Source organism: Delphinapterus leucas, chromosome X (assembly GCF_059928025.1).
Source record: "Delphinapterus leucas isolate spDelLeu-1000000601 "Yukka" chromosome X, BTC_Dleu_Yukka2, whole genome shotgun sequence".
Lineage (NCBI taxonomy): Eukaryota > Metazoa > Chordata > Mammalia > Artiodactyla > Monodontidae > Delphinapterus > Delphinapterus leucas.
The window spans coordinates 133406844-133477894 of NC_143150.1; the positions used below are offsets into that span (position 1 = coordinate 133406844).

At 52.3% G+C, this 71051-nt stretch overlaps 2 protein-coding genes across 4 annotated transcripts; both read right to left on the minus strand.

Moving 5' to 3' along the window:
* Nucleotides 1–13225: 13225 nt before the first annotated feature.
* On the minus strand, nucleotides 13226–44125 carry ASMT (acetylserotonin O-methyltransferase). Its single transcript, XM_089904954.1, has 10 exons — nucleotides 44048–44125; nucleotides 36549–36639; nucleotides 35416–35558; nucleotides 31408–31521; nucleotides 30551–30785; nucleotides 28430–28559; nucleotides 25506–25574; nucleotides 24006–24037; nucleotides 23368–23586; nucleotides 13226–19998 (listed from the first exon to the last, which is right to left on the minus strand). The coding sequence occupies exons 1-10, from the start codon at nucleotides 44123–44125 to the stop codon at nucleotides 19865–19867; spliced, it is 1245 nt and encodes a 414-aa protein (XP_089761080.1). The 3' UTR covers nucleotides 13226–19864.
* Nucleotides 44126–45906: 1781 nt separating this feature from the next.
* On the minus strand, nucleotides 45907–55159 carry AKAP17A (A-kinase anchoring protein 17A). 3 transcript variants are annotated; one of them, XM_022561917.2, is made up of 6 exons: nucleotides 55002–55159; nucleotides 52629–53406; nucleotides 51900–52048; nucleotides 48808–49048; nucleotides 46885–47816; nucleotides 45907–46612 (listed from the first exon to the last, which is right to left on the minus strand). In XM_022561917.2, exons 2-6 carry the CDS (start codon nucleotides 53388–53390, stop codon nucleotides 46600–46602), a joined length of 2097 nt encoding a protein of 698 aa, XP_022417625.1. In that variant the 5' UTR covers nucleotides 53391–53406; nucleotides 55002–55159; the 3' UTR covers nucleotides 45907–46599. The 3 variants fall into 3 exon arrangements, with proteins under 3 accessions (XP_022417625.1, XP_022417624.1, XP_022417626.1); XM_022561916.2 differs by having other exon boundaries at nucleotides 45907–46642; XM_022561918.2 differs by having other exon boundaries at nucleotides 45907–47816.
* Nucleotides 55160–71051: the final 15892 nt, after the last annotated feature.

Here is a 71051-nt window from a genome sequence, read left to right on the forward strand (position 1 = left end):
ACAACCGGCCTGGGAACACAGCCACAGGGGGTGCGGGGGGATAAGAGCCTGCAGTGAGAGCCTCGGGGGGAGCTCACAGGGACACGCACGGACACAAGAGACACAGACACACGGATGCAGGAATAAATACAGACACACAGATACGTAACCAAAGACACACAGATGCAGGACAAAAAAAGATGCACACAGACGCAGGAATAAATATAGATGCACACAGGCGTACACACACAGACGCAGGAATAAACGGGCACACACAGACATACAATTGCAGAGACACACACAGATGCGGAACAAAGATGCACATACATGTAAACTTATATAGACACAGCTACACACACACAAACACGGACACACGTGCACATATGCAGACACACATAAACCTGGATACACACATGCACACGGACACACAGCATCAGGGACCATACAGGCTTTCACGACAAAGTAGGAGGACCTCATCCCTCGAAGAGGATTTGCTCAGAAGCCTGGACTCTCCCTGCCGTCTGGGGTGACGCGCAGGTGACAAAGCCACTCAGCATCCCCAGCCCCAACAGCGACTTCGTCACACGCGAAGAAAACGCAGCCCTGAGTTTCCTGGTGTTCCAGGAACCACGACTGCACCGTGCACACAGTAGGTCCACCGTCGTGTCCGCTGGAAGCAAAGCTTGCGAGCTAGCTAGAAAATATGACACGGCTCCTCTGAGGCTGAGCAAATTCCAGGCAACGCCGAGGTAAGGAAGTAAAACACTGACCGGCCACAAATCCCAAGATGCCCTCACGGCTTCCCTACTGTAGGAGAAACGTAGATCCTCCCCAAAGAGGCGTATGAAAAAGGATGCAAGATGCCAAATGAGGTGCGTGAAGAATAGCACCTGGTCCTGACTTTCTCCTGGACGTCCAAGAATCTCCAGGACCTGAGTCCCAGGACACCTCCTACCCCCCGCTTTTTCTCGATTCCTCCAATGCACAAGGCGTTGGCTTCACGAGGAACACGCCCAGAGCCTTCTGCGAACAACGTGCCTCTTTTTTCCAGGGTCCAAATGCCCCCAATCCTGAATTATCAGCCCTTTGCATGTCACAGCCACGGTGGTTAAGGGGACCCGCGTGCCGGCGAGGGTGCACGGGCCGCTTCTCAAAGGCAGACCCTTCCAGACGAGGGGAGTTCCTCAATCCATCCCCGATGGATTTTACCCAAAACACGCCCAATCGCAGTGTTTGGTGCGAGGGGCTGGCCACTTGAAATGGGAGAGGGTCTCACCTGCACCGCAGAAAATGCATAAATACTCTCTACTCCCTCACAGGGAGAACCAAGGCTTTAGGGACGAAAGTTTCCACGTGTTTTAACTCACTCCGAGCGTGGAAATCGTGGAAATTCACCCAAATAAAAGGTGTATCACATGTTGCTTGCTGACGTCCTAGCCTGGTACCTCAAAATGGGACCTTATTAGGAAACGGGGTCTTTGCAGATGAAGTGAAGGGTCTGAGATGAGGTCCTCCTGGAGGAGGGTGGCCCTACATCCAATGACAGGGTCCTCCTAAGACACAGAAGGCGAGAGACAGACACAGAGGAGAAGCCCTGGGAAGACAGAGGCAGAGACGGGAGGGATGCGGCCACAAGCCCAGGGACACCTGGAGCCCCCAGAAGCTGGAAGAGGCAGGAAGGACCTTCCCCTGGAGGCTCTGGAGGGACCACAGCCCTGGGACACCCTGACCTCAGGTGTCTGGTCTCCAGGACTGGGGGAGGATGAATTCCTGTGGTTTTAACCCACCTGATTTGTGGTCATTTATGACAACGACCCCAGAAAACCAATTTACGGTGCAAAGAAAGCAAAGCACCCAGGTTACTGTACTTACGTGAGAATCAACAAATGCAAAATTAAATTTCAGAGACACACTTGTCTTGACAAACAGGCGCATGGGTCACACCTCGTATTTACAGATGCTATGACGGTCTGCCTTGCAAAAACTCAATGGGTCCGCTCTTAGGTGGTAGGGCAAAACGTTTAGCCCCCAAATATTTTAATCGTTTTTTCACGTCAAACATAAGTAATAAGAAAACATTTTGAAGGTCTTGAAGCAACAGAACACAGAGTATAAACCCCGAGACGTACGCCGTGGGAGACCATTTCCACCGGCCTCAAAGCATGTTCAGTACATCAGGGACCAGCCTTCACCTGCGGCCCCTCGTCGGGCAGCAGAACAGCTGAAAGACTTTGTCCTTTATTCTAACAGCCTTGGAAAGCCACGGGGGTGGGCGATGCTGCAGGTACGGACATGATCTAATTGGTATTTTAGAGAATTCTCCGACTAGACAGAGAATGGCTTACAGGAAGGGCAAGAGAGGCCAGCCAGGAGGAGGTGTTTGCTCCAAAGGCGTAAATTTAAAAACTTCAAATCTTCAAAGAAAACTGTCTACTCACAGCACTTCCGACACCCAACGTGTGGGTCTTCCACACCGAGCAGGTCTCCAGTTCTCCTGGGACACCAGATGGGTGCCCTCCACTTCAATTCAACTCTGATAGGAGCCCGGGTGCGCGCAGGCCTCACGGGGTAAAGACTCGGTCCCCCAAGACGGCTCCCACGTCAACCCCAAGCGCAGGGACTGGGTCCCCAGGCCGCCCACACTTGTGTCCGACAAGGCTACACACGGAGGGTCCCCGTGACGCCCTCCTCAGAGAACGCAGGCAACACGTGGCTGACTCACCCGTTTATCAGAAAGGGACGAACAGCCAGAGAGAGCGGTGGAGGGCGAGGCCCGGGGTGGCCCCGGGCGGGCCCCGGGCGCGGGAGCTTCTGTCTCCGTGGAGTTTGGGGGGGGCGTCACTCTGCCAACGTGCGGACGGGCTCCCCAACCCGGAAGCTCTCGGAACCCCTCAACGTAGAGATTTTACGGGGCTGCCGCCAGGCACGACCGTCGGAAGCCGCGCGCACCTGGAGCCGCTCGAGCCCCGCCCCCTCTGCGCTCCGTGGCGCCTGGGGGCGGGGCTGAACGGGCCCACCCTCTCGTCACGTGGTTGGTTCCTCCGGGCAACCGGCCCGCACCTCGCAGGGCTACGCCTCAGCGCAGACTCGGGCGCGGCGCGGCTCGTTCCAAGGGTCGCAGGATGCTCCTCTGGCCTGCGTCACTCAGGAAGCTCCTAGGGTTTCGAGAGCTCTGCGCCGGGAACCAGGAGGTCACCGTGCATTAAGATGCGCCCTAAATCCAATAATAAGCGTCCTTATACGTAGAATATTATATTGTATAGTATGATTTATATATAATTTTGTATATGATTATAATTTTAATTATACATAAGTTACAATATATGAGACACACATATACAATATAATTATATATAGATTGTACACATTATATACATTTATAAACTATGATATATGTTATACATAAAGAGATACAGTGTTACCTGTATGTTATAATCATATGGAATTATACTTATATCTATAATTATAGGTGATTAAAGATGACTATTATAATTTATAATAGGTATATGATTATATGGCTACAAATAATATGGTATATTGTATTTATATTTTAATATATATTAATTAATATTCATGCTATATATTTAATTTTGTTCCTTATATAATATAAAATGTATTAAATGTATAGTATACATTATACATATAATGTATACTATACATATTATATATTATAATTCTATTAATAAGATATTAATATATATTATTTTCATGTATATAATTATGTTACAATATATAGTAGATTTATATGTAATTTATATATATAAATTATAATATAATTAATATAATATAAATATATCATAATATATAATATGATTGCCGTACAATATAAACAGTGTAATATGTATAATCATATACAGTACAATATATAAGGTAATAATATATATCATTGTATACAGTATAATATACATTATAGAGTGCAACCTATAACAGTATAAGAATACAATGAATATTATATTTTATATACTTAAATGTATATAATTTATATACAAATCGTACATTACATTTATGTTTTCATGAATCTTATACAATTTGTAGTTAACATATCATGCACAATGGAGACGCAAAAATGTTATTTGAGACCCCGATGCATAATTTTCTTTAACAGACTCTACGGGGTTTCAGCGAGACGTGGGATAGGATTCAAAAACTGGGTAAGAAAGGTGGCGTCTCCCCAGGCACTTTCTGGTCCCTCACGCGATGCCTGGGACGTGAGCACGGCGGTGGTGAAGGCTGCGTGCTTGGTGCCCAGGTTGCAGGGAGTGTGGACTCCGGGAGCCGCAGCCCCTGGGCTCCGTGCAGCAGCTCCTCCGACTAAGGACGGCCCCTCTCTCTTCCCCCAGGCAGCCCCTGACCTGTGACCCCAGACCCCTGTCCATTCCCTGACCCCCGTCTCCCCTCCTTCCTCCTACCGACCCCATTCCTCCCAGGGCCCCACCTGCCCTTCCCTACTTGTCCTGGAACCAGCTCTGCCCGGGACAGCAACCCTACCACTCACTGCACTCCTGCCAGATGGGCCCTGCGTCCTGACCCCACCCCACCCACACGCACACCTGTCTTCTTTCCCAGGTCCATTCCCCGGCTGTATCCGTGGGGCTTTCCAGAGAAGCAGAACCAATGGGATGTGTGGATAGAAAGAAGACAGATAGATGACAGATGGATAGATGATAGATGATAGAGATGATAGATGGAGATGATAGATAGATGATAGATAGATACATATAGATACAGATACATATAGATACATAGCCATGATATATCCTCCCTCCACTTTTGTTCTATTCAGACCTTCAACTGATTAGATGAGGCCCACCCACCCTGGGGGAGGCCACCTGCTTCACTCAGTCCACTGATTCACATGCCCATCTCATCCAGAGACACCCTCCCAGACACGCCCAGAATCACATTTGACCAGCTGTCTGGGCCCCTGTGATCTATAAAGTTAAGCTGACACATAGAATTAACCATCACAGCTGGGAAGCAGCATCAATACCCGTGCGGAGGGGAAGAAACAGGGTGGACCCCCCAGGTCTCTCTGCAAAGCCAGCCAGGAGAGGGCTCCTGGCTCTGGGGCTCTTCTCGGGAGCATCAGCCTGCAAGGAGAGGTCAGGGCGCTCACACCCTCCTGTCTCAACAGAATCGCGAGCCCCCCATACAGACATCGTCCCAAGCTGGCAGGAAGCTGAGGAAACCTCTGTCGTTCCTCTCTCCGTGTGGCCTGTTCCAAACGCCTGTCGGTAATAAATCCCCATCAGAAGGAAAGAAGCCATTTCCTCTGGGCACTTGGATGCGAACCCGTTTTCCTCGCGGGGGCTCACCCCGACTCTATCAACGTGCAGAATTCAAAAGAAATCATTCTCCTTTCCCTCAGAGAGATGCAGCCGAGGGAAACAAAGACCTTTAGGGTCCGCTCCTAGGGTCCCTTCCTATTTACTTCACTCCGCAGAAATCCTTAGAATCCTTAGAATTCCTATAAACAAGGGGTCGCATTTGCAGGTGAATTGGGACGACCTTGACTGCCTGGTGTTCACAGGGGAATGGAGGATGCTCTTCCCGCTCAATAAAGCACATCTGATGCAAACAATCCTCTTCCGCTTTGCTTGTCCTCGGATGTTTCTGAGGTTTGTAGGCAAGATTGAGGTGAAGACGACAGTTACCCCTGGTGACCCCAAACCGGGTAATCCCGGAAGATGTCATCCTGAGATCCTTCAATTCATCCCATGTGCAGAGACCCTGTTTCCAAACACGGTCACAGTCCCAGGTTCTGGAGATAAGGATGTGAGCACATTTGGGGGGACCCCCACTGAACCCAGGCCATGCTAGTATTGCCATATTGTAACCACATAATCAATCCATGAATGTGGGTTGTCCACAGCAACCCAAACGGCCAGCACACAAGATGGACAACCCTTCCTGCAAAGACCCAGAATGGAAATTAATCTCAGAGACACAGCTGCCCCTGAACTGATACCTTCCTGGAAGTGACAAGCTCGTGACTGCACGAAACCTCTGTATACGCAGGTACGGCGAGACACTCATTTTCTGCTTATTTTTATAAATTCCCGAACCTAGGTTGGAGGTAATACATTTCCTTTTCCAAAGAATATGCCTCAGCATCTCCGTATATAAATAACCTTGCTTATTCAGGGGTAAAACTAGCAGCGTGGATGGGATCGTTCAAACAGAAACAGTGAAGGAGAAGAAAATGAAATGTGCAGATGCCAAAGGTTAAAAATTGTGGGGAAAAAACCTGAAAGAGCGCATGTGCAGTCACAAAAGAAACAGTCTGCTCTGGAAATAAGCACGTGGGAGAAAAAGAAGCACTCAGCTGCGCTGGGGGCTCATGAACCAACACAGGTGGAAGCAGGGGATGTCCCCCACCCCATCATCGCCTGCCTCACCTGGGGAAGGTCGTCCGGACCAACCAGTCTCCTCTGTAAACCAGGGATTGGATATGGGTTTGGACGCTGCATCAAGGTTCCCAAGACCCCCCAGGATTGACAACTGTCTGGAAGGACTCAGGCTCATTACAAGGTGGAACGCATGGTGGTGGTTTAGTCCCGTGAACGGATACAGAGCAAACTTAGCAAAGGGAAAGCTGTGTGGGGTGGATCCTGGGGGGAACCAGGTGCAAGCTTCCAGGGCCCTGTCCCTGTGGAGTCACACAGGATGCACTGAAGTCCTCAAGCAACGAGCTGTGACCACATGTGTGAAACGTGGTCACCAGGGAATTTTAACGGAATATAGTAGCGCTCAAACACTGTGACTGCCCCCAGGGGACACTTGGCAATGTCTGCGGACAGTTTTGGTTTTCACCACTGGGGAGGGGATGCTCCTGGCACGTGGCGGGTGGGGACCAGGGAAGCTGTTCCACAGCCCACAGGGCCCGGGACGCCCCGCCTCAGAGCGTCACCCAGCCCCACATGTCAGCCGTTAAAACTGCTCTAAGGAAGTCCTACCACCATGAATTTTCAAAACATTCTTTTCTCTCAGTCTTTCCCAGACTTGGTACCAACGACATCTGGCACCTGAAAGGTCGCACATGCCCGGCTTGTCAGGAAAAGACTTTTAACGGGAAAACGCAGAGGTGGGTGGGAATGTGAAATTGGAAGAGGATGGCTGACTTCAGGAGGAAGACGGTTTACAACTCGGACACGGAAAGGCCAGGAGAAGAGCGAGGAACAGAACGGAAAGCTCAGGGGAGCAGCCACGCCGGGAAGCGGGCGGCGTGGATTCGTGTATTAATGCAAAGCAGGAAGCGAGGATGCAGGGCGCCTCCCGGTGCAGCTGAGATGTTGGTCTGCGACGTGTCACGGGGAAGCCGGGGCTCACCTGGTCCAGCCTCACCTGCTCAGGAAGCCTCGTTAAAGTTGCTGAAAACGAACACAGGGGGCGGTAGCCACAGGCAACAGAAGCCACAGCTGAGGAGGCAGGAAACACGGGCTGTGGGGAACCCAGGGCTGTCAACTGAGCCCCGGAGGGGATCAAAACCAGCCTGCACAGTTAGACATACACGACCTTCTCCTCCCCTTTCATCTGGCCCTTCGTGGTCAGCAAATGCCACGGCCTTTGAAAAGCGCAGGACCTGCCCTCCGTGGACCCCGTGTGGCCGTCCCCCAGGGAATGACACACAAAGGGCCAAGCAAGAAGATGCCCTGAGCATCGCTCCCTGAATTCCCTCCTCCACCCCGCGTGCCCCCACCCCCAGCCCCAGGCAGCCACTGACCTGCTTCCCGTCACTATGGCATTGATTGCATCGTTTAGAATTTTCTAAGCAGGGGATTTCCAGACATTTACATTTTCCTAGAAATGGAATGACACCGTGTGTTCTTTGGGGTTCTAGCTGCTTTTACTCTGCATCATTATTTGGAGATTCCTTCACCTTTCTCCTTCTTACACTTTCGTGCCAGGCTTCTTTTTTTTTTTTGCTTTTGCTTTCCTTTTTCTTGAACGGCCCATTTCAATAAATCAAAGAGGTAGATCCCTAGAATACATCTCTCCCATCAATGCCACACAGTTAATCCCACACATTTTTAACCGTAAAAATTAAAATACTGTAATAAAAAAGAGATTGGAAGCTACGTTTATACTTTTATAAAGGAATGCCTTTCTAAACACGACGGACAGAGGTGGACACGGTGAACAGAGACTGGATGATTTGTCTTCCTCTCAAATTAAAAATGGCAAATCAAAAATACTTAAGTGGGAGGGATAAATTGGGAGATTAGGAGTGACATAGACACATGACTATATATAACACAGATAACTAATAAGAACCTACTGTATAGCATGGAGAACTCTACTCAATGCTCTGTAATGACCTATATGGGAAAAGAACCTAAAAAGAGAGTGGATACATGTATATGTATAACTGATTCGCTTTGCTGTACACCTGAAACTAACACAACACTGTAAATCAACTCTACTCCAATAAAAAATTTTTTTAAATAAGTTAGGGACTTCCCTGGTGGCGCAGTGGTTAAGAATCCGCCTGCCAATGCAGGGGACACGGATTCGAGCCCTGGCCTGGGAAGATCCCACATGCCGCGGAGCCACTAAGCCCGTGCGCCACAGCTACTGAGCCTGCGCTCTAGAGCCCGGGAGCCACAAGTACTGAAGCCCGGGCGCCTAGAGCCCGTGCTCTGCAACAAGAGAAGCCACCGCAATGAGAAGCCCGCGCACCACAAGGAAGAGTAGCCCCCGCTCGCCGCAACTAGAGAAAGCCTGCGTGCAGCAACGAAGACCCCGCACAGCCATTAATTAATTAATTAATTAATTAATTATTTTTAAAAAGGTTAAAAAAAACTTAAGTGGCAAATTACAAAGCAGGCAAGCAGGCTTTTTGTACAAAGTCATCACGCTTTGCACGCAGGCCAGGACTCGTATTTTTCCAGCTGAAACCCACCCTCCTTCAAGTATTCGTCAATAGGAAAAGTGCCTCAGAAACACACAGTAATTAGCCCTGCGAGGAGGGTAACTGACACTTTTCCGATCCTTTCTTCCTTTCTCTACATCCTGATGTTTTCCACAGGGACTGTCTTCAATTTTGCTGTTTGAAGCCACTTGTGTTATTTCCGTGAGAGTCTCGTTTCTTGTCAACGGAGACTCTGTTCTCAGGCGGCCCTGGGGACCTGGCTGTCATGTCCAGCCACTCTCCTCCGGGCACAATTTGGATGGTTTCCGGAGTATCAAGAGCTCTGTGTGTAGCATCAGCTCGGGAGGTGGGCAGACGGGATTGGAGTGGGGTGTCTCTGCACGTGAAAACGCACCTGGGGAAAGGTGACTGCTAGCAGCGGCCGGCGGTCCAAGGCTGTGGTTTCCGCTTTCTTTTTTAATTAATTAATTAATTAATCTATTTATTTATTTATTTTTGGCTGCGTTGGGTCTTCACTGCTGCGCGCTGGCTTTCTCTAGTTGCGGCGAGCGGGGGATTCTCCTGTTGCGGAGCACAGGCTCTAGTTGCGTGGGCTTCAGTAGTTGTGGCACGTGGGCTTCAGTAGTTGTGGCTCACGGGCTCTAGAGCGCAGGCTCAGTAGTTGTGGCACACGGGCTTAGTTGCTCTGCGGTATGTGGGATCTTCCCGGACCAGGGCTCGAACCCGTGTCCCCTGCACTGGCAGGCGGATTCTTAACCACTGCGCCACAAGGGAAGTCCCTGTGGTTTCCTCTTGGTGCAGCCTGGTCTCCGGTACGCGACAGGGAAAAGTCCAGCAAGGCTGCAAGTAGCCCGGGGCCTAAATGATGCAGATAAAGAGGAGGGGGCGGGGGCATGGGGGTCGGGCGGGCAGCCCTACTCAGCTGGCATGGGGAGAGGACCCCCTCTCGGGAAGCAGCACTTAACCCAAAAGCCAGCGTCGGCACCAACAAGCCACACGGGGGTGATGAAAGCATCTCACAAAAAAGGCATCGGGAATGTGTTCTGGGCGGAAGGGATCCAAATCCTATTATTTTTACAAATCCTCCCGGTTTCCCAAAGTCCTTAGAATAAGCAGCGACACGTTTATCGTCATACAAATGACCTGTCACCTTTTCCTTCAAAATGCATAAAAAGCGATAAAAGCCAAAAGGGAGTTGATTCTTTTCACGGGACAAATTAAGCAGAAGAGGCCAACGCATCCGACGGAAGCCAAAGCAAAGCCAAGGAACTGGGGATTCATCTGAGGAAAAAGATACCTGGGGCCGATAATCCTGTAAAAAGTTAAGTCTCCTAGTTATGGCAGAAACGCAAATGAGAGTCCACGTGTCGTAAAGACTAAGGTGGGCTCTTCGTGGAATGGTCCCTCCGACTGGACCGGCACAGTCTTTCTGGGTGGAAGTCTGTCCACATACATGAGTCTTGGGTCCTCAGATCTGAGTCGGAAATCAGTATTTTACAGTTATTTCTCAACCCCATATGGATCAAACCAGTGTCACTGTCGGTGGCTTTCTGGGACCAGCACACTCTGTAGGATTTATCTTCTGCCTGTGGGATGAAAAGTCTAATCCCTGAATCATCCCCAGGGACCATACCCGCGGGTCCCACATCCCCTCCTGGGGCCCAGTCTGGGGTCTGGCTTGGAACCCGTTTACTGAATGAATCAATCAGTCCATTAATGATTCAATGAGTGAGGACATCCATAGGTTATTTACAGCGAAAAAAGTCAGAAATGACCTAAATGTCCTTCCAAAACAGAAGACATTCAATGTATTTACACAGCCATCAAAAATCACATGGTTAAGGAAATTTTCAGAATGTGGAGGAGAGACCCTAATGAAATAGTAAACAGACATGATCAGTCTATTTTTAAATGTTTGGTGCCTAGCAAAGAAATACACCCATTAAAACTAGCGGTTATATCACCAAGATGTGCAATTTTTAAGCATACTATCTTTTTCCTAACTCTTATTGATACTCCTCAAGTTTTGTGTTAAATTATAAAGAAAAAAACCATGCACTTTCAAAGCGGTTTTGTAGTTTCTTGCATTAAGTAACTGAAATTTATCTGATGCCTACGTTATACAAGAACTGGCCTTGACATCTCCGCATGTCCTGTCCCCGGGGCGCCACAGGTGGGCCAGTCAGCAGGCAGCCTGGGTGGGCGTGCCCTGCACCCCGCTCCCACATGTCTGGCTCCATTGCTATGTCAGTTGTCCCGTCTGAGGCTCTTTTTCCTGTTCTCCCCACTTACAAATTCTCTTCCCCCTCTCATCCGTAACTTCAGCCACGCCAGACAACTTCCCGGCCGGAAATGTTTCTTCCTGTCTACACCAAGGCCACATGCTCTCGAGGCCCTCCCTCCTCACGCATTCCACCTAGAAGCAGCGGGGGACTCAGCTTCCCCCCAGGTAATGAGCCAGGAGGATCTGATTTTCTGAGATTGGGGGGGCGTTGAGGGTGGACCTTGTGTCCACACCTCATTTTTTGTCTCTCCAGGGGAGCAGTGATGTTTATTTCCTTCCTGGAAAACCACGCTTTCAACAAAACATTTCTACTAGTGCCTTCCCATCCAAAGGGCCAAAATATTCCCCAGGGTTACAAAGTACCTCTTCACAAGCCGTCCCTCTGATGCTGGACCGACTCCATGGAAACCGGAAGCTGAATCCCTCTGTCCACAGCCTTTTATCTCCTTTCCATACACACTTGACATTAGGTTTGGGGGCCGTAGACTTTAAATAAAAGCTGGAGTTGTCTGTCTTAGCCACAGGACCCCGGTATCCCCATGACAGGATTTTCATTACCCCTTCCACCTAAGCTCAAATGGGGATACAGAGCCCAGGCTGGCTTGATTTGGAAAAACAAGGGACTGTGACATGTCCCTTAAAACAGTCCACACATCATCCCTCTTCCACGTAGCAACCGGGTGACTTCTAGTCATCCAATGACCATCAGACCCCAGCACCAGCACCAGCACCCCCAGGCTCAAAGCTCCATGCTGATGCCCACTTCCAGCAAGTCAGTGACGGTCTGTGCCTCCGTTTCCCCATCCATAAAGTGAGTATAAGAATGCCTGCCTTGGGGGGAGGTTGCTAATGAACGAAACACGGAAAGCATGGTGCCCCGCACAGACTACATGCCATATGGCTGTTAGCACTTTAAAAAATATTATTATTATTATTATTAATCATTATTAGAATAATTCTATAAACCCAAGGGGGAAAATGGCTTCCTGAGATTACATATCTCAATGTGTGTTTAGCCAGACATAGAGAACAGACTTGTGGACATAGAGAACAGACTTGTGGACATAGAGAACAGACTTGTGGACATAGAGAACAGACTTGTGGTTGCCAAGGCAGGTGTGGTGGGGAGGGAAGGATTGGGAGTTTGGGGTTAGCAGATGCAAACAATTATATATAGGATGGATCAGCAACGAGGTCCTGTCCGACTGCAGAGCCCAGGGAGCTCTACTCAATATCCTGGGATAAACCCTCATGGAAAAGAGCATAAAGAAGTATATCAGGTGTTTGGAACCCTGTGTTCTTAAAAGCCAAAGCACATCAAGAAAGCAAGAAGAGAGAAATAAACAGAACAAGGAGAGAGGGGAAGGAAGAAGGAAGGAAGAAGAAAAAGAAAGAAAGAGAGAAAGTTGAGTCAGGATTGGCAAACTCCATTGGAGAATGTAGGGGAAATTCATACCCAATTTAGGAAGATTTATACTCAAAATTTTTCTTTTATTCAGACTTTAATTCAGTTGTAGGGAATACCTCTTTCCATCGCCACCTGGAATAAATGAGGTGTCTCTGTAGTTGGAGAAAAAACGCACAGAGATGCCAAGTATTTGAATAAATTGTAACGTTGTAAACAAAAGTGTTTACAACACATAAGTTGCCTGTACTTATAGACAGACCACAGAATAAGCTTTCAGATCATGCAGAGACAAGCAGTGTGACCGGGGATTAAAGACACGGACATAGTCTTATGGTCCCGGACACACACGGGTGTAGACACACACGCAGGGTCATAAATACAGACCCGGAGATATCTACGGACAGGCGCCATCCTTGGATTATATATTATAGAACCAGGTATAAACACATGCTGTAAAATTACAGGAGTAATACATGTAGTCATACACTGGTCCAGTCTCCACGTGAAACAGCAGGACAATTACTAGAAGTCATAAGTCAGACGCGAGTAGATGGGAAGCCACTTCCAACCCAGAATCCGCGGCAAAGCGAACGCCCAGAGCGCCACCACCAGGCATCTTTCTTCGGGACAGACCACAAAGTGAATCAGTTATACATATACATATGTTCCCATATCTCTTCCCTCTTGCGTCTCCCTCCCTCCCACCCTCCCTATCCCACCCCTCTAGGTGGTCACAAAGCACCGAGCTGATCTCCCTGTGCTATGTGGCTGCTTCCCACTAGCTATCTGTTTTACGTTTGGTAGCGTATATATGTCCATGCCACTCTCTCACTTTGTCACAGCTTACCCTTCCCCCTCCCCGTGCCCTCAAGTCCATTCTCTACGTCTGCATCTTTATTCCCGTCTCACCCCTAGGTTCTTCATGACTTTTTTTTTTTTTCTTAGATTCCATGTATCTGTGTTAGCATACAGTATTTGTTTTTCTCTTTCTGACTTACTTCACTCTGTATGACAGACTCTAGGTCCATCCACCTCACTACAAATAACTCAATTTCATTTCTTTTTATGGCTGAGTCATATCCCATTGTATACATGTGCCACATCTGCTTTATCCATTCATCTGTTGATGGGCACTTAGGTTGCTTCCATGTCCTGGCTATTGCAATCAACGTGATACACCATATTAACAAATTGAAGGAGAAAAACCATATGATCGTCTCAATAGATGCAGAGAAAGCTTTTGACAAAATTCAACACCCATTTATGATAAAAACCCTGCAGAAAGTAGGCATAGAGGGAACTTTCCTCAACATAATAAAGGCCATATATGACAAACCCACAGCCAACATTGTCCTCAATGGTGAAAAACTGAAACCATTTCCACTAAGATCAGGAACAAGACAAGGTTGCCCACTCTCACCACGCTTATTCAAAATAGTTTTGGAAGTTTTAGCCACAGCAATCAGAGAAGAAAAAGAAATAAGAGGAATCCGTGTTGTGCTTTGTGGCCCAGTTCTCGACGCCACCGGACGAATCATCCGGAAATTGTCACGCTCGAAAATCTCAGGTAAACAGCTCAGTGGAGAGGAAAGGAAAGACAGGGGCGGGGACACAGGGAAGCATCCTCCTGGCTAACTGGGGTTGTACCGTCTCAGCACAGACGTTTTAAAGGGGACGGGGAGGCTGTCGACACGGCAGGCCTCATCAACGGAACATCTGTTTGCAAACACTCATCGAAGCCTTCCCTCCGTGATGAATTTCTAGAGACGACTGGTCGACAGAGCAGCTGGACGGGATGATGATGCAGGAGCGCCCCCTGCTGTCCGTCGGGACACCTGCTCGCTCCCACCTGGGATGCGGCTTCCCAGATAGGACACCTGTGTTCTCCAGCTCCCCGCCACCCCTACTTGTGCAGGTTCCTCACCCTCCTGCTGCTTCTCCGGAGGCAGGTAGCAGGAATCCTAGCTTCCGCTCCCGGGGTTGGGGGTGTGTGTGTGTGGAACTGTCTGTCCCCTGTTCTCGATCCTCTGTCTGCACGGGTTACCCGCCTGTCCTCCAAAGCCAGCAGATTCCTTCTGCGGCCTGGGTCATCGCGTCTGCGCTGAGGGGAATGTGCCTACAGTTCTTTATAGGGGATTTGTTTTAATGATGGAAAAAAGACGCAACATCAAATTGACCATTTTTAAGTGTACAGCTCAGTGGTCTTGAGCATATTCACGTTGTACAACCATCGCCAGCGTCATCTCCACAACTCTTTCATCTGCCCAGACTGAAACTGTCCCCATTAAACACCCACCCCCCAGCCCCAGGCACTCACCCTCCTTCTCTCTGTCTCTATGGATTTGACTCCCCTAGGGACCTCATATAAGTGGAAGCCTGCAGGATTTGTCCTTCTGTGACTGCCTGTGTCACTGAGCCTCACGTCCTCAAGGTCCATCCACGTCGTGGCCTGCGTCAGAATTTCCCTCCTTTTTTAGGACTGAGTAATATTCCACTGTGTGCATGGACCCCGTTCTGTGTGTCCACCACCCATGCATGAACATTTACGTTTATGGACGTTTACAGTCCATATTTTGGCCGTTGTGAATAATGCTGCAGTGAACGTGGGTGTGCAAAGACCTCTCCGAGTTTCTGCTCTCAATTCTTTTGGGTAAACACTCAAAGTCTGCATCCTATGGTAGTTCGGTGTTTTAGCTATTTGAGAAACCTCCATTCCGCTCTCTGCAGCAGCCACACCATTTTACATTCCCACCAACATTACACAAGCGTTCACGTTCCTCTATATCCTTGCCAACACTTGTTATTTTCTGGAGTCTCTTTTGATAGTAGCCATCCTGAGAGATGTGCACCTGTTTATGATAAATTTTAGAATCTATTTTCCCAACTGAAGTCTCCTATACTAATTAGGTTTTGATTTGCTGGTAGCTTAATGATTGGGGTGGCGGGTCAGGTATGTGGAGGATGGCTTTACTATTAATGACAAATTTTTAAAGCAATTTCTACTTTTCCAAAGCTAACCATTTTGTAGCCATGTCCATCTATAAGCATCATGAAGATCACTTTATTATTCTAAAAAGTAAAATAATGTTCATAGCTGCACTATTTACAATAGCCAGGACATGGAAGCAACCTAAATGCCCATCGACAGAGGAAGAGATAAAGAAGATGTGGTACATATACAGAATGGAATATGACTCAGCCATAAACAAGAATGAAATCATGCCGTTTGCAGCAACGTGGATGGAGCTAGAGACTGTCATATGAGGTAAAGTCAGTCAGACAAAGAAAAATATCATATGATGTCACTTATCTGTGGAATCTAAAATATGGCACAGGGACTTCCCTGGCAGTCCAGCGGTTACGACTCCGCACTCCCAGTGCAGGCAGCCCGGGGTTCGATCCTGGTCGGGGAACTAGATCCTGCATGCCGCAACTAAAGATCCCGTGTGCCCCAACTAAGACCCGGCACAGCCAAATACATAAATAAATATTTTTTTTTAAAAAACCCTGCTATACGGATTTACATTTGTTAAAGAATCACATTAGAAAATTTAAAATAAACGGTGCCAAGGTATTGTCTAGCTGAGGGTGGCCCTTTGAAATTCTGATAGCGTCCGAATAATACCCGTTTGTTCAGCCTGGCACTGAAGAAGCTACTTGCTTCCTTCCTGTATGGGTCAGCGTCTTGGAGATCATAGATGAGACACTCCTACAGCGTGGGCTCGGCCAAGGGGAATCCCCAAGGGAGGGGGATGCACACACACCCCCCCCAGGTCTCGAAGACCAAAGGAAAGAGCTGCTCAGTTTGGGGAGAAGAACCCAGGAGAAACCTGCTAGGCAGCAGCCCCTTCTCACCCATTGGCCGACGCCCCCTCCCCGAAATCAGGCAGTTACAGAGCCAGGCAGGTGTCAGTCACATGGGCACAGGGCAGCCCAGAGATGAACCACAGTCGATCTGGAGGACCCCGTAAGCCTTCTCCAGCACAGTTTCATCACCAGCATCTCCACAGGGCAGGGGTTGGGGGTGACAGTCCCACCCTGGTGCATCGTTCCAAACGGGACAGACTCCGCTCCCTAGCAAACGTCTCCCTGCATGCATTTGCACAAGCCCGGCAAGTCCATTTTTGCACACTCAGCCCCAGGGGTCCCATGAGATGCTAGGCGTGAAAGCTCTGTAAAAGAGGAGGGTTTGGGGTGTGCTTACTGCCGTCTCCCTTCAATATCATATTTCCCTTCGATGCTCTTCCCATAGACACGGTCGTTCTGCAGGAGTGAAAAAAGCCAAAAATGCAAAGTTTTGTTTTAATTTTTAAAAAATATTTATTTATGTGGCCGCGCTGGGTCTTAGTTTGCGGCAGGCGGGATCATCACTGCGGCGTGTGGGATCCAGTTCCCTGACCGGGGATCGAACCCGAGCCCCCTGCATTGGGAGCCCAGGATCTAAACCGCTGGACCGCCAGGGAAGTCCCTTTTTTAAATTTTTAAAATGACTTTTTATTGGAGTATAGTTACTTTACAATGCTGTGTTAGTTTCTGCTGTAAGGAGCCGTTAACTTACATGGATGGATGCATTCGGCCCTTGCACATAAAGGGGTTCCACTTTGTGCAGACTTGGGGCCCCACGTGGAGGAGGCAGGAGGCATTGCAACGACCCAGGCAGCGGCAAACACGTTCTTTGGGAAATGTTCATCAGTTCAGCGTACTTCGTCGTCCCCCGTGGAAGCTAATACGTCAGAGAAACAAAAGAGAGGGGGTTTTCGTTTTCTGTGACAACCTTGTACAAGAACTGTGTGTGTGTGTGTGTGTGTGTGTTTTAATCCAAAGGGTTCATGCCGTCTTCTAAACAAGCTGACCGGGGGCTTTCATATCACTGCTGACCACGCAAATTCTTTATTGGGGCAGAAACCCTCCAGAAAGAGGTGGTGTTTCCGGCAATGGCTCCAGGGCCCTGCTGCGAGAGATGCAGCCGGCCCTACTGTACATTTTTATCCACCAGGCCCAGGGTGTCTCTCCACGGGACAGGGTGTTGGCGGGGGGCAGTGTCCCCTCCCTTACTTAGAACCTGGAGAATGATGCCTTTTATTCTTACTTTGTAATCGCCCTTCACGGGGGAAAATGATGAAAAGGTACTTGTTTTCGTGAAACCTAACATTTTCGGGGGCAAAGGCATAAAGTGGGTGTGTCTTCTCCGTTTACGGCTACCCCAGCCTCCTCTGGTTGGTGGCTGCCTGGTCCGTGGAGCCAACGTCCATTAAACCGCCCAACGGCGCCATCTGCTGGCAGACAGGCATCCCGGTCCTGCCCCAAGTGGTCCAGCGTCGCCGTGGCAACAGGAGGATGTCTCCCTCCAAGGCTCCAGGCTGTCCTGAGAGGTATTTGGGAAGAAGCCAGAGCAGGTGATTCCCGGCGCCCTGAAGGGTCCTTCCTGCTCAGTCCACCCGGTCCCTCCGCAGGCCACGGAGCTGGACCAACGCTGGGGAGCACAGTCTGGGACCAGCAGCTGGCTTTCCGTCATCTTCTGAAGGTCTTCCCAATACCTGTTTCTCTTCCTACCCCCAAGGAGACAGCGTGACCCTCCCAGAGCCCTCAGCTCAGGAGGACTCTTAAGAAATCTACGCGCCCCTAAGAGCCAGTCCTGTCGTTACAGCCACGAGTATCGGGGAAGCTGCAGTGTGACCACATCCTAACCCAGTCTCCCTAGCCCGGCACTGTGGGCATCGGGGGCTGCTGGGCCACTCTCTGATGTGGGGTACCCTGTGCACTGTGGGGTGTTGGGCAGCATCCCTGGTACCCAGTCACCAGCTGCCAGCAGCATCCTCCAGACCAGCGTGACAGCCCAAGATGCCTCCAGACACTACCAGGTGTGTCCCCAACGGGGGGCGGGGGGCAAAATCACCCCAGCTGAGAAGCATTGGTTGGACGTAGTGAAAGAATCGCAGGGCACTTAAGACAAACTTTAGAGATTACCCAGTCCCGTCTGTTAAATTTGAAGGGTGAGGGTGCAGAGAAGGTAGGTGACGTGCCCGAGGTCAGCTTCCTGCTGGCTAGAAATTCCGGACCTGCAAAGCCATGCTCCTCTGCTTCCGAGGGCTGCCCCTGGCTTCAGCACCATCGACGGCTTCCCTTGCAGAGTTCCGGCCATCCAGAGAAATATGCAAACCGGCAGGCGCTGTGTTTGGATCTCAGACACAAGGGGGGTGAGCGGCAAGGTGACCGTGGATGCTGTGGGCAGCGGCCCCGGTGCCAGGTCCCTCCCGGGCGTGGCTTCACCCAGGAAACATGGCGGCTTTATTTATTTTTTTTGTAATTTTTTTTTTTTTAAAAAGAGCATAAATCAGCTCTCCTACAAGAGCTGGGGAGAAATATGTGTGAGGGGGTCAGATTACAAGCTGGACTTCTCTGCATGGACCTTTCATCAGCATTTGGTTTTCGAATCATGCCAATGTGTTAGTCCTCCAAGAATTAACACATAAAAAGCGGAGGCAAGGCCTAAACACTGGAAGCAAACCAAAGACCACGAGCCGATGGGCAACATCACCTCCGGGCGACAACCGTAGTTTCTGTGACCGTGGATGCACCAATTCGTGGATATTCTAAACAGAAGAACTGCAGACAAGCCACAGCACCGCCTGGCAGTTCTCTTGTTTGCAGTGACCTTGGTTTTGCTCCTTTGGAATGACGTCATGTACAGATCAGGACAGGCAAACAAGTACTATTGATGATCTTAGGAGCATGGCTCCGGGTGTAGGACACCACACAAGGACGGCGTTAGGAACACTGAGTAACTGCCCGGTAACGTCCCTATGGATGGAAATGTAAATAATTCAGCGTGTTCAATCCATTTCCTAGCTCTCTCCAGTCTAGAAACACTGCCCTCCCAGCAATGGCAACTCCGCCTCTGAAAATGATTCCCCACTAGCAGAACCACAGTTTCTGGGGAAAATAGACGATTCTGGAGAGGGAGAAGCAATTCAAAAGCCTGAGACATGGTGATGTCCCGAAAGCAAGGAAACCTTCAGCGGTCGGCTGTGACTGTGACCTCGTGACACACAGAGGCTGTGCCCACGCCCTCGTGGGCCCTCAGCATCGTGACCTCACAGGATACTGTCCCCATCGCGCACAGCGGAGACCTCCATCTTTCGTTGGGATGCGCGGCAGGATGGTTATCAATGCCATTTTTTTGTCGGTTTTAATTACTGATGTGGAAGGAGAGCCATTTGGTTGGACGACTCCCCTTACCTGTGACATGAACTCAGTCCCCGGCACCCCAAGGAGAGTCTGCCAACCCTGCCCCGAGTTGACAGCACAGCGACACCCAGCCCTACCACGTATCTGTCTTGCAGGCTTGATAGGTTCTCACCAGCAGGTGTGAACACTTCTCATCCGTCCAGTCATGCGGGACCCTGGCCAGGATGCCCAGACCCGGCTCTGGAAGGCAGTCTTTAAAGAAATCTCCTGTAACCCAGGGCGAGTGCCCTGGGGTCAGCCTGCATCTCAATCCCGTTGGACCACACCAACACCCAGCAGGGAAAGGCCACCTGTATGGACCGAGCTTTCCCAGATCTTCCCAGCTGGTGAGCTTTCAACCAGCCCCTGAACAAAAGAAATCTCAGTGAAGACAGGACCATTCTGAACGGTGTTTGGGGGCCCCTTTCCCTCCATCAGATCTGGACAATGGTTTTATTTTTATTTTGTTTCCGAAGGTCCCGTGTAAACAGACAGCATCCTTTAAGCCATGGGTTTCAGGAGGTCCCTGGCAATGGATCAGAAGCTCCATTCCGATGAGTCAAACTGGACCAACAAGGTCCATACGTGTTTCCCTGACTGAATAAAGATGCCCACGAGAGACTCTTACCTGTAGGTGATGGCCAACTCTCAACTCTCCTACCATTTTTCCTGCAAGAAGTATCAATATGGGAAGAGAACTTGGATAGCCCTGAGCTGTACAGGGTTACCTCAGCTGACCTGTGTGGTCCATACTCTGCAAATTCACAGGAATTGGGGAGGATGTCTTGGATGACATAGATGCTATCCCCTGGATCTCTTTCTTGTGCTGAGTATCCCAGGAAACATGGACCCCAGAATATTCCCCCATGAGACAGGGCACGGAGAAGGAGGTTCCTCCAAATGGGTTTTCTTCCACTCAGTGAAGAAAGACAGGGGTTTTTCTTAGAAAACTACGGCCCAAGGGCCAAATTCGGTCAGGCGTCTGTTTGCCTACAGCATGGAGAGAATGCAGACCCAGGAATGAAGGTCGACATGCCTGCACCTTCTACCAGCTGCCCTTGGGGACCAATCGCAGACACCCAACCTCAACGGGGTAACAGCACATAATAAAGTAGTATTTCACTTAATTCCCCCAACCTCCAAAGTCTGCTTCTTCACCCCATTTTCCAAATGAGGCACTGAAGTAACACTGATCGTGTATCTCCAAGAAGTAGGAGGAAGACTCCCCGGGGGTGGGATTAGGGTTAAGATCAGGGTGAGGCACTGCCTCTGTGCACAAAATTTAAGGGGCCCCAAAACTTGGTCATTGAGATTCAATATATTTTAATACAATGGCTTTAGAAATCAACATTAAGGACTTCCCTGGTGGCACAGTGGTTAAGAATCCACCTGCCAATGCAGGGGACACAGGTTCGAGCCCTGAGCCGGGAAGATCCCACATGCCAGGGAGCAACTAAGCCCGTGCGCCATAACTACTGAGCCTGCACTCTAGAGCCTGCGAGCCACAACGACTGAGCCTGCGAGCCACAACTACTGAAACCCACGCGCCTAGAGCCCATGCTCCGCAACAAGAGAAGCCACCGCAATGAGAAGCCCGCACACCTCAACGAAGAGTAGCCTCCGCTCGCCACAACTAGAGAAATCCCGCGCGCAGCAACGAAGACCCAGCACTGCCAAAAATAAATAAAAATTAAAAAGAATTTTTTAAAAATCAGCATTAAGCCCCCCACACCCCCCAACAAATTCCTGATGGTCAAAATTTCTGAATTTTAAATATTTATTTTTATTTATTTATTCATTTAGGCTGCACCAGGTCTTAGTTGCAGCACACAGGATCTTTAGTTGCAGCGTGCAGACTTCTTAGTTGCAGCATGCATGCGGGGTCTAGTTTTCCGACCAGGGATCGAACCTGGGCCCCCTGCATTGGGAGTGTGGAGTCTTAGCCACTGGACCACCAGGGACGTCCCCAAATTTCAGAATTTTCAATAAAGATGGTATCCAGCCCTTCAAGGACATGATTCAGCACATTCTTGTCACCTTGAAATCAGCCTATCGGATCCAGAGCTATTCAAAAGGAGATGATCCTTCGTCTGGATCAGTCAACATTTCAGCAGTGCCTACCCCACATCTGGGCTCAGATGCAACGCTGATGCCTGTCCCATGAGATGCTATGAACTTGGCAGTGATTTTATTTTTTTTAAGATCTTTTGATGTAGACCATTTTATTGAATTTGTTACAATATTGATTCGGTTTTATGTTTTGGTTTTTTGGCCATGAGGCATGTGGGATCTTAGCTCCCCGACCAGGGATCGAACCCGCACCCTCTGCATTGGAAGATGAAGTCTTAACCACTGGACCGCCAGGGAAGTCCCGTGCAGGTGATTTTTTTAAAAAAAACATAATAGCGAGGGACTTCCCTGGCGGTCCAGTGGTTAAGACTACATGCTTCCACTGCAGGGGGCCCAGGTTCAATCCCTGGCTGGGGAGCTAAGATCCCACAAGCCGTACGGTGTGGCCAGAAATAATAATCATCATAGTGAATTTACATCATAGTGAATTTACATATAGTGAATTTACATAGTGAATTTACATAGTGAATTTACATAGTGAAATTACATAGTGAAATTACAGCAGGTCTAAGAGTGGATGGAAATGATATCCCCGCCTGGTGTTTTTCTTCTGAGCGAGCAGAAAAATAGAACCACGAAAGGCCAGTTTCCTCCATAAATGGAGGTACAGGGCGTCTGCTGGTTAGACCTTAGTTCCTGGGACAGCCCATCTCTGGGAGCCGCACCCCACGTTTCCAAAGCAAGAGGAAGTCCCTTCCAGCTCCTGGCAAAGCTGCTGTAGTCTCTGAGCCTCAGAAAGCCGGAGAAGCTTCTCAAGCTTCTGAGTCAGGAACTGACCCCTGATCCTACCTTCAAGCCATGTCATTTACTGTCATTCATAAGTGACCTGGATTTAGACACCTGTGTGGGTGCCCTGCGGTGGCCGTAAGAAATGGCCACAGACCAGGAAATCCATCCTCCCCCATCCTGGAGACCAGACATGTGAGGTCAAGGTGTCCCAGGGCTGCGCTCCCTCCAGAGGCCCCAGGGGAGGGTCCTTCCCGCCTCCTTCAGCTCCTGGGGGCTCCATGCGTCCCTGGGCTTGCGGCCGCATCCCTCCCCTCTGTGCCTCTGTCTTCTCGGGGCTTCTCCTCTGTGTCTGGGTCTCTCCTCTTCTGTGTCTTAGAAGGACCCTGCCGTTGGATGTAGGGCCACCCTCCTCCAGGAGGACCTCAGCTCAGACCCTTCACTTCATCACATTTGCAAGGACCCTATTTCCTAATAAGGTCCCATTCACAAATTCTAGCTGGACATGAATTTTGACGGGACAGTGTTGAACCCAGTACAATACTCAAGAAAGAATTAATTGCAAGAAAACAATATACCCTCCCAGAGTTTTCCATCTGTCATGACTCACAGTTCTAGGTTGAGGGGAAGTATATTTGGAGGGTGAAGGAACCCACTCTGACCATCCACTGCCACCTTCTCCCACACACCCCCGGGACGCATCTGTTTCCCCGTGGACATAGACAGCACTTGGAAACCCACCTTCACAGAGGCCGATCCGTTCATCCTCCGGGAATGAGAAGTGCCTGTTTGCCATCTGGACCGCGTCCGGGATGTCAAACACGGTGATCTGAGACCCCGGGTACAGAGACATGCACGCCTTGGCCACAGCCCCGGAACCACCTGCAAGCGGACACAGGACGTGACAGGGTGGGGACCTGGGTGGTACCCACACTCTGGTCTCCATAGTTACAGGCTCACCTACAGGCCCTGGAATCTAGGGGGTCTTCCTGGTTGGGCCGACGCGCATGTCAACCTTCCACACAGACTCTGACCTGACTGTGTCCTCTCGTGCCAGGGCATCTGTCCACCCGAAGACAAGACACCAGCCAAGCAGAGGAAGCCATGGGCAAATGCTGGAGTGAGATGTGCCCGTGGGTCCCTGTGGGGGACATTTCCAGGGGACGCCCCAGTGAGAAACAAGGGGGACCCTCCCAGACGCCAACGGCATGCACGTCCCAGGTCCTGGAGACCCTCCTGTCTTGTGTTTTCACGCCCAGCTGGCCCCAAGGCAGAGCAATTGCAAGTCTGCTCTTGCTTAGAGGAACCTGCTACCAGCGAACATGGCAAAGACACCCCTTGTGCACCAGAGATGATTTTCTGAAGCCTCACATCCCTACCCGAAGGGCGACCCGTGCTTTCCGTCCCTCCTCTATGGGAAGGCAGTACTGGGTCAGGAGGGAGCTGCGGGGTCTCCTGAAACCAGACCTAGGGTTGGTGCTCACCGCTGCCGTTTTGCCCTCAACCGAGCCCCACCCCCTTATCCCGTAAGACAGGGAGGACGACCACCCACCCAGTCCTGCGTCTGTTCTGGGAGCTTCCCAGTGTCCAACGTGCAGGCGTGGCCGGCCTTCCTTCTCATCCCCGCCAGCATCACAACGGAGGAGTGACATCTGCCCCCCAGGACCCCAGTAAACTCTCCTGATCCTTGCAGGCTCACACGGTGTTTTTCTCCACCAGGAAGGCAGCGTGAGAAGACTGCTCTTGGAGTTTCAGCAGACCAGCCTGCAACCCCGCCCAGAGGAGTCTCACTGTTGTCTACACGGAGAACCACATCTGTGTCCCACGCCCTCGTCCTTGGAGCCGGTGCCAGTTGGCTGCAGTGAAAGGAGCTAGGACCACAACAGCCTTCGGGAAGTGAGAGGAAGATGCTCCCCACTGTCCTACTGGGATATCCATCTTCTTCCTTCACTGGGTCACCGGGAACTATTAAAACCAGGGTGTCCTTGTGCACTGTTGGTGGAGATGTAAATTGACGCGGCCACTATTAAGAACAGTATGCTGTTCCTCAGAAAACTACAAAACAGAGTTGCCATATGAACTTGCAATTCCACTCTTGGGCATGTGTCCGGAGAAAACCATAATCTGAAAAGATCCCAAGATGCACCCCCAGTATTCACTGCAGCTCTGTTTCCATGCAGGACATGGCAGCAGCCTATCTGTCCACTGACAGGGGAACGGATAGAGAAGATGCGGTGCATATATACAGTGGAATACGACCCAGCCATCAAAAAGAACGAAATAATGCCATTTGCAGCCACATGGAGGGACCTAGAGGTTATCATACTAAGGGAAGTCAGTCAGACAGAGACAGACAAATACCATATGATGTCACTTATATGTGGAACCTAAAATATGACACAAATGAACTTATGTATGAAACAGAAACAGACTCACAGACACAGAGAACAGACTAGTGGTTGCCAAGGGAGAGGGGGGTGGGAGAGGGAAGGAGTGGAAGGTCAGGATTAGCAGATGCAGCCTTGTATATATAGGATGGATACACAACAAGGTCCTACTGCGGAGCACAGGGAACTCTATTCAATATCCTGGGATAAACCATCATGGAAAAGAACATTAAAGATTGTATAAATGTGTATAACTGAGTCGGTTTTCTCTACAGCACACAGTAACACAACACTGTCAGTCAACTACACTTCAATAAAATTTTAAAATATAAGCATAACCCTATCAGAGCAGGTGCTTGGGACCCGCCTGGCGGTCCAGTGGTTAAGACTCCTGCACTTCTACTGCAGGGGGCTCGGGTTCAACCCCTGGCTGGGGAGCTAAGATCCCGCAGCGAGGCCAAAAAAAAAAAAAAAGCAGGTGCTTGGCGTTACCTGTAGATGGCAGTGAAGAGCTCCTCGGAGGGAACCCCAAAGGCCTTCAGGTACTGGTTCCTCCTGTCTCTGAAAACGGGGCGGGCATCACTCGGGTTCTGAGACTTTACTGCACATTACGTACCGCACACTGGTGCTCACAGACCCTATCCTTACATCGCAGACAGAACAGGAAACAAGTAACCCAAGACACTCACGAATTCCTTTCTAGTTTGCAAAAAGTAACTGCACATTCAGAGCTGCAGGTTACCCATCCAGCAGGCCTCTCTGATGTGCGGAAAGAAGAAAAGAGGGACAGTCTAAAGACGGTGTAAAGATGCCGTGAAATGAGGCGATGCCTCGGTCCAGGAGGACTCAGCCCCTGGCACCTGGGGATGGGGCCCTCCTTGTAGCTCGAGGGCCAGCGGGTCTACCCACAGCTTCCTGCTACTCCCCTGAGGCCGGTGGGGGGGGGATTTCTGGGTCCTCCTGGGCCCCGCTGCCTGATGTACAGGTGAGCTGGCTCCCTGCGGTGTGTCCTCCTTCCATCCTGGATCTAGTCTGGCCGCAGTCAGCCCCCTGCTCCTTTCATGGATATGAGGTGACCCAGCCTTCGGTCAGGTGAGGCATCTCTTTCCCACCTGATCTTCGGGAGACACTGATGAAAAATACACAGCAGCAGAAATCCGTGCCTCCGCGTGGGACCCAGATACACCAGCACGAGGCAGGAGGAAGAAGCCTGTTACTCTCCGTTGCTCCGAAACCAGAGGCTCCTTTTGCACGTGGGGCAAAGCACTGAAGTCCCTCGGACCGACTCCAGAGGGTCCAGCAAGGGCTGCGGAGATGTGGAGGCGCCGTTGGTTACTCGCACCCTCGGGCGGAGTCCATTGGGCTGTGTCCAGCTCCTCACGGCTTCCTTCTTTAACTGAATGGGCCCCAAGGTCAAAAACTCAGGGGGCGTCCCCTTGAAATCGCGACATCCTGCTTCTCGTAAAGCACAAAGCTCGGAAGCTGGGGCGGCCGTCACCCCATGGCCGCGCGGGCACAACTTGTGGGAGCTGACGGGGGGCTGACCTCTTAGACGGGCGTCCACGCTCTGCTGTGCCACTGCCCCTACTGTGCCCTCTTGTCTGGTTGTGACATGAGACCCCTGACGCTTTGGTCTCCCTCAGAGACTTACTGAGAGTCCCCTTGGCTCCAAGCTGTGGGCCCGACCCTGATGCACTTTACGCACCGGCCCTGGGCCACCTGGAGACGCTCAGAACAGCATCGACGCCACGTGCGCGGTGAGTCTCACGTGGGTGTGATTTTGGAAGAGAAATGTGAAATCAAACAGTGATGATAAGCGTGAATCTGATGAGCTGTATCTTTCCCAAAACCAGCGGCAGAACTGGGTCCTCGGGTTCTCACGGCTAAGCTACCGGAGGCTCAAGATGGGGTTTAAGTTAAAATAATTAAGAAAGAAGATGTAGAGCCACGGTTCTCAACAATGTCAATGTCTTCAGTTGGTTGTCACAACTGGGGGAGGGGGAGCTCCTGGCACCCGGTGGGTGGAGACCAGGGAAGCTGCTCCACAGCCCACAGGGCCCGGAACGTCCACATCAGAGGGTCACCCAGCCCTGATGTCAGTCGTGCTGAGAAACCCTGACCTAGCATCAGAGATTCTATCAGTCACCTATTATAATTCCACTAGCTATCACTTATTGTCTCTCTCTCTATCTATCTATTCAGCCAGGGTTCCCCAACCCCTGGGCCGCGGACCAGTACCGGTCCCCGGCCTGTCAGGAACTGGGCCACACAGCAGGGGGCAGACGAGCGAAGCTTCATCCGCCGCTCCCCACGGCTCGCATTACCGTCTGAACCATCCCGCCATCGCTTGCGTTACTGCCCGAATTACCCTGCCAGCCCTCTCGCCCCGTCCGTGGAGAAACTGTCTTCCATGAAACCGGGCCTTGGTGTCAAAAAGGTTGGGGGCTGTTGTATTCATCTATCTCTCTATCATCTATCTAGACCCACCTATCAATATTTATCATCTTCTATCAGTATTTATCAATACTGTCCATCCATCGCCATCTATCTGTCAAACTACGCGTATTACCTATCAATCAACTGTCAATATATATCATCTATTGATCACCATCTATCAGTACTTATCTACCAGCATTTATCTAACAATATTTATCTATCAATAACAGCTACCTATAGATTCACGTATCTATAGATCCATCTATCTACACCTAACAACAGCTATCATTTTATCAATATCTATATCTATCAATCACCTATCAAACTGGCAATATTGTCTATCAATCATCTATAATGTATCATTACTTACCTATCAGTATTTATCTAATAATATTGATCTATCAATATCTATCACTTATCTATAGCTCTATCCATCTATCTCTACCGTAGTGATTCCCAGTTACAACTGATTTTGCCCCCAGGAGACACCTGTCAATGTCTGGGGACATTGTTGGTTGTCGCACTGGGGGGAGGGGGTGCTCCTGGCACCTGGCGGGTGGAGACCAGGGAAGCTGCTCTGCCCCCCACAGGGCCCAGGACGTCCCACATCAGAGGGTCACCCAGCCCCAGATGCCAGTGGGGTGAGGCTGAGAAGCCCGGTGTGCGGCACAGCCATCACACACGCAGAGAGCAGCACGCAGGGTTTTCCACCGTATGTTCCAGATTATCTTCCTGCTTTGCCCTGGGGCACCCCCGCTTCCCCTGGAGACGCCTGAAGCACAAGGATTCTCATCACGACATCATTAGAGTAATCCCGTCAGTCGACACCAGGTGACCTCACACATCTGCTCCGGATTCCCAAATCTAATGACGTCGCGTATGGTTCTACAAGAAACCCGGCATTTCGATTCCTCGGATGCCCTGAAAACCAGCCCCCAGGCAGCCCTGGGACTCAGGAGCGCCACCGACACCGCACCCACCTGACAGCCGCGGCCAGCTGGCCCCAGCCCAGGTAGGTGGTCCTGGACGCGTACAGCAGCATGTCCTGCTGGGGCTTGGGGCTGGCTCTGGCCAGGCAGGTGCTGGCAAGCTCTGTGTTTTCATACACAGCTGAAAACACACAGAACAGAGGGAAAAAAACCCAAAACGCATTAGATACCAAGGCATCGCCGACATGCCGACACCAGCACTGGGAACACCCTGATGGAAACGCGATTCCTGCCTGGGACCACGGAAGTCCCAACAGCTGGACCCTCGTCCTGAAGGGCCGGCTGACCTGTGGGCAGCAGGCGCACCTGCTGGGTTCAGCTTCGGCAAATCCCATGGGAAGATCCGGCGGCGCGGTGAACAGCCAACGAGCCCGAGGGAAACGTATATTACAGTCTGCGGGCCTTTAAGCAACGCCTGATTTTAAAATGGACATATGGGGGCAAAAACCCGACTCCTGCAGAGGAAACAAAGATCAGGGGAGAAAGGGGCGCTTTCTGGGTGAGCTCAGCTGTGCAGCAGGGACCCGAGCCTGGTGGGGCCATCATCTCCACAAGGGGCAGGACGCCCACAGCCCCCCGGGGCAGACGGCACCGTGCTCCCCGGCTGCACCCTAAGCCACTCCATCCCTCCAGCCCCCGACAAGGGGGGACGGCCCTGGGCATCTCGGGGCCACATGTCCGAACGGCTCATCCGGTGCCTGGGCCTGTCCTGGGGGCCCAGCTGTGGTGCTTGGGATCCGGCGTGGTCCTGTTCTTGGTCATGGCGTCTCTCCTAGGACAGGAGCGGCTTGTCCCGCTCACGAGGAGGAAGGATCTAGCCTTTCATTTCTCCTGCACAATGCGTACCTGCCCAATGTTTGTGGGTCTCCACGGGGACCCCAGAGGCACAGCCGGAGTGGACGCTGCCGTCACGGGGCTTCCCAGCCTGTGCGCTTGCCCAAATCCTCACCTGCCTGGGCCGCATGTCAGCGGGAACCACAGGCTCCTCCCACCCCCAGGTGCTTCCCGTAGAACATCCAGCATCCTCCACAGGTGTATCCTGGCTGGGTTTCAGCATGGGCTGGGCATTCAGGGGCAGTGCTGCCAGTGGGGGCCGGGAGGGGGACCTGCAAAGCTTGTTCACGTGGTGTGGCTGGCACCTGCTTGATTTCCAAGCCGGGCTATCTGAGCACCATCAACCCCTCAGATGATATCTTCCTGTTCAAGTTAACTCGGCCGCGCTGTTTGCACCCCAGAAATCCAACAGGTACACAAGTCCTTCGGCTACAAGAAAAAAGCCCACCAGCTACCCCCCTCCCCCACCTCTGGGCCACCCACTCCTGTTCTATCAAGGGATAGTCCCTACACTTTGCAATTTCTCGGATTGACAAAACTCTAAAAAACCATCTGGATGACCGACATAGGGTTGACAGTTTTGAATTTTGCAAAGGAAGGACATTAAAAAAAAGAAAAAAAAACCCTACCATCACCATCTTCCATAAGAGAAAAGCAGCTTCAACACCAAAATAATACACTCTCATCATAAATGGCAACCCCTGAATTGAATCAGTTCAGCTTGATGGAAAATTACTCCCTTGAGATTTCTTTTTTTCACATTTTTATCTTGTTCCTTGGATACTTCATCGGGGTTCCAGTGCATACACCAGCCTGAGGAAACCTCTAGATCGGGAGCTGGTAAATGACATCCCACGTTTGCTCTCTGAGTTTGGCCCTCTGTCTGTTTTTGTCAATAAAGTTTTATTGGAACCCTGGCCCACTACCTGTTTTATCAATAAACTTTTATTAGAACCCTAGCCCACCACCAATTTTGTCAATAAAGTTTTACTAGAACCCCGTTCCACCACCTCTTTTGTTAATAAAGTTTTATTGGAACCCTGGCCTACCACCTGTCTTGTCAATAAAGTTTTATTGGCACTCAGCCCCTCCCATTTGTTTGTCTCCAGCTGCTTGGGTGCGCCAAGGGCAGAGATGGGTGGCAGCTGCAGAGACCACGTGGCCAGCCCACAAGGCTAAGAATACTTACTCTCTGGCCCTTTACAGAAAAAAAAAAAAAAAAAAAGTGCTGAGGTTGCACCTTTAAAATGCCTCCTTCAAAATAGCCAGGATGCTTACCTTTTTCTCTCCTCACTTCCACTTGAAGCAGCTTCAGGGACACACAGACATCCAGCAGTAGCTCTGTCCCCCGGGAGCTGACGCCCAGACGTGCAGCCACTGCAGCCAAGCCCAGGGCCTCCGGGACCTCGGCCAGAAGGTCAAAGACTCCCAGCTCACAGGCGGCGAAGAGAACCTCGGGGCAACGGCAGAAACCAGACTCAGCTTTAATTCTCTTAAGAACCACACTCAGACGCACACATCATGGGGAGGGAGCGTGCATCTGGAAGTGCTCAGGGAAACAGGGCAGTTCCTCACAAAATTCAGCGTAGCATGACCATAGGATCTAGCAATTCCACTGCTGGGTGTAGACCCAAAAGAACCAAAAGTAGGGAGCCAAACAGATAGCGTGGACACCCGTGTGTTCACGTGAAGCATTCTTCAAAATGGCCAAAAGGTGGATACCACCCAGGCGTCCACTGATGGATGGATGGATAAACAAAATGCCATGTAAAAACAATGGAATATGACTCAGTCTTAGAAAAGACGGGAATTCTGATTCAGGTACAATGTGGATGAACCTTGAGGGCATGATGCTGAGTGAGAGAAGCCAGACACAGAAGGACACGTACCGGGGTTCCCTAGAAGAGTCAAATTCACAGAAAGTAGACGGTGGGTCCAGGGGCTGGGGGAGGGGGAGTCAGTGTTTAATGGGGACAAAGTTTGGGAAGATGGGAAAGTTCTGGACATGATGGTGGGGATGGTTGCCCAACAATATAAATGGACTTGATGCCAATGAACTGTGCCCTTAAAAATGGTAAATTTTATAGTATGTCTATTTTACCACAATAAAAACAGTTTTTAAATGACGCTTCCACCTTGCACCCAAGAAGAGACTGCTCCTGCTGTTTCAGCCCTAATCCTGCCCCATGGGAGTGGATGGCTCGGTCCCCAGGGAGGGTGGGCGCCAGGGCCCGGTGGGGGCTGTCCCCCTAGGGGCAGGGGCCAAGGGGGTCATTCATGGGCTGGCCAGCCGGGCAGGAGCAAAGGTGTGGGAGCCTGGTAGGTCCAGGCGTCTGCAGCAGCTGCCCCCGCCCTGTCCGTCCACAGAAGCTCTTCACGGAACCTGCTCGGAACAGCAAGAACCTGTCCTGGGAAATGCACACCCCCCGTGAGGGACTCTGAGGTCCCCAAAGGGGATGCCCGAGGGATATTGAGGGGCACATGCAACCATGGGAAGCCACACGTGAGTTTTCAAAATCCTATAATCCTCTCTCTGTCCCTCACTGGTCACACTGGTCACCTGGGAGCAGAAATTCGGGGGATGGGGGACAGACAGGGCCTTCTGCGTTTTCATTCTACACTCTTCCTTCTGCATTGTTTGCATTTTCCAAACAAGGAAATATACGCAGTCCTTTTTTTTTTCCTTAAGGTGTCAGTGGTGCTCCCTACCTGCTGGTGTCAAGAGTCTTAAGATGGTTTATTTTCTCTTTTTCTCTCTCCATCTAAAGAAGTGAATAGGGTGCCTCCAAATAATACATAAAGGGTAAAAAAAATGAATAAACTATCAATGCATTTTCTTCCCCTCGCACACAAGGTTTGGGATAATATTGGCCATGAGAGGTGGATCCATAAACGCCCCACAAGGAGAGACAGTTATTTTTCTTTTTTCCACAATTGTACCCTAGATTTCGGGTACAATTTTTATTTTTATGTTTTTGAAGTAGAGTTGATTTACAATGTCGTGTTAGTTTCAGGTGTACAGCGAATGATTCAGTTATATATAAAAGAATACACGTGTACATTCTTTTTCAGATTCTTTTCCCACATAGATTACAAAATACTGAGTATAGTTCCCTGTGCTACACAGTAGGTCCTTATTGTTTATCTATTCTTTTTCATTTCTAAAAATTAAAAAAAAATTTTACTGGCGTGTAGTTGGTTTACAGTGTCGTCTTAAGTTTCAGGTGTGCAGTGGAGAGACGGTCTCTTGAGGCAATGTGTTTCCCACACTTACGATTAGGCTTGTTTTAACAGCGTAAAAATAAGACCTGTGTCTATGTTAGCTAGGGAAGTTGCTGCTTCCCGACCCACGATTACACTGGAAAGCCCTCCAAATGCATGTGGGAGAGGGGAGTGTGATACTATTGTGTTAATTCCTAATCCTGTTCTTAAGGTTCTAGTAACTGTTATTCTATTAAGGCAGCGGCACTACCGATGTTTGGGGCTGGATCAACCTCTGATGTGGGGCGTCCTGGGCACTGCGGGGTGTGCAGCAGCATCCCTGGTCTCCACCCACCGGATGTCAGGAGCTCCCCTCCCCCCTCCCCAGCTGTGACAAGCAAACGTGTCCCCGGACACTGACAAGTGTGCCCCCGGGGGCACAGTCCCCACTTGAGAACCATTATATTAAAGTTCCATCAACTCTCCCTCTACTAAGATTATATTTTATATTAACTCTCGTGAAGATTGTATCCATTCCTATTCCCTTAAGGTTGCATTAACTCTTATTTTATTAAGATTGAATCTACTCTTCTAAAGGTACTACTGGTTGTTATCCTATTAAGGTCGCATGAACTCTTGCTGTATTAAGGCTGCTAAGTTTTACCCTATTAAGGTGGCATTAGCTCTTGTAGTAAGGTTTCGTTAACTCTTGGCACAGTAGATGGCAGTCACTCTTGCTCTACTGAGATGTTATTAACTCTCATTCCGTGAAGGTTGTATCCAGATTTTTTCTATTAAGGTTTTATTAAGTCTCGTTCTATTAAGGATGTGTTAAGGTGTATTCTCTCAAGATGGTACTAGTTCTTCTTCTGTTAAAGTTGTGTTGACTCTCGCTCTGTGAAGTGTGCATTGCCTCTTACCCTGTTATGATTGTATGAGCTCCTGCATTAAGGCTGTGCTCGCTCTTTGTGTATGAAGATCTTACGAACTCTTACTCTATGTGGTTGCAGTACGTTTTATTCTCTTAACGTTGGATGAACCTCTTGTTGTGTTGAGATTCTATTAACTCTTGTCCTATTAAGGTTGTATTGTTTTATCTGATTAGGATGGTGTTAGCTTTTATGTAGTGAGCTTGTATTAACTCTTATTATAGTAAAGCTCTAATCACTCTTCTTTTGAGAGGTCACTGACTTATTCTTTTAAGGTCGCATTCAGCTTTATTCTACGGAGATTTTATTAACTCTCTCGTTCTGTTCAGGTTGTATTAAGTTTTATTCCAGTAAAATTGCATCTGCTCTGGTTCCGTTACGGGTGACAGTACACGGCATGAAATTGCGTGTACCAAAGCGACTTTCCTCCCAAGATTTATAAGCCACCGCACGCCCTGTGAGCACGCAGCTGGCACTGAGTAAAGAGCGGGCAGCCCCAGCCGGCTGGGGACGGGATGGGAGCACAGCCAGGTCACGTTTTCAAGCCAGGGGAAGGCAGCAAGTTACTCTGTTTTCTGTAAGGTCCTCTTCCTTATATCTCAGTGGCGCTAAGATAGGCGTCGTAGACCAGGGGGGTCCCCGGGTAGTGTTCAGGGGATCCGGACCTTGGATGGGGAAGATGCTTCACTCCCCTTTTCGGTCCACCCTTCCTGAATCTAAGCACCCCCCTCGAGGACGAAGTCCGCCCAGACCATACATGTGTGACCACGTGGCCAGGAGGAGCCACACTGTCCTCAGGGGCACAACAGCAGCCGCGGAGACCGTGAGACCCTGCCGGCGGGCAGTGCCCTCCCTGAAGCCGGGGGTCTGGACGGACCACCAGCTGCAGATAGCGCCCCGTCTTGCTGCCACAGACCCACACACCCCTCCCCTCCCGCCAGTGTGGCCAAGCTTGGGGCATCTCTAGGCCCCAAGGACAGTCGGCTGCCACGTGGTGAGGCTGTGTGTTCTTAACGGCGGAGGCTCACTCGAGAAAGCCTGGAGGAATCGTGCTCTTCAGAGAGACAGGCCCAGCCTCGCCCTCAAGCAAGCGGAGACCGGCCTGCCCCTACCTGATTCTGAGCGATTCTGCGCACGGCGAGCTGCACCACTTGGACCCCAAAGCGAGGACGGACTGGATTCCCAGTGAATCCGGCCGAAGGCCTGTGCACCCGCCGCTCACAACCTCGTTCAACACACCTGCCACCCGTCTCTCTACAACACAAAATCCAACTCCAACTTCCCTCCAGTTTTCATTGAAGCAAAAATTCAAGTAACACAAGAATCACCTTTAACCATTTTAGACTAAACAGCTCAGCGGCGTTTAGCACATTCACACCGTTGTGTAACCACCACCTCTATCTGGTTCCAGAGCCTTCTCACCCCCCCCAAAGCACACCCCGTCCCCACGAGCTGTCACTCTCCATCCCCCTCCCCCAGCCCCTGGCGCCACAAACCCACTTTCTGGCTGTCTGATTTGCCTGTCCTGGACGTTTCCTCTAAACAGAGTCACACACCCTGTGACCTTCTGTGTCTGGTACTTTCACTGCACATAATATTCATTCAGCCACGAGAAGGGATGAAACACTTACGTCTACTACCTCCTGGGTGAACCTTTCAAAGCTGCCTCGATTTTAAACGCATCACCTTGTGTTTAGGGTGTAGCAGACGAGCACCCGTATTCCTCGATCACCAAGTGTTTGAAATAAGTTGATAGCTGTATTCCAATAACCATCATTTCCTTTGTAATCTTATCTAGTTCAGGTTAAGCTTGCATGAACATCATTCTGAGATGGAGTCCATGGGGGTCAACAGATCCCCAGAAGGGCCCCAGGCCCCGATGGCCAAGCTTCGGCACACAGTCTTGTCCAGAGTTCCCGGACATTCTCATCCCCCCGGAGGAGAGCAGACAGTGCCGGTGGCAGCCTCAGGCTGTCTACGCGCCCAGCCGCTATAGCTCTCAGAGCCCCCCACCTGGGTGACCACGAAGGTGCTGGAACATTCCTCCAGGAGACCGCAGTTCTCCTCCCCAGGGGGAACCCGTCTTCCCTCCAGGCCAGCCTGGCTTGGAGGACCCCAATCGTCCTGGTTTGGGGAATCACAGGTCTCTGAGCAAGCTGAGGGGACGGCCAGGGGCTCAGTGCTGATGCCTCAAGCTCTTTGCTTGGGCCGGGAGTGAGCCCAAGAAGGATTATTCTAGAAAATTCCAACAGCCTGATTAAGGGGATGACAAAGCCAATGGGGACCCCCGGGGTTTCCGCTCACTCCTTCTGTCCCTGATGAGCTCACAGCCCTAAAATCACCTGCACCCCCAGCCCCTGCCCGCCCTTGCACCATCAGCTGTGGAACTGGTCCCAAACCCGTACGCCCACTAATCCCTGGCGTTGATAACTCACTGGATGGATTGAACAGGCTCTGGGCCCTTCATATGGGGAGAGAGGGGATGTATTAATTTTCTGGTGCAGCTGTAACAAATGACCACAGACTGGGGGACTGTAAACCACAAACGTTCATCCTCACCTAGTCCTGGAGACTAGACGTCTGAGGTCAAGGTGTCCCAGGGCCGAGGTCCCTCCAGAGGCTCCGGGGGAGGGTCCTTCCCGCCTCTTCCAGCTCCTGGGGGCTCCAGGCGTCCCTGGGCTCGTGGCCGCATCCCTCCCATCTCTGCCTTTGTCTTGGGGCTTCTCCTCTATGTCTGTGTCTCTCCTTTTCTGTGTCTTAGAAGGACCCTGCCGTTGGATGTAGGGCCACCCTCATCCAGGAGGACCTCATCTCAGACCCTTCACTACATCACATCTGCAAACACCCCTTTTCCAAATAAGGTCCCATTCCTGGGTTCTGGGGGTTACGACAAGGACATATGTTTGGGGGGGCCATCATTTAATCCGCTACACCAGGGTGATCAATTATTTCCACTGAAGGCGTTTCAATCACCAATGAACCATGGTGAGCCATGCTTATCCCAGAGGAAGCCCAGAACCCGCCCTGAACCGGGTCCTGCCATGGCCCAGCCCCGCTGGGGAGCTGCTCCCCCCTTTTCCAGCCATTTCTGATGCTCAAGTTTAAACCCTCAGAACCCAGATGGGGGCTGCAGCTCCCCCCCGCACCTGCCCCCGCCGTGGTGGCCCTCCTTTTTCCACCCTGGACCCCGGCAAGCAGGACCTCAGTGTCAGCTGACCATGTCACGGTGGACACAGCCTGAAGGCGAGAGCGACGGGGGACCCCTGGGAGGGACCCACAGGAGGCCAGAGGGACTGGCCATCGACACCATTTGCTTGATTAAAACGCAAGCAGCACTTTCTCAGCCAAATCCCCCTTGGCTGCAGGATCAATCCGGGATCTTCACTTAAGGTGATTAGTTTAGTAATGAGATTGAGTGACGAGAAGGAACCTACGAAATTCAAGGTCGGTGCTTGGATTTACTCTTCCAGGGGCAGAAAGTGTTACCGACCGGGGTTCCTGGCCTCCTTAATCGATAGAAATTGATCAGAGGCCAGACAAGAAATTCAGGCAAGGCTTTACTGGGGTCCCTGCTGCAGCAGGGGGGGAGCGAGAACAAGTAACAGGTGCCCTTGCCCTGCTCCCCGAGCGGGGGGGGGGGGCGCAGCTGGGTCCTTCTACGAGGTGAGGGTAGGGGTGGGTCCAGGGGCGGGCCAGAGGGGTGGCTTAGGGAGTCTGCCCACCCCTTTGGTGGTGTGAGTGCAGGGGGCGTGCGCAGTGCCCTGCTTTTGCTCCCGGCTCTTCAGAGGTCACAGGTGGGTTTTTGGTCTCTTTGTATCTTTTGTCCAGACTTTGCCCCAACTGCGCATGCACGCAGTTATTTTTAGTCCCTTATAGTTTCTTTGTATTTTGCTGCTCCAGGAGAGGTGTGTCCAGGTGCAAGCCCTGCAGCAAAGGGTCCCAGGTCCCAGCCTGTCTCAAAAGGACTTAGGGGCCACGAGAGCCCCAAGGTGCCTGGCCGTGCTGAGCTGTTCGTTGGATCAGCATCTGTCCTGCACAGCCAGGCCCTCAACGGTCCCCATTTATACCGGAAGAAGGAAGACGGCATCCTGACAGAAGCCTATTCTCATCGGCCAGAAAAGAATTTATGTGGACGAGTGTTCTTTAAAAATGGGCCTAGGGGCTTCCCTGGCAGTGCAGTGGTTAAGGAGACTCTGCGCTTCCACGGCAGGGGGCTAAGATCCCACATGCTGTGCAGCGAGGCCAAAGAAAATAAAAGAAAAAAGCACACAGATATCCGCTGGAGAGATTGCGGGTTCAGTTCCAGGCCACCCCAATAAAACAAATATTGTGAGTCATAGTAATAACATCAAAAACCATAGACACCATAACAAATAATTTAAAGGTTTGAAATGCTGCGTGAATGACCAAAATGTGACACAGAGACACAAAGTGAGCAAATGATGTTGGAAAAATGGTGCCAATAGACTTGCTCGACACAGGGGGGCCCCAAACCTTCCATTTCTAAAAAACCTACCATCTGTAAAGTGCAGTAAAGCAAAGCATGACGAAACAAGGTCTGCCCATCCGTGGAAACCTAGGAAGAACCAGAACACCAAAGTAGCCTCAGGTGATCGCACGTACAGGCTGGATGAAAATGCACGGCCTGTTCTGGGCTGCGTGGCTGCCCTGCCTCTGTCTCCGGGGGTCCCTACACATCAGTGTTGAAGACACACACGTGCAGGGCAGAGACGGATATCCCCACTGCTCCTCTGCTCCTCAGTACGGGAGCTTGCAAACAGCCTCTTCTGCTTTCACTGCAAACAACCATACACGTTCTAAAACCGTCTCTAAATCATATGGTCCAGTAAAACACTGACTGGTAAAGACCCATGCACCCCAATGTTCATAGCAGCCCTATTCACAGTAGCCAAGACACGGAAGCAACCTAAGTGTCCATCAGCAGAGGACTGGATAAAGAAGATGTGGCGCATATACACAACAGAATATTACTCAGCCATAAAAAAGAATGAAATAATGCCATTTGCAGCAACATGGTGGACCTAGAGATTGTCATACTAAGTGAAGCCAGCCAGCCAGAGAAAGGGAAATGTCATATGATATCACTTATACATGGGATCTAAAATATGACACAAACACCTATGAAACAGAAACAGACTCACAGACGTAGAGAACAGACTTGTGGTAGCCAAGGAGCAGGGGGGTGGGGGAGGGATGGAGTGGGAGTCTGGGGTTAGTAGATGCAAGCTATTACATTTAGGATGGATCAACAACAAGGTCTTACTGTAGAGCACAGGGGACTATATTCAATATCCTGGGATAAACCATCATGGAAAAGAACATGAAAAAAAATACATATATACGTATAACTGAAACACTTTGCTGTGTAGCAGAAATTAACACATGGTAAATCAACTCTGCCTCAATAAAATAAATTTTTTTTAAAATCTCTAACTTAAACGTAAGCACAAATGTAAAAAGCTTTCGGCTTTTTAAACACTCCCAGGGCTGACGTGCAAGGAAGATGTTAAATCGGAGATTCAACATGATCTAGTCATTAGGTGAGAAATGGTTGTATCAATTCCAAAATGTACATTTAAAAAACCCAAACACTTAACATCTCTGAAATTGGGATGTTGCACTGGGTTGAAGAGTGTCCCCCTAAAATTCCTGGAACCTCAGAAAAGACCTTATTTGGAAATGCAGTCTTTGCGGGTGTGATGCGGTGAAGGGTCTGAGATGAGGTGGCCTCCTGGAGGAGGGTGGCCCTACATCCAACGACAGGGTCCTTCTAAGAGACAGAAGAGGAGAGACCCAGACACAGAGGAGAAGCCCCGGGAAGACAGAGGCAGAGATGGGAGGGACGCGGCCACAAGCCCAGGGACGCCTGGAGCCCCCAGAAGCTGGAAGAGGCGGGAAGGACCCCCCCCGGAGCCTCTGGAGGGACCTCGGCCCTGGGACACTTTGACCCTCACATGCCTGGCCTCCAGGACTGGGGAAGGATGACTGTTTGTTATTTTAAGCCCCCAGCTTGTGTCCATCTGTCACAGACGCCCCAGGAAACCCATACAGATTTCTCACCAGTAGCGGCGAGTCACGGACCAGTGTTGGACGGCAGCGTTCCTGTTTCAGAGGTGCGCCCCTCATTCTGTACCTTGCAGCGGGGGGGGGTCCAAGGCTGAGGAGATACTGAGCTGGTGTAAGGACGACGCATGAGCCGGAGAGACGCCCCGGGCTGTGAGCCGCGTGGGCCTAAGCCTGGAGACGCTGAAGCATGGCGGGTGGGCGAGGGCTACACCATCCTCTGCTCCCCCCACGGCCCAGGAGGGCGGGGCTGGCCGATGTCTGGGGAGCTGTACACCCTCCAGTCCCTGAACCAGACCAGCCTTCTAAACCTTTTCAAAGATCGAGGCGCCCAGGGAACTGTAACCGAGTGGGACCCTCTGGGGCCTTGCCGGGACAGACCCCTGCCCCATGCCCTCTGCTGTAGCTCCTCCCTAAAGAACAGTATCTGATGCACGTTTCCGGGGTTGTTCTGCAGAGGCTAAAACCACCAGCAAGTGGAAGAAATTAACTACCTGATGATCATGAGCACGCAGCCCCCAGACCTCCTGGCACCTGAGGACTGATGACGTGAACCCCTGTGACCCTGTCCCGGTCCCTCACCGTCAGTCAATCAGAGAACTGTGCAGGAGCTGATCACACATCCTGGGACACGCCTACCGCGCTTCGCCTTTAAAAACGCCTTGCCGAAGCCCTTCGGGGCGGTCGGGTTTTTGAGCACCAGCCCTGTTCTCCTTGCTGGGCCCTGCAGTAAAGCTGTACTTTCCTTCGCCACAGGGGTGAAGGAGATTGGCTTTACTGCACACAGGACCCGAGTTTGGCTCCGTTACAGAGTTAGACCAAGAAGCCGGGAAAGGAGAAATCAAAGAAAAAGCCAAAACACCATATCCTTAGGTTTTCATTCGTGTAAAATGCACGTAACATAAAACTGACCGTTTTAACCATTTCAGGTAAACAGCTCAGAAGCCTTTAGGACGTTCACAGTGTTGTGCAAACATCACCTCTATCAAACCTTCTCATCCCCCCAAGGAGACCCCGCCCCCATGAAAAGTCACTCCCCCTCCCCCTCCCCCAGCCCCCGACAACCATGAATCTCCTTTCTTGTCTCTATGGATTGGCCCGTTCTGGACGTCTCCTACCAACGGAATCACACACTGTGTGTCCTTCTGGGTCTGCTTCTCTCACTGAGCATCCTGTGTTCAAGGTCCACCCACGTGGTAGCCTGTGTCAGGGCTTCGCTCCTTTTCATGGCTGAGTCATATTCTACTGTGTGCATGGACCCCGTTCTGTGTATCCATCCATCCATGGACACTTGGGTTGTTTCCACATTTGTCGCCGTTGTAAATACTGCTGTTAGGAATATCCCTGTACAAGCTTTTCTTAGATGACTGTTTTCAGTTCCTCTGGGTGTACACTTGGCAGTGGGATGACTGGGTCCCACGGTACGTCTATGTTTAACTTTTTAGGAAACTGCTATACTGCTTCCCACAGCAGCTGCCCTATTTACATTCCCACCAACTGTGCACAGGGACCCAGTTTCTCCACATCCTTGTCAGTGTTTATTTCCCTTTTATTATTACTATCAGTGATGGCGATTAGTAGTAGTAGTAGTACTGCCGTTCTAGTAGGTTTTGGTTTTTTTAATTGAGCAAATTGTTTTCTTTTTAGTTTGGAGCCTGGGGCCGCAGGATGATTTAACTTGCTGCCCTAAAGCAAGAGGGAACGTGATTGGAGAAGGGTGAGTTCAGACGTACTTGGAGACCACCTGGTATTCGTTACTTGCAGCTCCTGTAATATCTCAGACTGGGGGCTTATAAGCAACACACACTTATTCCTCACGGGCCCGGAGGCTGGACGTCCGAGATCCCGGCGAGGGCAGATTTAGCATCTGGTGAGGACCCTTCTCCTGGTTCCTAGATGGACGTCTTCTCACTGTGTCCTCACATGGAGGAAGCGGTGAGGGTGCTCCCTGGGGTTTCTTTTCTAAGGACACTAATCCCATCCACGGGGGCTCCACCCTCCTGACCTCATCACCTCCCAGAGGCCCCACCTCCTGACACCATCGCCTTGGGGGTAAGGGGCCCCCCACAACACGTCTGAATTTGGGGGGACACGAACGTTCCATCTACAGCGCCTGGGTGCGAGCGTTCTGACGGGGCGGTGAGGGTGGTGGGAGTGTGAGGGCAGTGCCTGAGTTGTAGGGCAGGAGAGAAGACCCTCCTGCAGGGGTTTTATGGACAAGAGCAGAGATGGGGGGACTCAGGCTGAAGTGGGTGTGGGGAGACACGTACACAGCTCGGGGATGGAGACGTCAGCCTGTCTGCGTGCTGACTGGAGGGGCCTGATGAGAGAGGGGGTACGTATGGCAACCGGGAAGGGCCTGCCCGGAGGAGGGGGGTGGGCCTCGGGCATGCCATGTGCGTGTGGGCAGTGGGGCAGGTGGGAGGGGCTGGAAGGGACGCTCCACGAAGTGCACCCCCTCCTCCGACAGAGCATGAGCATCACCTGGAAAACACGTTACAGGAGCTCCCCCCCCACACACACACCTGCCGCGTGGAACCCTGCCTTTTCCTCTCACCCCGAGGTGAGTCCAGAACGCCTGGAAGCCTGAAACCAGACCGCCATCCCGCTACGCTTTTTTTTTTTTAATATCATCTAAATGCAAATGCAAACGGTGCAATGCTTGGCATATAATAGACGTTTTTCCAATTTGCTGCATTCTTTAGAGTGTGTCTGATAGAACCTGAACACCCTAGCAATTTAATAACTATATCCATCCACTTAAAACCCCACAAAACAGTGTGTTTAAAATAATAATGTTATGCGGTTTCCTTTTCTAGTTCTATCCACTCTCTCAACTCACTTTTCTCCCCGCCAGGATTCTGGGCTCTATGTTTTGTGCTTAGAAATGTACCTGGTCATCCCATCATACTTGTGAAGTAAGATGTCTATACACGAGGTGACGGAGGTTAACTAGCCTTTCCGTGGTGATCGTTTTGCAGTATACACAAATTTCAAACCAATATGTCAATTATATCTCAATAAAACTAGAAAAAATAGAATATATAAATTGAAATTGTACGAGAATTTACGTTTTTGGGGTTTTTTTACTGTTAACAGAAGGTTTTATGTGTTTTCTGTGCTCTGACTCATCGTGAGCAGGTGTATAAATGAAAACTTTGCAAATGTTAATAACTGACGTTCGATTGGAAATGCGTCCTCTAAACGAGGTGGACAGGGCTTCCTCTCATGATGGCTCAGAGTGAACTTTTTCCCGGTTTTCCTTGGGTCTGGGGGAACCTGGTTCATGTACTTGGTGGGAGCAGAAACATGGACAGAAGGGTGTCACTTCCTTTTTAACAATCTCCCAGCACACACCTCCAGGAGGCCCTTCTTCCGTTCCGCTGTCACCGTGTCACTCCCAGACCCACCTCTCCAGGTGACACTGCGACCCTAGAAGCCGTGTTACCTTGGGGAGCAGAGCCCAAGTATGAGGAAGGAGGAGGCATGGTGCCTCCACGGGGGCCACGAGAGGGAGGAGAAGGGGGATGCTGGAGGCACTTTCCCAGGACGATCAGTTACAAGAACAAGTTTAGAGCGAAGCCGAGGACTTAGAAATGGACCCGATCCCCTTCAAACCGTGTGTGCATCAAGGACCCCGTGAGCTGGCATGAAGGCCCACGTGGGAGATTACAGGGCAAAGACAGGAAGTGGGGACTCTAGCTAGCAAGACGGCAGCCTAGGTGACTCAGGTGAGTCGGTGGGGTTTCCACCGTGCGTGTTGAGCAGGGATATGCACGGTGAGGAAAAGCACAGGTGCCTGGAGGAGCGAGGCATGGTTACAGTGGTGACACCCTCCTCTTTGGCAGAACTTTAAAAATCCAGATAAGTAGAAGCAACCACAAAACGAAAGCAGGTCAAAAATCCCTTTGCATCGATAGTCGCCTGTCAGATGCAGGGTTTGCAGGAGTGAACATGGCAGTGAAAGGGGTGAGTCAACTGCCCGACGCCACGTTAACCTCGTTCGTCCCTGGAGCCCTCCCTGAGCGCTCTGCGCCTTTTGTCATGTCCCAATCTCTCCTCGAATGCAGGTTGCTAGGTTCCAGAGGACACAAGAGCCGCAGTCAAGTCCCAAATCCCAGAACACCTGGTGACCCCCAGGCCCTCAGGTCTGGAGAACATCTCCGCCGGGTGAAACTGTGAGAAATTGGGGGTGGTTTTTATTTACCCACAATGAGATAATGAGCCCACTCGGCTAGAAAGAGGCTCAGGACAAAATGCTATGAGACACACAGAAAAGGAGACGCAAACCTCCCATTCATTCACCCCAGAAGTTGGCAGGACAACGCTTCTAGGGTGGAAACCTTCCATTTCCTCAATAAACGTGTTCCTTAGTCACAGCGCCCTTGGTTACAATCTAGTCACCTCAGAACTAAGAAAAATCCTGGTTTGTGAAGATAAAGTCTAAGCAGTTAACAGACGTGTTTCAATTAATCTCTATTTTTTATCGCTAACAACTCCTACAGAAAACAAGAAAACTTATAGAAAATAAGTGAAAGCACAATTGTCCCTCGGTATCTACGGGGATCCGTTCCAGGACCCACCGCCGGTACCAAAATTCGCCGATGCTGAAGTCCCAGAGTCCACCTCCCGTATGCATGGTTCCGCACACACAGATTCAACCAACCGCGGATGGTAAACATAGTATTCAATCTGCGGTTCACTGAATCCATGGATGTGGAACCCGTGGATAAGGGTTGGTTGCACGGGTAACCTGGGAAATCCCACCCTAAGTCATAAGGACGACAAGTGTCTTAAACCCAAGATGAGTCCAAACCACCAGGATCCCACACGGGCTGTATGGGTGCTCTTCACCTGGTCCCCACGCGAATCACTGCCGTCAGCCTCACAGAAGAGGGGCTGTTGGGTGAAACAGTTCTAAGCCAGGCTCCCGAATCCTCATTCTTAGGCACGTTGCCTCTAAAAGTATCTGCTGTGTCACAACAAAAAACTACTGTCCTCTCCTCTGCGGAGCTTGGCTTGAAAAGAGAGAAGAATCATGGCTTACGCCAAAACCTTCTTTTCCCCTGACACCCTCGGATGCTGTGTGTGTGTCTAGGAGACATATACACGTAACGGACATCTCTTTCCATCAAATTCCTTTCCTCCCCATTTACCACCAAACAGACTTCAGGACAAGGAAAATTATCAAGGTACAGAAGGGCACTGCAAATGACCAAGGAGCCAGTTCTCCAAGGAGACGTGACAATCCTTAACTTGTACGCAACTAATAACACGGTGTCAAACACAAAAGGCACAAACTGTTAGGCCTTTGAGGAGAAAAAGATGCATCTGCTGCTACGGCTGGAGATGTCAGTGCCACCCCTGTCTCAGGAGCTGACAGATCCAGCAGGTGGAGGACCAGTCGGTGAGGGAGGATCGGCCTGGGCGGCACTGACTGCGCCTCCGCCTTCTGCTGCGTAGCTCAGTGGTTTTGGAGGTGGGATACGCATGACCAGGCGAACAGGTTTAGAATTCAGATGCCCGACTCTCGTCCACAGCGATACCTCCCCTGACCTCAGAGATGTCCGCTGATCTGACTCTCCCTCACTTCAGAGAAACCTCCTCTGACCTCACGGAGGCCTCCCTTGACTTCAGAGACCTCCCCTACATACACACGCGATGCCACATGGCCTGCTCCTCAGTCCTGTACTTGCTCCTTCAAGGTTCCCATGTTTCAGGGGGCCTGTCTCATCCAGCAACATATCCTGGGCACCCAGAGTGACCCCCAGTCCTCCGGCTTTCTCAGAGCTGCTGATGGGGCAAAAAACACTTAATGCCAGGCTGCAGGAATCCTGACACAGCTGCCCATGTGCATCTCTGAGAGGCATCTCCAATCACTGGGCATCTGAGCACGTCCTGCACCCACACCTCGACTGGTGACAGACCAGACCAATGCCAGCGCAGAGAAGGAAAGTGCAAGTCTACTGTGCCGACCTGAGATTTTGACGATGATGTGACTAGGGTGGAAAAAGCATATAACTGCCCTCCACGTGCTGAGAACATCTGGGTCTGACTTAAAACACAGACAGACGGAGGGATCACTTGCAGCTCAGGGTCCCAGCAGGGGCACTGACCTGCTACCTCAACTCAAGGTGAGGAGGGAACCACTTCTTTAAGTCTTTTTTTTTTTTTTAATGGCACTGTAGCTTTAAAAAGACTGCTTCTGTGAACTTGCTACACTTTTATGTTCCCGGTAAACAAATCGAATGAGTCTCAGGACCCGTGTTCTCCTCCAGGGGGTTATTTTACAAAAGTCACAGCATGTGAAATGAATCTTTAGAAACCAGCGATTTCAGATATGCCAAATTACGCTCAGGTCAGTGAGGTAGCCCAAAGAACTTAAAAACGAGAACACACATTAAGTATGGGAAACATTAGTTCATTGGAAAAGGATTTTATTTCACCATAAAAATGCAAACTGGAATAAACACCATCTCTCCTAAGACGGACGATAACAGCTATTTTTAAGTATTTCTGAGCTTCACTCAGAGAAGCCAACGATTATAAAATTTAACATGTTTGCAGCATTAAATCTGAAACGTTCCAAGTAAAAATAATTTAGCAAAACGGTTTCTTAAAAAAACCACACAGGCTAACCTTGACTAGGAACCAAAACTAACTTTAATCAACCTTTTTTTTTTTACGCTGAATTACTTAAATTTGTAGAAAAGTGAGCGTCTGGGACCCTCCGTACCACCTCCGCACCTGCCCACACCTAAAAAGATGGCACGTCTGAGTTTCCGCGTTGCAGAACGTACAGCTTCCCCGCCGATGACTTAAATGCACCAGAGCCATTTTCCTTTGGCATCCCACCCAAACTTTGTTCCCAGTCCGTTAAACTTACAAAAGAGGGAAGAAACCAAAAAACAAAAAAACACCCGCAGGGCGAGGCTTCCTCTTTTCCATGCCCCATGGGGCGGTGGCCGCCACACCGGACAGTCCATCCCCGTGACGCGACAGGCAGCTCCCGTGAAGTGAGTGTGAGAGGCGTCTCCGAGCAGGTGCAGGGATTCGGCGCTGCCAGCCTGTGTACCCAGGGTGGGGCGGTCTGCAATTCTCACGGCTGGCGGCCTACGTGTTCCTCCTGATTCAGAGAGGACTGCTGACGTTAAAGCTATTGGATCAACAGTTTTAAGGGAAACGAAAGCTCGTGACTGGGGACGATGCCTCTGAACTAGACCCACGGCCACGAGGGAGAGGAGGCTGGAGGCGGTGCCTTCCTCACCAGGGAGCTCCCTGTGTGTGCTGGGGGGGGGGGCGGGGGGGCGTGGGGGGCAGCGAGCAGCAGCAGGACGTGCGCCCCCCCTCCCCCGTCCTGGTCCTCCGGGACGGCTGCCTGGGCCCTCCGTGCATTACCTGTTCCAGGTGCTGCGGTGCCGGCTGGGGGAGCCCGAGCGCGACCTCTCGCTGCGTCGGTGGCGGCTGCGCTTCCTGCCCGAGCTGCCCCTGCGGTCCCGGTCCCGGCTCCTCTCCCGCCGGCCATGCCGGTCTCTGCTGTGGGACCTCCGCGACCGCTCGTGCTCGTGCTCGCGCTCGGGGCTGGCGCTGCGCCGGCGGGGGCTCCCGTCCTGGTGCGAGCGCTTCCTGTGCGACCGCCGCTCCTTGGGCAGCCTCGCGTCCTCCCGGCTGCCCGCCCGCCGCGGCCGGCTGCGCTCCCGCTTGGGCCCGTCATCGCTGCCCTGGTCCCCGCTGGCCCGGCCGCGGCCCCCGCTGGGCTCACGGTTGCACTTGTCTTGCTCGGAGCGCGCGTCCTTCCTGGGCGCGCTCTGTTCGCAGGCGGCGGGCACGGCCTTGGGCTGCTGGTTGTTGTCGGGGATGCAGGCGAGAACGCCGGGGCACCTCTTCTCGGAGGGGCCGTCGTCGGGGGCGACCCGGCGAGGATCCTGCCCCTCCTTGCTCGGGGCCTCATCCGTGGCGCCGCCGTTCATGTTCTGGGCGGGGCCGGTGGCCGGCGGCTGGGCCGGGTCCTCGCGCTGGGCGCCGGGCGTGGGCGGGGCGGCGCCCGCGCAGCCGGCCGACACGGTGTGCAAGATGTCCAGCACCGGCTGCAGCAGGTGCGCGTGCGCGGCGCCCAGGCCCGCGGGTGCGCGGGCGCCGTCCGCCTTCTTGCTGAGCAGGATGCTGAGCAGACGCTCGCGCAGCTCGCGCTCCCGGCGCTGCAGGCCCAGCGCGCGCTCCTTCTCCTCCTCCACTCGCCGCAGCTCCGCCTCCTGCAGCCGCCGGCGCTCCTCCTGCTGCTGCAGCCGCAGCGTCTCCTCCCGCTGCTCCTGCTGCCGCAGCTTCACGGCCTGCGGGACAGAGGGGGCCGCGCCTGAGCTGGGCTCTGAACCCGCACGGACGCTCCGCGGCACGCGGCTCTGCAGACGCCGGCCTGGGGGACCCGGCGGGCGGGCAGGCGGGCGGCCGGCTGGAGCCCGGCCCGCCGCACCTGCCCGCGCCCGGGTGTCCTGCCCAGCCGGCGGAGGAAAGCCCTGACAAAGCTCCTCGCCGCAGCCCCGGGGCGGGCCTTCTGCGCCTGCTGTCGGTGCGAAGGTCGCCGGCCACGGGGAACTGAGATTACGGCGCGGAGGCGCGGGGCCGGGCCTGCTCAGGGTCTTCAATATTCACCATGAAACAAGAACACGCTGCCACAGGTCTCAGCGCGCCCGCCACGCTCCTTCCCGCGGACTGATCACAACTGTAACCAGACAACAGGTTAGGGTCGCCCCGCGCCTGACTCCGCGGCCCGCCTGAGCACCAGGCGCGCCCAGCAAGGTCCGTCCACGCCCCCGGCCCGGCTCGCGGCAGTTACCAGCCTGGCCTCCAGGAGAAGCAGGTGCGGGAACCGGGAGGGCCGTCCGCACAGCGCAGCTGAGACCTGTCAGCTCTGCAGCTGCGTACCGAGGGGGCGCGGCCCGGCTCCAGGCGCCTGGCTTCCCGGGGCCACGGCGAGGACCGCGCATCTTCCGGCCTCCGCCCCGACCCCCGGCAGGCCCCGGCCCAGGGCGGCTGACCTTACGGGGCCTGAGCAGCGCGGCCCCAGTGAGCCCCGGGGGTGGGCGGGCGGCCCTCGGCGGGCTCTGCCCACCCCCACTTCCCGCCACCTAACCCCCCCCCCCCCCGTCAGGCCGGCCCTTGCGAGGCCTGGACGTGGGGACGCCGACCCACAGCTCCGCGGGCTCCCTCAGCACAGGGCGCGGATCTGGAGCGACGACCCGGGGACGCCAGAAGCGTCGTCCCGCGCAACGAGCCCCACCCACGGGCCGGGGCGCCGCGTCCCGCAGGCGCGGCAGGTGGTACCTTGGCGCGGCTCAGCAGCTCGGCGATGAGCCGGATGGACTGCAGGTTGCGCTGCGCCAGCAGCAGCTTGCGCTCCTCCAGCCGGATCTTCTCCTGCAGCTTCCGCTGCTCCTCCGCCTGCAGCCTCTCCAGCTTCCGCTGGCCGCGCCGCAGCTCGCGCTCCCGCTGCCTCTGCGCGCGCCTGCGCAGCTTCTCCTCCCGCCGCCTCTCGCGCTCCTGCTCCTCCAGCTCCTTCTGCTTCCTGCGCGAGCGAGACACGGGCTCCGTGAGGCCGCGGGCCGCATGCGCGAGGGCGCGCCATCCACAGGGCACCGGGGTGGCGGCCGCGGGGCTCGGCATCGCGGCGCTTCCTCCCCGGAGAAACCTCAGTCGCATCCGGGGACCGCGAGGAGCGCGGCGCTCAGGGGCTGCGAGTTTCCGGCGTCATCCGCGGGAGTCTCGCTGAGTGCGACCCCGGCCCGGAATCGTGAAGAAAGGGATGGATGGCCAGGGAGGACGCAGCGGCCGCTGAGTTTTGAACAAGAGGCACCCGGCTGGCGGAGGGGCGACGATGGACGGACGGGGAAAGGGCTGCGGCGCGGAGCGACGAGGCCCCTCCGCTGGCCGCACGCACCCTGAGCTCAGAGCCAGCGTGCTGGACCGTCCCCGTCCCCAGCCCCAGCCCCAGCGGCAGCGGAGACACCCGGCCCGGGCTTTCACACCCCGGGAACCCGCGGGCCCTGAGTGGGAGGGAATCGGCAACGTACACAGCCGCAGGAAGGTTCCGGAAGCAGCGAGCTAAGGCCAAGACCAAACACGAGAGACTGTACCGCATGGCCTTTCATAGGAAGTGGTAGAAACGACAAAGGAACGGGGACGCAAACCCGACCCGGTCTGCCCTGGGGTGTACCCCGATCAAGGGGTCCCGAGAGGACGCACTGCCTGGGGAAACCCTGCGCGATCACTGCGTACACACTCCCTGGAGACAGCGACTGTTCCATAAACACCCCCGCACCACACCCACCAGCCTAGACCCTAACAACATCCTTCCTCGTTCGGAAATGAGGTTGCCACCGAAAGCAGGATGGCTCCAGACCCCCAGGGAAGGTCTGAAGACCAACGGATGTGTCCACCCGGCACACCCGCATCTCCTGCGAGCTTCTGTTCGCTGAGTTGCCAGTGGGGCCGGCACAGCAGAGAGGCGAGGTCGCTGCGGTTAGGACCAGACACAGAGGAGACCCCTGAGGCCAGAAGGCGGACTGTCTGCAGAAGAGCCGACATCACTCCCAGGGCGCCAGGCCCGGAGGAGGCGGCGGGAGAACCCAAGCTCATCCGGACGCGGAGGAGGGGGGCGGGCTGGGCACCGAGGCCGGGCTAACGCAGGGAAGCAGGACAGCTCGAGGGTGCCGGCGTCCAGGAGGCCACACACACCTGAAGGCCTCCCGCAGCAGGTGTCCGTCAAGAGCTGCGGGTCCTAGCTGCCTCACGGGCCTCAAGTGACCACAGCTCTCAACTGTGGAGCTCATGGCCCCCGACGTGCCACGACCAGGAACGCGACCGCTACTGGCCGGTTGCACTCTGTTCCTATGAACACCGAAGGACCCAGAGACGCGCGCCCGTGATGCGGCACAGACGCCGAGGCTCCGCCCCACAGCCCTGACCACCACTGCTCACCCTGGGCTCCTCCCGGGCCCACCGCTCGTGCCAGGCCAGCCCTGCCACGCTCCGTGGCCACAGCCGAGGCGCCGCCCTGGGGCTGCGAGGCCGGGTCCTCACCAGGACGTGTCCTGCTCTGTGTCCTCCAAGGCCACTCTCAGTCCCGTTTCCCCACCTGCTTTTCCTGCCATAAGGTCAAGCAAATTGCCTTTAACGAGACCTCAGAGCTGCTTTAGGAAGGCCGTGGGGAACTTCTACACCCCCCAGCTCGGCGGCTTGTGGTCACGGCCCACCTCGAAGAGGGAGGACAAGGCCCGTTTGGGACAAGGGCGGGTGGGTGGTCCGCACGCCACTCGCGCTTCCCGGTTCTGCCTGAGGGGGCCGTGCTGACGCTGCGGCCCGGTTCACTGCACGATCCCAACCGTCCCCGCCAAGGGCCGCCTCCTGAGGGCAGCCACGCAGCGAGCACAGCCTACACTCCCCGGACGCCCGTTCCTCTCTCTGCACCGACGGCCTCACTCCGGGGCTCCTGGCCCCCGACCAACGGCCACACCCTCGTCCGCAGCCCAGGCATCCCTGCCTCCCCGCGGGAGCCGCGTGGGGCTGAGCAGCGAACAGCGGCACGGTCTGGACGCACTACCCTGGAACTGGGTTCCGGTGCAGACAAAGGAACTACTACCCGCCGAGACATCTCCGCATCTGTGTTAGTGCTGTCGGTGAAGAAGGGAAAACGAAACAGGAACCCGACAGCCGGGGCAAGAGGTAAGTCACTTCAGCCAACAGATAAACAGACTGGTGAACAATAAACTGCCCAGATCACGCACACCTAAGACTGAACAACACTGCAAAACACACGACACCTTGACTGTAACACACACACACACACACACACACACACAGATGCACATGCGCGCGCACACACACGCGCGCGCACACACACACACACGCTGGAAAGAAACACCAAGCGCACAGCAGCCGTGATGGACCAAGAAGAATCTTTCCTTGTTTTCTAAAATCCAGGTAGTATCGTTGGTCAGGTTGCTTTTATAACTCACAAAGCAAAAGATAAAAGGGGGAAAGGTCGTCCCCCGAGTTTGCCGTTAGACGCGTGAACCTCAGTTACTTTACAGACCTCCTAAATGAGGCGTTTTTGCTAAAACCCACCAACGTCATCAGTTCTCTACTTCACTTAAAAGCAGCTTCAGCCTGAACGCAAAACCCTGCAAAACAGCCAAGACTCCCTGCCTGTGTCAGCAGGACCCGCGCATAGCACTCAGGGAGGCTCGGAGGCGGAAGGCCCGTCCAGGGCACTGGGCAGGGCCTCGCGGGTAGGGGGCTTGGCTCCACCGCCGCCGCCTGCGCCCGCACATGCGCACACACACGCGCCCGCACATGCGCACACGGGTGCGCGCACGGGGCCCAGGCGGGAGCCCCGAGGCGGCCCGGGCCGCACGCACCTCTCCTCGGCCCTCTGCCTCTCCTCCGCCTCCTTCTCCCGGCGCTTCTGCTCCTCCCGCTGCTGCTCCAGCTCCTGAAGCTTCTGCCGCTCGAGCTGCCGTTTCTTGATGGAGGCGTCGCTCAAGTGTTTGGTCGAATCGAAAGAAACCTTCAGAGGGAGAACGGGGCAGGTTGGGGCGGGTCGGGCGACAGCCCCGCCCGCGCGAGGCCGGCTCCCCCAGACTCAGCGCAGGGAAGGGGCTCCCGGGACGCCCTCCCCTGCGTGGCCGCGGGCCCCGAGCCTCACGGTCAGCGCTCAGGACCCGACTCCTCCCGAGAGGGGAAGGGGACCACGAACCACAGGGACAGCGCCGGGAGCACGAGCGTACCCGGAGGCCCGACGCCCTGCCCCGGTACCGGCGGGAAACGCGCCCCTCTCCCCTCCTGCCACAGGGCCCCGGGGCCCCGAGGCCGGCTGCCGCGCCTCCCCCGCCCAGGCGGCACGGGGCACAGTGCGCGACCGTAAAAGAACCGTCGCCTCGTTTCAAGGGACGTTTGGGGGCCCGGCTGGAGCTCGTCCCAGAGCGCGCCCGACCGTCTCCCTCGCGCCCCCTGAAGACGCAGGCTCTGTGAGAGAAGCTCGGGGGCCGCCCGCTCCCCTGCCCGCGGCTGCCGTCCTGCAGGACGCGGCCTGCCGCTGGGACCTTCTCCACGGGGCCCGGCCCGCGCTGCAGGGGCCCCTCCCTCACCTTGATGTTGCAGGCCACGGCCTTGCCGTCCTCGCCCTTGTACATGAGCTTCATGCCGCGCAGGGCGCTCATGGCCTGGATGAAGCCCGCGTACTCGCGGTACTGCACGTAGGCCTCGAAGTTCAGGTGGCCCCCAAAGCTGAAAGTGTGGAAGTTGCGGCCCGTCATCTCCTCGCGGTAGGGGTCCAGCATGGGGATGTCCACGTTGCGGATCTCCCCGAAGCGCTCAAACACCCGGACCAGCACCTCCTCGCTGGGCTTCTCGGAGCCCGACTCCTTCAGGGCGAACCACTTGCAGGGCAGCCCCTCCAGGTGGATGGTGTCGGGCCGCTCGCCGGGCAGCGTCTCGTTCATGTCCTTGGCGTCCCGGAAAAAGGAGTCCCAGTCGTGGCGGGTGGGGAAGTCGATCTTGAACTCGGCGGCGCGCACCTTGAGGATGTCGGAGAAGCCGCTGAGCTTGATGGTCTTGCCGTCCAGGCAGGCCAGGAAGGCCCTGACCAGGCTCTTGTTCTCCACCTCGCCCTCGAAGCGGATGAAGTCCATGGTGCTCTTGGAGATGCGCAGCGCGGAGAACTGGTGGTCGCGCACCATGCCCTTCAGGCGCTCCATCACCTCCCAGTTGGAGATGGACTTGCCCGGCTGCTTCAGCTGCGGGAGCGCCACACTGATGGTCATTTTCGTGATGGGCTTCAGGTACAGGCCGTAGGGAGGGCACAGCTCCACCGCCTCGGACGTGTCGTGCACGATGGTAGCCGCAGCCATAGCCGGGACCTCGGGCCTGAAAAACACGCGTGCGCGACGGGTCAGGGCCGGGCACCGGGCCGAGGTGTCCCAGGCTGGCCGGTGCCGCGGGTCCGGAGCAGGGAGGCAAGTCTGCTCGCTCTCTGTACGTCAGGCACACGGGCCTCTACAGAGGGAAAGGCCCTCGGCCCGAGACGTTGGTGCTTTTAATGAGATTACACTAAAGCAGGGGAGAAAACGGGCCGACAAAACGTTTAGGCACAGTTGGCAGCCAGACTCCTCCAGCAGCGCTGACCTGCCCCCAGTACCCAGAGGCAGCTCTCCCGGGGCCAGGGCAGCGGGAGCCCAGCTCGGCGGGGTTGGTCCCTGCCCTCAGCGAACACGGGGCGGGCCGGCTCCACCTGCCACCTCCACCAGAGGGTGCACACACCTCACGGGGGAGGGAAGGGACGGCCCAGGACAGGCATCTGGGAGGGTCTGTGGAGGAGGTGGCCCTGTGTTTCCACGGAAGAAACAGGAAGGAAGTTTCAGGCTGAAAAAAACAGCCAAGGGCCATCGACTTCAATTTCCCCACTGTGGGCAGAAGCACCCTCTCTGTTCCCAGATAAAGCATAAAAAGTGACCTTTCGGAAACCGGGGGAGGGGAGGGAGCCCCTCCTACCCTCCTCCCCCAGCTCTTCCCACCTGCTGGGAGACGTGCCTGCTTCCAGAAAGCCTGACCCACGGACACCAAGCCCTAGAGGTGGCGGCCTCAGCCGGTCTGCCCGCCCACCCGCTAGCTCTCGGAGCTCCCGCCCCAGATCTAGGAGGAACCCCAGGGGTGCCGGCGTCCCAGCTGGAAGAAAGCCACGTGGCAGGGTCAGGGGCACCGCACAGGGGCTCTAGCCTGGTTTGAGACCTGTGACTACCCGCTCCACAGGACCCCAAAGGCCGCAGGGAGGGCCCGAACCAGAGCCCCGGACACCCTCCCCCCTCCCCCGCCTGTCTGCCGGGAGCCCTGGTACTCCCAGCTTCCCTGTTGCCTGGCTTCTCCTGCATCCTGGGCGCGACCCCCAGCCCCTTCGCTGCCCTGATACCCGCAGCTGACCCTACGCGGTGCCCAGTACCTCCAGCGCCTCTAACTGTCCCCCCCGCCCCTCAGTTCCCGCCTTCCCTGTCCCGGGCCGCTGCCTGTTGTCCCAGTAACCCCCGCCAACCCCATTAACCTCGGAACCCCCAGCTCCCGGCCCCGCCTCCTTCCCTCTCTGGCACCGGCCCTGCCCTCACCCCCCGCACCGCCCCCACCCCCGGTACCAGTGGCCTCCTGAGAACCCCCGTCTCCCCGGACGCCTTTGGCTCTTCTCCCAGCCCCCAGTGTCCTCGGCCCCAAGATCCCCGCAGACCTCGGCCCCTGCTACCTCGTCACCCCAGGTCCCCCTCCCCCGGCTCCTCACAGACCTAGGCCCTCGATTCCCAGACTCCAGGTCCCCAGGCCTACGACCCCCGCCCCCAGGCCGCCCACAGACTCCCGACCTCTGGGTCCTCCGCCCCTGAGCCCCGCAGAGCCCGGCCCTCTGATACCACGGCCACTGGGTCCCCGCTCCCAGACCCCCGCCCGGCTCGCGGGCGGAGGCGGCTGCGGGCGGCGCTCACCGGAGCGGGGTTCCGCCTGCGTCCCAGGCCGCCGCCGCCCTGGCCCCAGCTCTCCGCGGGCCCCCGACGACCCTGGCAGGCGCGGCCTCCCCGCCCGGCGTCGCGACCGTCCACCGGAGGCAACCCCAACGCGACCCGCCGCCGCCACCGCCGCCGCCGCCGCCGTCCGCCCCTGTGACGCATATCCGCTTCCGGCGCCGGGGCCCGCGGAAGCGGCCGCGCGGCGGCTCCCTGTTTCTCCTCCAGGCCCTGGTCCCGCCCTCAGAGGCGGGACTTCCGGAGACGACGGGGTGGTGCAGGCCGGGGCCTCCCCTCCCCCCCCAGGCTTTGCACTGCTCATGCGCGAGCCCACCCCGCCCCCCCAGGCCACTACCTGTGTTCAGGTCCAGGCGGAGGCCACACCTGGGGCAGGAGTGTGAGGCCACCTGCCTTAGGACGGGGACCAGGTGTTTGGGCCTAAATTACTATTATAATTATGCATCGCACATAATATGTAATATAATTTCATTATAAACTATTACCTAATTACATATTGATTATTTTATTTACTATAGGAATTGATTCGTTGCATAACGTTATTATATTATAAGGTAATTACATCTACATATGTAATACAATGTTAGTGTAAACATATAGTATTTTTACATTTTGAATGTTTTACATTTTAACATTTATTTTTCTATAATATTTATTTTTAATATCTGAAAATGACACAAATTACATATCGATTATTTTTACTTACTTGACATATACTTTACTTTATCATTTTAAGGTGAAGCCTAATAATATCTAAAATTTAAATGTAAATAAGTAATAATATGCTTTAGGCGTTATATGCAACATATTTCATATGTAGTGAACTTTTGCATAACTACATGTTACATATATTTTATGCATAATAATATACATATAATTTTATGATATAAATTAACAAATGACAATTTATTAAGCTCCCACTTTATGCCAGGCGCTGCACAAGGCATGTGATTCTGATGCCCCAAATATGTCACAAGTCCCCACGTTGAAAATCCAGGGTTGGGGGCTTCCCTGATGGTGCAGTGGTTAAGAATCCGCCTGCCAATGCAAGGGAAACGGGTTCGAGTCCTGGCCTGGGAAGATCCCACATGCGGCAGAGCAACTAAGCCCGTGCGCTACAGCTACTGAGCCTGCGCTCTAGAGCCCATGAGCCGCAATTACTGAGCCCGCGTGCTACAACTACTGAAGTCCGCGCGCCTAGAGCCAGTGCACAGCAACGAAGACCCAACACAGCCAAAAATAAAAAAGTAAATAAATTTATTAAAAAATAAACAACCCAGGGTCGGAGAACAAGAGCACAGACCCTCTGTTTTTCAACACGGAAAGTGCCAAAGCATTCGTTTCACAAGGGGCGAGGGTGGGTAACTCCACCCTATGTCAGGTGGAGTTTTGAAAAGAGGCTCCTGGGTATTTGCTGGGTGTCTGCTATGGGTGAGATATGTAGTCGAATTAAATGCTACCCATATAGTCAAATATAATCATGACATCCACCTGACAAGGAGGAAACGAGGCTCCAGGGTCCCCCAGGTAGGGGGGGTGGTCCCTCTTTGAACACAGGCAGGCTTCTCAGTGGGGTATGTATCTTTTCTGTTTTCTTTTGTCTTCTTCTTCTGGAGAACATAAAGGTGTTTGGTGTTCCCTTGAAAGCCGTTCTCCCAAAGGCTGCTTGCATGTGGATGGCTTGCTTATTTCCCTGGAGAACTGTTAAATTTGGAAACTGCTTTTCCACTGTGCTCTACCAAGCAATTTGCAAAGTGAATTAAGAAATGAGGTATTCACTTCTTTGGAAGTGGCAAGACTAAGAGATGACTGTAATAATTTGGGAAATGTTCAAGGAAAATCCTTTTACAGTTTTGAGCAAAATGTTCCTCCAGGGAATGTACCCCAGAAACAGAAAAACAAAGTTCCCAATTACCTGTAGCCCGAATCCTTTGTCCTGGCGTGATATTTGCATGGGTATATAAATCCCTCTTGTTAAGCGTGACGGGGACCTGGGAATAGGATGAGATATCACTCCCAGGATTATATGGCAATGGTGAAGGAATTCTGTGGTTGTAATTTAAGTCTATAATCCACTGATTCGAGCTAATGGAAGGAGAGATTATTCTGGATGGGCCTGACCTAATCAGGTGTCGGAGTCAGGGCTAAGACGTCGGAGAGCTTTGAAACAGCAGAGGAACTGCCTGGTTGCCTCGAGGGAGCAAACTGCCTGGTGGAAAAATACCACTTGGCAGGGATTGGCAGGTGGCTTCTGGGAGATGACGGTCTTAATGCCCCAACACAAGAAACTGAAATTCTTCCAACAAGCACTGAGCTTTGAAGAGAGCCCCAAGCCCCCAGTGAGACCCCTAGCCCCAGCTGACACCTTGATTTCAGCCCGGTGAACCCTTGAGCAGAGGACGCCATTAGCCCGTGCCTCGACGCCTGACTTAGGGAAACTGGGAGATGGTAAACATGTGTTGTTTACAGCCTCTACGTTTGGAGCCCTTTGTTACCCAGCCATATATGACTACTACAGCTGGAATAAACATATGGATCCTCAGCCCTCCTTAATCACAGAAAAACATGCCTCTTTACCCCACGCAGAAAATGACCTCCTCTCGTGCTTAAATAAGCAGTGATTTTCTTATCATCGCTCGATTCAGTTTTTAGGACTGCTGTAACACATTACCCCAGACAACACAGAAATGTACCCCCTTCAGACCAGAAGCCTGAAATCAAGGTGTGGGCCGGGTGGGTTCCTTCTGAGGGCTCCAAGGAAAGATCTGACCCAGGTCTGTCTCCTGGCTTTGGGTGGTTTGCTGGCAATCTCCAGTGTCCCTTGGCTTGTGGCAGCCTCACTGCCATCTCTGCCTCTATCCTCAAAGGATCGTCCTCCCTCTGTGCGTGTGTCTCCGTCTCTTTTTCTCATAAGGGCCCCGTACACATTAGATTAGACCCACCCTCCTCCGCTGTGCCCTCATCTTCATGTAACTAATTACACCTGATACAGAGGTACTCGGGTTCATGCTGGATGTAGGCATTCAATGAGGTACTGCGAGAATTGAGAACAGTAAGCTGGACACCTGTTTCTGAACCCAGAGATACTCCATTTCTGGCTTCCATCTAGATTCAGATACTTCCCTCCAGGTTAGACACCTTCCCCCCTCTGTATCAGCATTCCTTTCACTTTGAGCCATATCGAGGGACCCTGTTAATCCATTCCTTCGAGAAAAGTGCCTGGTGTTAGTATGGGCATCTATAAATGTATGTATATATGTATGCATATATCTATCTATCTGTTCATCCATCCATCCACCCACCCATCCATCCATTCATCTACCCATCTATACATCCATCCATTGACCCGTCCAGCCACTCATCCAACAACCCATCCATCCATCCATCCATCCATCCACCTATCCATCTGTGTGTCCATTCACCCTCCACCCATCCAGCCATTCGTCTGTCCATCACTCATCCATCCATGTACCCACCAAGCCATCCATCCATTCATCTACGCATCTATCCATCCATCCATTGACCTATCTGTCCTTTCATCCAACAATCCATCCATCCATCCAACCATTTGTCTGGCTATCCATCCATTAATCCACCTGTGTGTCCAGTCATCTGTCCATTCATCCTCTACACTCCATCTGTCTGCCTCTACATCCATCCATCTATCCACTCATCCATTGGTCTACCCACCCACCCACTCATCAGCCTATCTGCCCACTCACCCATCCATCCACCCATCCTTCCATCCACCCACTCACCCACCTGTCCGTCTGCCCATCCATCCACCTACCCATCCAGCCATCCCTCTCTCCATCCACCTCACAGACCCATGCCTCTCAAGACTTTATTCAAAACAACCCCTTTCCACCAGGTGGCGCACCCACCTCCTTAATGAACACTGGCAAGAGCTCCGCCATATTAATCCTCCGGTCTGGATGCGAAGCCAAGGTCGGAAGGGTCATCCATCCCCAGCAAAGTATCAGTCCAGTCATTTCCCATGAACATTCCCCTATTTATGGAGTCCACCTTCTGCCACTCAGTCTCCTATTAGATCATTTCTTATTTATTCCAGAACTTTCTACACAATTTGTCATGCCGTAAGCAGCACAATGGAAAGAAAAAGACACCCCACAATTGAAGACTCTGCAGAAATGCACTCTCACCTCTGCTGGTGCTGGCGGTACAAATTAGCCTGATGTTCAAAAGTAAATTCCACAAAATCTCGCAATTACCATTTTTAAAGTGCCCACATTCTCTTTGAGTCTTCAGCCTCAGTGTTGGTAATTCAGACTATAGAATTATTCCCCACAGATATACAAAAGTATATGTGTAAGTTCTGCATACGTGCGCGTGTGGCCACACACACACATATAGTATGCGTATATAATGTACATATGTGTGTATATACATATATATGTGTGTGTGTGTGTGTGTGTATATATATAGTCCCTGTAGGTATAAAAGGCATATGTGCAATTAATGCTTCTGGCAACAGCCCTAATGCACACACACAGGATGCTCAGTAAGCCGTTACAGCAACCTCTATGCTGAGTCAGGCACAGATATACTCACCCACTCACTGGCTGAGTGCTACATGAAGACCTCATGCTGCAGACGTGTTACCTGCCCCCACTGTTGTGATGATACGGTGGTACTCAACGGTGACGTCAGACTGTGGGATCAGTAGTTTGGGGTGGGTGACTGCATCACTGTCGAAGATGGAGAAAGGGGATTAGGCTGGGATAAAGGACTCAGGGATTGATCAAGGGTGTCTGGTTGGGTTACAAGGGTCAGGGGTGGTGGGATAAGAATGACTCTGAGGTCCCAGGCTCTGGCCACCGGGTGAGGTCAATGACATGCACTGAGGGGAAACCAACAGAAGAAGGTGCAGTTTGGAAGAGGAAGGAGGCAGGTGAGTCCAGGAGGGTTGACTTAGCTTGGAGGTGCCTGCAGCCTTACGGGAGCTGTCCTGTAAACTCAGGAGCCCAGGGTGAGTCTAGTGCAGGAAAAAGCATGATATTGGAGTGCATGCCGGTACAGGAGAAGATACTGGGCACAATTCAACCATCCACCCCCCAATTCATCCATCCATCCATCCATCCATCCATCATCCATCCAGCCATCCATCCATCATCCATCCAGCCATCCATCCAGCCATCCATCCATCATCCAGCCAGCCAGCCATCCATCCATCAGCCATCCATCCATCCATCCCCCAATTCATCCAGCCATTTCATCCATCCATCCGTCCATCCATCCATCCATCATCCATCCAGCCACCCATCCATCATCCAGCCAGCCAGCCCGCCAGCCACCCATCCATGCATGCACGCATCAATGTGTGACAATATGCACAGAATACTGTCCACTAGGGAAACTCACCTGAGCCTCAGCATCCAGTATTATTGGTACTCAACCACGTGGCTGTCCTTTCGTCTCCAGCCCCCTCCAGACGTTCAGGATACTAATGTTTGTAGTCTCCATCTTCTCCTGGAGTTTGGAACTGATATGGCATGTCCCAAAGTCCCCATCATAAATCGCATCGTTAAAGGGTCCAGCAGCCAACGTCCCCAAGCAAACAAAGACACGCCTACGAAGCAGGACACTGCAGGGGCCTGGAGGTCACCTCTCGGGAGTAGAGGGCAAAGACAGGCCTGTCTCTGGGTCAGGTTAAGTCTTCACTATGCACAAGCAAATCACAGGAGTGCTACAATTTATGGCAGTGCTTTGAAGGAAGATGAGAAAGGGTGACATAAAGCCTGGGGAGGGCGAGGGTGGGGTCCCCTCACGAGAACAGGGCGAGAGCTTTAAGGGCAGTACAGCAGGGCTTGTGGAAGGTAGTTGAAGGGAACGTGGCCTCCTGGTGCAAAGAGGCATCCTCTGCACAAGCCCAGACAGGAGCGGCCAAATGTCCTTACGGGACTTTCCCGGGGGGAGATCAGAGAGCCCTCCGGTGGGGTCCCCAGGACAACGAGATCCTGGCGGGTCCAGGAGAGGCTGAACCATACGCCAGCCGTCAGCACCAAAGTGGAGGCTGCGGTTATATCTTGCTGCGTTAAGATCGATTTCATCTCCCACTTCCCCTCGCCTGTGTGGTCCATCATACGATCGCAGAGAGACACACAGTGTTTCCTGGAGCAGAAGGTCGGTTTAGCAAAGGCCCTCCCTCCTCAATCTGTGAAAAGATGGACTATATTTTCAGGGTGGTTGTTCCCAGTCTGTAGACATGAGTAAAGTGTCTTCATGATTTGGTGCCTTCCCCATTATTTCTCAAGAACGTTCCTTAAATCTCTACATTATTTCCTCCCCAGATCTGCATAATTAGAGCTGGAATTTTTTTTTATTATTTTTTCTTTTTTTTAGTAAACGGTACCAGCCTCACCTCTCCAAGTCTTTGGAAGGAAAGGTATTATGTGTGTGGTTCTCTCGGAGACTTTCTCCCACCGCCCCTTTCTCTTCCCCCGACTGCACTACAACACGTTAATCATCTCTGAGCTTGGGTTTGCAGATACAGAGACCTAAGGGGTGGTCGACAGGAGACAGACACCACCCCAGTCACTGGAAGTGGTCTGGAGGTGAGGTCACCAGGAGAGATGATCCATGTCCAGCCCTGTTAATGATGAGGTCACAAGAATCAAATACACTCCATGAGAAAGGACCCAGGGTACCACGGCAGGTTATCTAAGGTTGCTTAGGGACAGGGGGAGCGGGGAGATTTCATTGACAACATAGCCTGATGAGAAAATGCTGCTTCCTGTGTTTCAGAGTCCGGGAATTCGTTACATGTTGATGCGCAAGTGATATTTTAAGGAGATATGCTATGGGGGGTGGGGTCTTATATGCTATGGGGGGTCTTATTTCCTGTGTGAGGAGGAGAAAATCAGATGTTGTGAAGATCAGAGCAGAGGGCAGTCTCAGAGCAGGAGATAAAGGTACAAAACTGAGATAAAGGAGAGTCCCTCCTTTCACAGAAATGACGTCCTCAGGTCTGTCACCAACGTGCGGGCCTTCCCTTTTCTCTTTAGGGTAACTGGGGTGTAATTCAGAACAGAGTGGAAGGTGTTTGTCCGGGATGAACAGAACCAGGAAAAAGCATGGTCTCCAGAGCCAACTGTGTAGCGATGGCCAACTGGAAGTTTCCAGTGGCAGGTGACAGCTGGGGGCGGGGGAGGCCCAGGACTGTGGTCCGCATCACGAGACCCCCAACACGTGAGGGCTGCCAGACAGACACACAGACAGGGCCCAGTCCTGAGAGGCCGGCGAGAGAAGGACTCGTCCTCGGGGACTGGGCTCTCGCCTCCTGTAGCTGGACCCTGAGGGCGACGCGGGGAGTGGGTAAGCGTTGTGTGGACTGAAAAAAATGTACAAGCTAAAAGTTGAGAATTATGTTTTATTTGGTGGACTTGCTGAGGACTTAAGTCCGGGAGGCAGCCTCTCAGAAGGCTCTGAGGCACTGCTTCCAAGAGGTCAGGGAGGGGCCAGGGTATCTAGGGGTTTTTGCAACAAAGACCAGGTGGTCAGAACATTAAAAGGTCACAGTTAATTACAGAAAACCAGGCATTTCAAGTGCATGAATTTAGCGCGTTTCTATGTATGGGGAGATGCAAGAGTCTGGGCTCATCGAAATCATTCCTTTGATGTTCACCTTAGCTGTCCGGGGCCAGCATCCTGTTTTTCTCCATCCTGAGTCCCCCCAGTGTGCACCGTTGGGAGTGGCTGTAGTGGCCTCATGGCCGCAACATCCTTTATTTACTGAAAGGGCAGGCAATATTTTTCATTCACGGTTGCAAGAATCCCAGCGACCAGTGAACTGAACTAGGGTCCAGTGTTAGAGCACTGGCCACCTTTGTCCTCTCCATCCATCCACCCACCCACCCACCCATCCTTCCTACATTTCTACTGGCCCAACTTCGATGGATGAACCCTCATCAAAAATATTCTCAAAAAAAAAAATATTCTCAAAGTCTCCTTCTTCACCCATCTCATCTTAGGTTGAGAGAATTGCCCCACTTGACAAAATTCTCTTGACCAAGGGACCATCAACCTCTCATAATGTTTCACTTCACCTCATGGGTCCCATTCTTATTTAAAACGCTAATGTTTTGTTCCTTGTGGATTTTTGCACCAATTTTTATTGTTGTCAGTGATCACATGACATGAGCATCGTTACGCTGAAGACTGAATTTGGGGCACGATAGTTTTATTTTATTTTGCCCCCCCCCAGGACGTGCAATCAACAAATCCAGGGAAACTCTCACCAGTAGTGCTGGGTTTTTCCCCCAACAGCTGGGTTGCCAGCCCTGTTCAGTCACCCAGGTTTGCTCAGAGGTGGGGCTCCCCAAGGTAAGGGGATAGCTCGGGCCGGCTCTTCATTTCCTGCCTTTTTTCTGTTCCATTTGCACCTCATTGCTCACTGGACATCCTGTGAACATGACTGGCATGCAGAATTCCAGGGATGTTTAGAGCTGGAGAAAGTGTTACCCACTGCGTTCCCCTTCTCCCTCTACCCACTGTTGCCAGGACCACCACACCTGGCTCTCTCCATAAACCAGCCAGTTCCCTAGCATTCACTGTACCACCCTCTGGTCCCAGGCAGCTGCAGAAACGCAAGCTGGCTTTATGATTTTCTTCCTTGCACAGGGAAAGCTGTGAGGGTAAGATTAGCCTGGACGCAGGAACAATGGTATTTGCTCAATCTTCTTGTCAGCAAACCGAAAGCTGAGCACCACCTTCTCACTGGAAGACTTGTCCACGGAAACTTAGCACCTTCCTGAAGCTCAGAAGAGCAAGCCTTTCTGGTAATGAACACCCACCAGCCTGGGTATGAAACAGACAGCAACCCCAAGCCTGCCTGCCTCTCCACGAAGGCAGCAGAAAGAACTCAGCCACCTGCCCTGGTCCAACGTCCCGTTTTAGCAAACGTCATCATCGCGTTTCCCTGACACCTTCCAGGGGTGACTGCATCCCCGGACAAACACCACAGGGTCCGCATCCCAGACAACAGCCTGTCTGTGGGACAGATGTCCCCCCTGTGACCAAGCCTGGACCCCACCGCAGTTTGTCACCCGAAACCCGTTGCATTCCATCGGTGTCTACGCAAACCAGCCGACGCCAGTAGGTAAAAACAGACAAGACTCCACCTCATAAGGCTGTGGATTCACTCATGGTGGTTGACCGAATGGCCGCCACTTCTGGGTCTGCGTTTCGGATGCGACGTGGAAAGGAAGAACACAGACTCAGGGCACAGCATGCCACACGTGCTGGTCACAGGACCTGCTGGATTTTTGTAAATATTCGCAGGCTCATTCCCGGTGGTTCTATCACATGGACCACCTGCATGGTCTTGCAACGTTCACTGGCCCAGTGACCATTTGCAGAAGCGCTGGACGGCTGCCCAAGGCGTATTAGGAGTGCAAACAACGGCCCTCCTTCCCCACCCTGGTCCCTAAGAAGCTTAATTTGAAACCAGGTATTTTTCTTTACTGCGGTGAACCACAGAACATGTAACTCGCCATTTAAAACCTACAACTCAGGGGCGTTTAGCACACTCACAGTGTTGTGTAACCATCACTTGTCTCTGGTTCCAGAACCTTCTCATCCCCCTAAAGGAGACTCTGTCCCCATGAGCTGTCGCTCCCCATCCCACTGCCCCAGCCCCTGGTAACCAGGAACCCACTTTCCAACTCTGTGGGTTTGCCTGTTCTAGAAACTTCTTATCAGTGGAATCCCACACTGTGTGTCCTTCTGGGTCTGCTTCTCTCACGCAGCAACCTGTGTTCCAAGTTCATCCACATTGTAGCCTGTGTCAGAGCTTCCGTCCTTTTCATGGCTGAGTTTTCACCCCAAGGAAAGAAAGCCAGTTATTTTTACTCTAAAGAGAGCAGCAGGGCATTCCGCTGGTTTTTTAAACTGGGTTTGTTTTCAGTAGATGTTCTGGGAACAGGTCAGAGCAGAGAGCATCTGTCTACACACTTTCAACTAGCATGTGCCCGTGGACCTGTGGGGCAGGATGGTACAATCTTTCCAGGTGTAGAAACCTGCCCAGTGCGTTAACTATCACTGGGGACTACCACGGGTTTCAGAGCTACCCCTCTAAGCCCCCAAAAGAGAAAGGGCCCTGCTTAGGGATGGGAGCTGGGGAATTTTTAGGGACCAGATAACGTTTGTGCTTTGCTTTGCATCTCGGCTTTTCTCTTGGGTCCTGCTGTGATCTGCTCCCTGCAGACAGGTTTTCTCCATTCTCCATGTGGAGCAAAGAGGCAATCCCTCCACCTCTCAGCATACAAGGTTATCTATTTGTGACGGTTACTGTTATGTATCCACGTGGCTGGGCCACAGTGCCCAGATATGGGGCCATATATGATCCTGGATGTTTCTCTGAAGCTATTTTGTGAGTGAGATGAACATTTACATCAGTGGACTTTGAGTAAAGCAGACTGCCCTCCCCAGTGTGGGTGGGTCTCATCTAATCAGTTGAAGGCCTCAAGCGAATGAAAACCCATCTTCCCTGAGCCAAAAAGGAATTCTGCCAGCAGATGGTCTCTGGGCTTCAGCTGCAACCTCAGCTCTTCCTTGGGGTCTTCAGCCTGAATATCTGAGACTTGCACCCCAACAATTGCGTGAGCCAGTTCCTTAAAATGAATCTCTCTCCATACCTATACATCTGATTGGCCCAGTTCAAATCACGTGTCTCACTTCAGCGTCTGCCCTGATGCCATCGGTAGGTCTAGCCAGAGGTCATGCCCCCTTTCCAGGGGCAGGATCCTGGAAAGCACTGTCGGGAGACGACAGGACAGCCCTGACTGTTCCTGCTCTGGGAGGTGGGGGCCAATCCTTGGTGTCACCCCGGTGAGCAGGGCAGCATCCTCAGGAAGTTTCACAGGTACCTCTGCTTGCCCCCCACCCCCTAATCCCACCCCCTACCTGCTTGTGAGCAGAGACCCTGCCTGAAAGATGCAGACACACAGGGAAACCAGAGAACCGGGGAAGCCCTGCAGGACGACTGGAGATTGCTCAGAAACACGGTAGACCCCATAGCAGCTGCTCCTTCTGTAGATCCAGCACAGCGATGGGGGACAAATGGTCAGAGATCCCCGCCTCTTATCTAAGTGCGAGGGGAAGGGTGTCCTTGGGACTGGAGTGATCAGAAAAGTCACGAGTAGGAAGGACAGCATGGAGAATTCTTAACAGGCAAATTAAAATCAAGAGCCAGGGCAGTAAAGATGGGAGGTCATCCATCATTAAATCCATCAGGAAGGGTCAAACTCTGGCGGAATACTGAGGTAAAAGGATTAAAAGATAATTTAATACTGAATATATTATTACATGAATGTGATATAACATATGTATGAGTTACATGAATATATATAATGTATATGAATATAGCATATATATGGTGTTTGTGTATATACACACATATGGTGTATACATAGATTACATTATATATGTGCATGCCATATTTATTATTTCATATATCTACACATAGTATATTTGCAACATAAATTCCATGAAGAAAACCAATAAAGCAGAAACAATAATAAAAAAAATGAACAAAAATATACCTGTACTGAATACAGCCGTGCAAAGCAAAGCGCCCCTCCCCCAAGGGAAAAGAGACCCAGAAATCCCTCTTGGTAATTTTTCTTAAATACTGAAGATAAAGAACATCGTCTAGAACCCAAGAAAAATAAACAGATTATTTACAGAAACAAATCCTCAGTCATCCCCAGAACCAAATACCCAAACATCTGAAGCACCAGGTCTCTCCAGTTTTTTCTGGGGGGGGCGGGGGGCAGGGGCTGTCTATCTAGTTTCGACAGGGAAAGGTTTTCCACCCCAAAATCCTATGCTGGAAAAGGTGTCATCTTGGAAGCATAAAATTGCAGGCATGATTCAAAACATGCCCCTCATGTTCCCTTTTTGGAAAAAAAAAAAAAAATCTCATAAAACTAACTCTGGCCAAAGAAGACAGGAAGTGAAATCTAAAATTTTAGAGTGGAAAAGCTTTGGTACAAAATAATTGGCAGTTTGTCATAAAAAATAAAGAGTTTAATAAAAAACATTTTAAATGTGTAATATATAAAAATACACAATGCATTGACATAATTACATTGTAATTAATAATTAACGGTAATGGAGTAATATTATACATATTAGTTGTTATGAACTAATATGAACATTATATATTTTTAACCTTTTTAAAATTGAAGTATAGTTAATTTACAATGCTGTGTTCATTTCTGGTGTACAGCAAAGTCATTCAGTTTATATATATATATATATATATATATATATATATATATAAAATATAGTTCCCTGTGCTATACAGTAGGTCCTCGTTGTCTATCTTATATATAGTATATATAGTAGTGTGTATCTGTTAATCCCAAACTCCTAATTTAGAACACAATGTATTTTTAAAGTACAATATAGAAAACACTGACTTTGAAATAAAAGATGTAAAATGTTTCAAGAAATATAGGATCTAGCTCTGGAATACCCGACTGTATTCTCATCCCACAGACTGGGGTCCACAGTGGACTGGGGTCCGCTTTTCATGATAATAATAATTTTTTTAAAAACAGGATTCCGTACAGTTACTTCTCACTGCAAATGCAACTGTCAGCAGGGAAAGGTTGATATTTGCAAAACACTGAAATAATAATTCCTGAAAATAATTCAAGCAAGTGTAGCATGAGAAATAGAGGGCATGAAACAAAGTAATAATACTTTAAGTAGTAAATGCAAAGATGTTCCATTCTAGGAGCCCAGGCTGTTTTTTTTTGTTTGTTTGTTTGTTTTGTTTTTTGTTTTTGCGGTACGTGGGCCTCTCACTGTCGTGGCCTCTCCCTTTGCGGAGCACAGGCTCCGGACGCGCAGGCTCAGCGGCCATGGCTCACGGGCCCAGCCACTCCGCGGCATGTGGGATCTTGCCGGGCCGGGGCACGAACCCGCGTCCCCTGCATCGGCAGGCGGACTCTCAACCACTGCGCCACCAGGGAAGTTTATCTCCATTCCTACCGCCAATTTTCTCCAGTGGGCGTTCTTTTCACAATTAGAAGAAAAGTGATTAAGAAAAACTGACAGAGGCAGCAACAAGGCAATAAAGGTGAAGCCCACAACAGGGAAAGAAGACAATTTTGGAAAGGCACAACTGATGTGAAAGTCTTAGAAAATGGCAACTATCACTAGAAAGAATCATTTTTTCCACTTGTTGCCCCACGTACTTGGAAAATACCACAAACTTTATACAGCTTCTTTTTTTATGCTTTTATGTTTTTGTTTTTATTTTATATTTGAGTATAGTTGATTGACAATGTTGTGTTAGTTATACAAGTTCTATTTTATTTTTTTAAAGAATCTAAAGAGGAGTGGATATATGTTTTTTTTATAACAGATTCACTTTGCTGTACACCTGAAACTAACACAACATTGTAAATGAATTATACCCCAATAAAAATTTTTTAAAAACTAGTTATACAACTTCTAATGTAACACCATAGATCTTCCCTCCTGGCTTTATTATAGTAAATTAATGTAGATACCCTTGTATTTCACTTGATCTTCCCTCCTGGCTTTATTATAGTAAATTAATGTAGATACCCTTGTATTTCACTTTGATGACATAAAAGGATACACAACTCCTCCTTCCTTGTATTGAAAAACAGAGAGAGTCCCAGGGATGTTTCAGAATTCAGAAAGATTCCCTGAAGGATGATTTTGGACCTGCTTCCCATGGATGAGTGGGGTGAAGGTCGGCTGACCGCAGAGATTGGTGATGTCATGGGTGGGGGGAGCCCCACTTCACGGGGTGTGCAGCCAACTTAGAAAGGTCCCTTTGCCACACGGTGTTGAAGGAATACATCCCATCATCCCAGCATTATTGGATTATCTCCCAATATTAAATATATATATATATATATATATATATATATATATATATATATATATATATATGGTGTTTGCAGGTGGAATTCCTGACCCAAATGTCCTTCCTAATTGCATTGCAGATCCAACCTCAGGATCAACCCCAAATGCCTCGCCCTTGACATCTTCCTGCCTCCTCACCCCTCCACACTCCAGCCACACACACGCTCAGGGTCTCCTTCCCTATAAAACATCCTGAGAAATGGCACCACGCTATTACAGAAACTAAGCAGCACGTATCTTCCCAATAGGGTGACTGTTCCCTGATAGGGAAAAGCCACCCGCAAAACAAGGGGGAGTGTCAGTGCCCTGGTCCCGAAACCGAAGAATCCTTGGAGACCAGGTGTCTTGTCCATAAGGCACCTGGGGGCCTGGGGCTGTTTCTTACACCTTCCCTGCAAACTGGGGCTGATGTGCACCTCCAGGGGGTTGTGAATCCCAGGAGACGACTGTCCTCTCTGGGGTTGCAGTCGCTCCCCAGGCGGGGACGGCAGGAGTGTGAGTGAAGTGTGACCCTCCCCGGAGCCAGGTGGGACCAGGCCAGGGCCCCCCGGGGGTGGTATGGCCCCGGTCACAGGACAGAAGGGCCGGCAGGAGCCCTCCAGTGCATCTGCCACAGCCAGGGTCTCTCTATTCGGCTGGTCTCCAAATCTCCATTCACAGCGACGGTGACCGCACGAAAGCTAAGCGACCCCCAAAGCATGCGGTGACCGCACGAAAGCTAAGCGACCCCCAAAGCACGCTGTGCTGGGAGATCAGTGGGGGACAGACCAGGAAGGACAGTGTGGGCGGGCTCACCCTCTTGGGGCAGACTCTCTCCTCAGCCTCAGCACTGCTGGCATCGGGGGCGGGAGGACTCTGATGCGGGGCGTGCAGCAGCTTCCCTGGTCTCCACCCGCCACGTGCCAGGAGCATCCCCTCCCCTCCATGCTGACAACCGGGAATGTCTCCAGACGTTGTCATATGTCCCCTGGGGGCAAAGTCATCCCTGGGCGAGAACCACAGCCGTAGATAGATAGATAGGTAGATAGGTAGTAGATAGATATAGAGAGACAGGCAGATAGATGAGGTTCTTTGCTCAGTTTCTGAGCTGCCGAAAGCCAGGAGTCTGACAAGGAGTCAGGGAGGGGTCCCTCGCGCTGAGCAGTTCTGTCTTCGCCTTGATGAGAGGGAATCAGACAGATGAAGAGTGCCCCAGCACTTGCCCCAGAGGAAAACCCCAAACCGCACAGGGGTGGGTGCTTTCTGCGGGTGGGTCCACACCCCCCGGATTGCCTCAGAATTAACCCATTCACAGCCACAAAGCAAGCCCCGGTCCAGGGGAGACTCCGGCGTAACCCCATGGCCCCTCCACCGCGGGTGAGCCCTGGAAGCTGAGGCTTTATGTCAACCTCAAGAACTTCTCTGTGGGACGTAATTGGAAATAGTCTTTGCAGAGGTAATTCATGCAATGATCCACATGAGGTCCCCCTGGAGGAGGGTGGCCCTACATCCAATGACAGGGTCCTTCTAAGACACAGAAGAGGAGAGACCCAGACACAGAGGAGAAGCCCCGGGAAGACAGAGGCAGAGACGGGAGGGACGTGGCCACGAGCCCAGGGACGCCTGGAGCCCCCAGAAGCTGGAAGAGGCGGGAAGGACCCTCCCCTGGAGCCTCTGGAGGGAGTGCGGCCCTGGGACACCTTGACCTCAGATGTCTGGTCTCCAGGACTGGGGGAAGATGGATTCCAATCATTTTAAGGTGTCCAGCTTATGGTCATTTGTGGCACCTGCCCCAAGAGACTCACACACCGGTATTATTTAAAACGTGCAAGATTTCGGGTCTTTTGGACATGTAGAGAAATCTGGGGTCTGGAGACCCCAGGCCAGGCGACCCAGAGGGCACGGACGAGCCTGGCAGGTGAGGGTTTGCTCTCTCGGGGCTGTGTCCTTGGCTGGGAGCCCTCACACATCCCGATAGGCCAGCCAAGTGCAGGTGGGCCTTGGGCGTCCCACAGAGCCTTGTTTTTGGTTTCAAGATCAGCATTGCAATGTCCCAAACCCTCATGGGGAGCTCACGCTGATGGGGCCATAGAAACTAAAGCTGGG

Bases quoted from the DNA above. Each gene is read 5' to 3' on its own strand.
- ASMT (XM_089904954.1), bottom strand. From the start codon at position 44,125: ATGCATACGGGAGGTGGACTCTGGGACTTCAGCATCGGCGAATTTTGG. The intron at 35,559-36,548 runs GTGCGGGGGGGA...CCGTCCCCTCAG, and splicing joins GGCCACCACGGCGGGGGCAG to CTTGCTCAGAGACCTGTGAT. The intron at 19,999-23,367 runs GTGGGTTTCCAA...CCTGGGTTACAG, and splicing joins ACGGATCGGCCTCTGTGAAG to GAGATTTCTTTAAAGACTGC.
- AKAP17A (XM_022561916.2), bottom strand. From the start codon at position 53,390: ATGGCTGCGGCTACCATCGTGCACGACACGTCCGAGGCGGTGGAGCTG. The intron at 52,049-52,628 runs GTGAGGGAGGGG...CTCCCTCTGAAG, and splicing joins CCGTGGCCTGCAACATCAAG to GTTTCTTTCGATTCGACCAA. The intron at 49,049-51,899 runs GTGCGTGCGGCC...TCGCTCGCGCAG, and splicing joins AGGCAGAGGGCCGAGGAGAG to GAAGCAGAAGGAGCTGGAGG.